This window comes from Lactuca saligna, chromosome 9 (genome assembly GCF_052625555.1).
Source record: "Lactuca saligna cultivar CGN05327 chromosome 9, ASM5262555v1, whole genome shotgun sequence".
Classification (NCBI taxonomy): Eukaryota; Viridiplantae; Streptophyta; class Magnoliopsida; order Asterales; family Asteraceae; genus Lactuca; species Lactuca saligna.
Window position 1 is genome coordinate 25,482,846 of NC_136425.1, and position 72,089 is coordinate 25,554,934.

A 72,089-nucleotide genomic window follows, 5' to 3' on the forward strand; every position below is an offset into this window, starting at 1 on the left:
AACAGGGTTTACGGTTGTAAACAGGGTTTACGGCCGTAAACTCCTTTTGGATGGGTTTACGTTCCTTGCAAATTTGAAGGGTGTACAGCCGTAAACTCAAGAACAAGGGTGTTTGATTTCGAAGAAAACGTGTTCCAGATGCTCCCAATCGACCCCAAATGACAATTTTTGATGTTTTTCGGAAGAAAAGAGGTGTTTTAGGTGTTTACGGCCAGAGATCTTACAGAGAGAATGAGAGAGTTTTCGGTCAAGAAGATTCAAATGAAGGTGGAGGTCTTGTATTTATAGGTTGGGGGTATGGTCGGTGGTGGGGTTCACCTAACACCAACCGTACACGGGTTTACGGCCGTAAACAGGTGTACCGTATACGTGTTTACGGCCGTACACCCACTTAGGCCGAAAACTATTAGATTTTGAGACTTTCTGGGTTTTTCGAGCGACTTTGGTTCCGAATCGTATATAATTTTAAATATAGAAAGCGTAATAATTCTTCCAAACCAAGGAGTTTGACGGAATTCCAATAAAATCCACATTTTATTAACGGAAATTGGTTAAAGATAACAAAAAAAGTCTCGGGTTGTCACATAATGATCAAGCAACAAAACATAATATTTTAGACCACCGTTGCTAGCTATGGGAGAAGTCCAAAAATCAGAGTGGATTATTTCAAAAGGAGTAGAAACATTAGAATCAAACAAATAAAATGGAAGCCTAGTGTGTTTGCCAAGTTGACAAGCATGGCAAGTAACATTATTTTTAGGTATACAAGATATAGAACTGGTAGAAGATAAATGCTTGAATACTTGATCTCCGGGGTGACCAAGTCATTGATGCCAAGTGGTGGAGGAAGTAGAGATAAAAGCATAACTTGTGGAGCTTGTGACCGGATATAGGGGGCCTGAGCTATCACAACGGACGAGAGGACGAGGTGTCTGATAATCAAGAATGGTAAAACCATAAGGATCAAAGTCAATAGAGCAATTATTATGAGTAGTAAGTTTATGTACATAAATAAGATTTTTAATAATATTTGGTGTGATAAGAACGTTTTTTAAATGAAGAGGACGATAGATATTTGGAATAGGAAAAATGGAATGTACCAAGGTCGTGACAAGTATTTCAGAACCGTTACCAACATAAATAGATTGAGGATAATGACTATTAGAAATGGATTTAAGTATACCCGCATTGGCGTTGACATGATCTATAGCTCCGGTGTCCATAACCCATCCGCCATTTCCCGGATAATTTAGAGTTATAGAACTAAATAAATTTGGTAGTGAAGTGGGATTGCACTAGTGGGCTATGAGACATGAGTTGGCAGGCTTCCAAGGATTTATGGGTCACTGATAGTGGGTCGGCTCCACTATTGTTGGTTTTGTTGGCCGGTAGATTGATAAGGTGGAGCCCAAAAATGTTGGGTTTGAGAATTAGCAGGCCACAAATTGTTGGTGTTGCTTGAGGGTGGAAAAAATACCCACCCAACAGGTGGGTCATGCATGTGATGAGGACCATTAATTTTTTTTCACCACCTCTTGATTGAGAAAAAAATAGCGCTGCCCTCCATTTGTTGTCCCTCCTCATCGACTGTTTTGATGAGGATTGTTGCGGTGAGACCCACGACCCCTCACACGATTATTGGAGGATGACCCAACATGCAATAATTGAGGAGAAGATGAATCATTTCGTGAAGGGGAGTGATAGACCAAGAACTATTGAAGCGAGATTCCGCCACCGCCAACATGGAACACATCTGTGAGAAAGAAGGAAACGGTTTGGAGAACCGGATTATGTTGGAAACATTATCGAGCTTACTCGGGAGGCCATTTAATGCATGAGGAATCACGTTGCGTTCCTTGATTGTTTTCACTGAGTCTGTCAAGGAGATCCGCTATTTTCTTGACTTTGCCACAGTAATCATAGAGAGAAAGATCCCCCATGAAGATGTTTTAGAGTTCGGTCTCTAGTTGCGTGTCAGTAGCTTCTTTATTGTCATAAAAAAGAGAGTGGAGATTGAGCCAAATCTTATGAGTAGTTGGAGGTTTGGAGTACGCGGTGGTGATAAGGTTTTGGGAGATCGATCCAAAAATCCAGAGTAGCACCATGGAGTCGAGTTTCTCCTATTCCGGGTCAGTAGAAGGCTGATTTGGTGCGTCGTAAGTGTCGTCTATGTGATCAAGAACATCATAGGCAATGCAATGAGCCTTGAAGCAAACACTCCAAGCTTCATAGTTTTAAGTGGTGAGATCCAAAATAAGAGGAACATACGTTTTGATGTTGGTTATTCCATATGCTTTGTGGGGAGGTTTGAAGTTGTTGTTGATTCATCACCGGTCATCTTGATTGAAGAAGAGAACGTGACCGGGAAAAAAAGTACTAGAAGAAGAAAACGAGACATGATGAAGAAGAAAGGATCGGCTGAAAGTAAGGTTGGGAAGTCTAGCCTGATACCATGATAGAAAGTATTTTCCCCTTCAATTTCATTATCATTAGAATACACAATAAATACAAACCACATGGGTCGAATACCAATATGCACAGAACATACAATGGGCTACTATGGACTGATAATAATACATGGATATACATATAATACGTCCACTAACATTACCACCTCATGATTCGAGAGATGTTCAAACTCTTTTGGATAATGGCTTTGTAACATAAACATGGTACAGTTCTATTGGTTCAATTGAATATGAAAGTATGGTTTTCTTTTGGTGTTATTAGATGTTAAACATCCTTGGGCTATATCAAATTACTTTTAATTTATACTTGCTCATATGGTTAATATTTGATTCCATTGACCATTTTACCCCTGACATATGTAGATTATTTTTTTAATGTGTCGTTTGGTTCGCGGAAATCCATTGGAATTAGAAGGAATTGGAATCTAATTCCATCACTTTCCTTTGTTTGGTTCAAGATTTCGAAAGGAATTAGATTCCTAAGGGAGTTCAATTTTCCTTCTAGCAAGAGAAAATAAATTACATCCAAATTCCTTTAAAGTGAGAATGTTGAATGTTACCATATTACCCTTTTTACTTTTAACACCACATATGAAACCCCTTTGTCGCCACCATCACCACCACCTTCACCATCATCACCACCACCGCTACACACCACCACCACTACACACCACCACCACCACCTCCACCGCCACACACCACCACTACCACCAGAACCTCTGTTACCACCACCCTCCACCTACTAGCATCGTCACCTCCACCACCATCGACTACTGCCACTGCTACCCACCATCGTTATCACAACTTCCGCCACAACCACCACCACACATCACCGCCATCATCACCCGCTACACACCACCTCTACCACCACCGCCACAACCACCCACCACCATCACCACATATACCACCACACTACCTTCCACCTCCACCACCACGACCATACCATCACAACCACCATAACCTCCGCCACCACCACCAACACCTTCGCCACCAGCTTCATCACCACTACCGTTACTACCACCATTTCCACCTCCACCACTACACCACCTCTGCCACTACTCATGACCGCAACCATCACAATTACTACCGCCACCACCGTCATCACCTCCATCACTACCCACCATCACCATTATTACCACCGTTAACATCACTGCCTCCAACTTCATCATTTACTAATTTTATAATTTATAGTAATATATTTTTACATATAAGTTATAAAACAAAGTAAAAATAATTAAAGAGAACAATTTTGTCATTTTATAATATTTCAGTTTCATTTTTTGCCAATCAAACATAATAATAAATTTGATTCAAATTTCATTCCTGCCAACCAAACATAATATGAAATTTGAAATTCTTAACAGATTCCAATTCCTTAATAGAATTCAATTCTTTCAAAAACATTTTGTGAAGCAAACACCACCTAAGTTTTATAGTTTTGCGGTCGCTATTTCTTTGTATTATTAAACTTTGCTATTTTTGTATGAGGTAGTCTCTTTCTAGCTCCCTGTTGTTGTTTTAATATTAAAAGTATTTATCATTAAAAATAATATCTAATGAGTGTTAATAGATGATAAGGCTAACTAAGTTCATTGATTTTGGACTTTCTAAAAGACAGTGTGATTATACTCAAAAAGAGAATACATAAGAGATCATAAATACTACCCTTTTCCATTCTGTTGAATAATACCTTAATTTGTTCAATCTTACCAATGAAACAAACGATAAATATGCTTTATATTGGTTTAACTTGAAAAAGTTACTTTGCAAGTTGTTTTTAAAGAGGGTATAATCTGTCAAGATATAGAAAGCTAAAGGATGAAAGTTTGATGGACAGATAATTTACTCGTGGTATAAATGAAGATTGCAAGACTTCTTTTAAAAGATCAGCTCATTTATTCATATAAAACTCCCATAAATTAATCTCTTGTCTTCTCACTTAAGTCGTAGGGTTTCTAGGTTAAGTTTTTGTTAGATACTCTGTTTATCTTGAGTCTGCATTTTCTAGTTTTTTTTCGTTGTTAATCTGTTTGTTAGAGTGTGAGAGATTTATGTAGTGAGGTCTCAATTGTAAGTTGATGTAAACCAACCATTTTAATCAGAATAAAAAAGATATGTTGATGTTGGAATTGTTCAATTATTTTACACATTCAAAAAAAAAAAAAAATCTCACACACTTCGTAACAAAAAACCTGTTTTGTAAACGTTCATATGTACTACCATTTTATCTTGAAAATCTATTTACATAAATATGGTTCATACCCATCGAAACCCGCACTAATGGCGCGGTGGGTCCCCCTTAGTTTACATAAATAAGCACAAATATTTACTAAAACATATATTTATATTTTCATAAGCTTGCGGCAGATAATTTTTTATTTGAAAAAAAAAATAACGGGATAGTATAAAAAATCGCATGACTATTTTTTTTTATCTCTAGTTTTATAATGTATTTGCCAATTGCCGTTAATATGGTCAAGTGATTGCAACATGCACATTTCTTGTTCATGCCAGAAAACCAAAATCCTATAGAGATTATAAATTCTTTTTAGGTGAAGGCAATATCACGTTCAACAACTCGACTGATATCCCTCAATTTAATCAAAACGAATTCTCACCATTGGATTTTAGGATCGATTTGTATAATTATTGAGGTATCTAGTCACACTGTCACAATAACGTTCTCTTAACGGCAGCGCATGAGAACAACTTGAGCAAGTGGACTTATGCCACTTGTATATTTAACGAGTAAATTGTAGTTTTGCTTCTTTTGGTATACATATTTCTACATGTTTAGTCTTAGTTTTAATAATTTGATACTATTGATCTTCAGCAAATATTTTGATATAATCATACTCAGGGCCGGTCCAAACGTATGTGAGACCTGAGGTGAAAAGAAAAAAAAGGATTTCTCAAAAACAAATAAAATAAAGATTAAAAAATTACCATTTATTCTTCGGTATAGACGTGTTCAATTAGCAATAACAAACAAGCAAAATGGTTTATCTTTCTGAGCTAATTTGAGTTTGAACTAATTTTACACCCTAAATACATTACATAAATTTTGGATCCCCTGAAGATGTGGGCCCTGGACGGTCGCCCGGGTTACCAACCGTCTGGACTGGCCCTGAGCATACCCTATTTACTGGATATATATATATATATATATATATATATATATATATATATATATATATATATATATATATATATATATATATATATATATATATATATTTTATATTCAATTTAAATTGTAAACTGATAGGACCCACCCATAAACTACCAACCACCACCCATCTCATCCTCTTCCATCTTCTTCGACAGGATCTGCGGTGATCATTGTGAAATGAAGATTAATGATACAAACTAAGAACTCATTTCCCGAAAATACATTTGTATCTATTTCCCCTTTCCTTTGTCTCGATCTATAAACATATAACTCAAGAAAATAACTCATCTTGTTTTCATAAGTGTCGGTTACTTGATTCAATTAAAATTACATCAGATTTATAGCTTTTACGTCATTTTGAAGCCATTCGGGCCAACATAGATTACTTATATGGTTCATATTTACTATCCAAATAAAAATAAAAAAAAATCATAGATCCTCTTTAATAAATGAATGTTTTTTTTCCACTTGTTATATTCTCATTCAATTTGTCAAATATCATTTTGTGGTTATTTTGATTTTTTTTTTCACGTGTTATTTTATAAGTTTTTCTATTTTATTAAATTCCACATAATATTTTAATGTAATAATTGCAATAAATGGATATCAATTTCATTAATGAACTTACATTTTAATTTCAAATTTCTCAAAATTAAAACTCATTACTTTATTTTATTTATTTAAATTATTTGTTTAGATTTAAAAAATAAAAAACATTTCGATTATAATAATTCATTAATTTTTTTTATTTTCTTATAAATTCAAAGTTGTCAAATATTTTGATGTTTATATTTAACTTTTTTTTTTAAAAAAAAAATTAACTCATGTAATACATGGTTTTATAACTAGTGGAAATAATAATTAGCAACTTAGAGTAAATTACAGGGATAGTTTATATCATTTACTTAAATTCACTTAAATTCTCTAACATATTCTTATACTAATGTAATATTTAGAGTAAATTATAGGGATGGTTTATATCATTTACTTAATAACATATTTGGCATGGTTTTAGTTTTTTAAGATGTATTTTTGGAATGTTTTATGTTGCATATTTAAGAAATGGTTTATGGTACAAGAATAGTTAATATATTTTAGTTTTTTAAGACGTACTTAGAGTAGTTATAAGAATAGTTAATGTAATGTACTTAATAACATATTTAGGAGGTCTACTATTGAGGCGATTCACCTATTCATACGTCTAATGTAGAAATATTAAGAAAAATAAGTACCTATATAAGTATGTTTCAATGAACATGTTTTACACCCAAATGAGAGTTTGAAGTAACTAGGGTATATGATCCATAAAGAAGGGGCTTATGAGAATGCCATTACACATAACATAAATGTGTGACAGTTAAAAAGGAATGTAACAACAAGAGTTTTGTGCAACAAGAATGTGCCACCAAAATTGAAGGGAAAATTTTATAGGGTAGCAATAAGGATCGTTTTGTTGTATAAATATAAATTTTGCCGATTAAGAATGAAAAAATAAGAGAAAAGATAAGCATTATTCTTTCACAAATGTGATGTTACAAGATAATGGTGAGAGATAATATGTGAGTATGTATGAAATTTTATAAGGATGTGGTTGAAAGGTATGACACATCATTTCCTTTTATAATGGAGTGGATAAGATTAGGTGTATTGGAAAATCATTAGAAGAGTTATATGTGCAAAATGAATCTTTTATATGAGCATTTGATCTTACAGTAGCCTTTACATTGCTAAAATCCATATGTGTCATTTTCCTTAAAATAACCACCTGATGTGAAACTCCATGTGTGTTTATCTCTGTCAGGTTATTTTCGGCGCCATTAAGTTAACTTTTAAGAAGCGCCTGCATACCATGCTTGACTTTCGTTGACTGTTCATATGATCAATAAGTTGGGGTTGCTTATAGGGTTGACTATCGTTGACCGCTCATTGTTGTGTTTGAGGTTGCTCGTCAATACGGGTCATGTACAAGGTTTCTCATCATGGCTGCACATGCTTAATACATATGGAACAAGACTGCTCATTGTCGTATCTTATCAAGCAATGTTGCTTATGCTTGGGTCAGCGGCTGCTTATCCTTATATCAATAGTCATTATAGTCTTATCATAGACTTGGTTCATTGCTTATTTTTGAATCTCATTGAGGAATGTTGTTCATCATTAGCACATCAACCAATCATTCTCATATAAATGGAGATCATGTTGTTGAGGAATGGCTACTCATCTTCGAAACTTCACTAATTTTCTTACTTAGCCATTTTTTTTTTTTTAATTTCTTCCAACTTAAAATACCTCATGATATTTTTTAGAAATGTTTAGACACGTTCCATATTATTTCAATGACAATCGTATAATATTTTGCATGTCACTCGAAAAAAATCTATTTCATTTGGATAGTTAAATATTCATTTTATTGGTTTTGTGGTAAATGTTGTTGACATGACATGTTTGACACATCATCGTATTTTTCCCTGTTTCACGGTCCATGACTAGACCTGTTAATGAGACGGGTTTGGAGTGAATCACCATTGATCCAAACTCTTTAAAAAATTTAAAAACATGATCCGTCCTGCTCCAATAACTCTCAGGGTTTTGAATAATCAAATTCATACCCATATCCACCGAATCAATGAATATCCGAACCTTTTACAATATTAAAATTTCATAATTTCTATGTGTGCAACCAAGTAATATTTATCAAAAAAGATAAAAGGTCTACATAAACAAATATATATTACTTGATACTCAAAATCCAATACAATAAAAATTATATATATATATATATATATATATATATATATATATATATATATATATATATATATATATATATATATATATATATAGGTTCAGGTTCATTTGAAACCATTCTAATTTTGTGAGACTGTGAGACCAAATCTAAAAATAATTTTAAAATGCAAAATAAATGGAAAAATTCAAAAATTCTTTTTTTAAATATTATTTTCGGAACTTGAATTAACTTAAAAAAATTTAAAAAAAATCCCGTTTTTTTTTTTTTTTTGAAAAATACGTGAAATATTCTAAATAGAATATTACACTGACATATTCTAAAAAATAATTTTAAAATGCAAAATAAATGGAAAAATTTAAAAATTCTTTTTTTAAATATTATTTTCGGAACTTGAATTAACTAAAAAAATAAAAAAAATCCTATTTTTTTTGAAAAATACGTGAAATATTCTAAATATAATATTACACTGTACATATTCTAAAAATAATTTTAAAATGCAAAATAAATGGGAAAATAAAAAAAATTTAATATTATTTTCGGAATTTGAATGAACTAAAAAAAATAAAAAAAAAATAAAAAAATGCGTCTCACGGTCTCACAAAATTAGGTTGTCTCACATGAACCTAACCCTATATATATATATATATATATATATATATATATATATATATATATATATATATATATATATATATATATATATATATATATATATATATATATATATATATATGGGACGGATTATAAGTGGAGCGAATTGACAATGATCCATACCCAACTTATCTAATAAAATGGTAAATGGGTAAGGGTCGTAAACGGGTAAACAAATTGAAAATTAAAATCCAAATCCGTAAAATTCTTATGGGTTTGAATGCGAATCAGGGTCAAACCCTACCCCATTGACAAATCTATCCATGACCCGATTTCATGCTATTCCTAAATCAACTTGTTTTTATAAACTTTTATATTATGTGTACACTTATCCCGAATTTATATAGATTTCCTTTAAAGATCAAAATAAAACAAAACAACCCTATTGGCCATTGGTGGTCGTTAACATTTGGTTAAGACATAAGATTGCATTAAATTATTTTCCTTGGCTATAAATCAAGGAATAAAAACACGAATAATCAAAATATCTCTTTGATTAATAGGAAAATAGCTCAAAACCTATATTGTGTTTTGTGTGTGCAAACCATATCTTGGTATCTATACATATATATACTCCTAAACTACCAACTTGTAGAATAAGATTACAATTAGGAAATATGACCAACTTGCCATATTATTGATTGCTTGGTCTCCAAGGTCCTACGTGACTTAGGATTCCAATAATCACCCCCGAATCTCTAAGTCCTTCTAGAGAATTCTTCAACCCCGATCAAGCTCCGCATTTCCTTGAACTTGGTTCGAGCTAATGGTTTCGTAAGAATATCCGCCCTTTGTTCTTCACCGGGAATGTATTCCACCTCCACTTGTTCCCTTTCGACACAATTACAAATGAAGTGAAACCTTGTGTGAATGTGTTTACTCCTTCCATGAAAAACGGGATTCTTAGTTAGTTCGATAGCCGACTTGTTATCAACTCTAAGAATAACTTTCTCTTGTGCTTTGTTCATGATTTCCCCAAGAAAATCTTGAAGCCATATTGCTTGACATGCACTCGTTGTGGCTGCCATGAACTCAGCCTTACAAGATGATAAAGCAACGGTGTCTTGCTTTTGTGAACACCATGTAATTGGTGATGACCCATAGTAGAAAATGTGACCGGTTGTGCTTCTTCCGTCATCCGGGTCAACATTGTGACTACTATCACTATAACCAATAAGCCGCTTTTGTCTCATTCTTTCGTACTTAATTCCGTATCCCGTTGTTCCTCGTAAGTACCTTAGAATGTGTTTGATTGCACCACCATGTGATTCTCTTGGACTTTGCATATATCGACTAACAACTCCAACCGCATATGCCATATCGGGTCTTGTTTGCAAGAGGTATCTAAGACATCCTACCACTTTTCGATATTGTGTTGGGTCGACTTCGGGTTCATCTTCGGCGTTCGACAATTTATTTCCTGGTTCCATCGGTATGTGGGTCGGATTGCAATCATATAAACCGGCTTCTTTTAAAATGCGTTTAGCATATGCTTCTTGGTTTATAGTAATCCCCGATTCTTCTTGCTTAACTTCAATGCCAAGGTAATAAGTTAATCTTCCAAGATCCGACATCTCAAAGTTCTTGGACATCTCTAATTTGAACCTCTTGATCATGCTCAAGTTTGTACCTGTGACAAATAAGTCATCAACATAAATTGCTAAAATTAGCAAGTTAGATCCTTCACATTTCCGGTACACCAATGGTTCTTTCATGCACTTTTGAAATTTCATATTCTTCAAAATCCCATCAAGCTTCGTGTTCCATGCTCGAGGTGCTTGTCTTAGACCATATAGTGCTTTTGTAAGGCGATATACTTTATGCTCGTTGCCCTTCTTTATATAGCCTTCCGGTTGTGACACATAAACAGTTTCTTTTAATTCTCCATGTAAGAATGCTGTTTTTACATCTAAGTGGTGAAGCTCCCACCCATGAGTAGCTGCTAAGGCTATAAGAAACCGAATGGTTTCAATTCGAGCTACCGGGGCAAACACTTCCTGAAAATCAATACCGGGTTGTTGCACGTAACCTTTAGCAACCAACCTTGCCTTGTATTTATTAATGGTGCCATCTGCATTTTTCTTTAATTTGAACACCCACTTGAGTCCAATTGGCTTCACCCCCATAGGTTTGTTCACAAGAGTCCAAGTATTATTTTTGTTTATCGACTTGATTTCCGCATCCATGGCCTTGACCCATTCTGGTTCTTTCTTCGCTTCTTGAACCGATACTGGCTCGTCATTGGTTGTTAGAAGGAGTTCTTCGAGATTGTCAAGATCAAGCTCATAATCTTGAAATCGTCTTGGAGGTACTCTTGCTCTCAAAGGTCTTTGGTTTGCAACTCCTTGTTGAACATTATTATTTACCGGACTTAGTGGTTCATTGTCTTGTACATCCGCTCCGTCTCCAATCTCTTGATCCGATTCAATTGGATCATTGTTTACATCGTTTCCTTGGTTGTTGTTCACATCTTCTCTTGGATAGTCCCATGGTATTATGAATGAACCCGGTTCTTCATTGTTGATTCTTGCTTCTTTAATCCAATCCCACCCTTTGGTTTCATCAAAAATAACATCTCGACTCACGATTATTTTTTGTGCTACCGGGTTAAATAACCGGTAAGCTTTCGTACCCGGTTCGAAACCAACATGGACTAGTGGTCTTGATCTTGCATCCAACTTCTTTTGATTAACCGGTTCAACTTTTGCATGTGCTAGACACCCAAATATACGAACATTTTCTAAATTCGGTTTTCTTTTATACAACTTTTCGTATGGAGTTGTATCACCAAGGACTCTTGTGTAAACTCGATTGATTAGATTTGTTGAGTGATTTACCGCTTCTCCCCATAAGTAGTTTGGAACATGCATTGCCTTCATTATACTTCGTGTCATGTCCATAAGAGTTCGGTTTCTTCGTTCCACAATTCCGTTTTGTTGCGGAGAGTATGGGGCGGTGAGATGGCGTTTAACTGCGTTTTGCTCACAAAAAGAATTAAACTCGAGAGAGGTAAATTCACCTCCTCAATCACTTCTAAACACTTTCAAAGGCTTTTCAATTTCATTTTCCACCAAAGCTTTGAATTTTTTGAAGTGTGTAAACGCCTCACTCTTTTCTTTTATGAGATAAATCCACATAAATCGTGAAAAATCATCAATTAGTGTAAAAATGTACCTATTTTGACCCTTGGTTGCCGGCGTGATCGGACCACACAAATCACCGTGAACAAGCTCTAATGGTTGTTTTGCTTTGTATGTCGTCATGGTTGGGAAGGACTTTCTTGTTTGCTTGCCGACTAAGCAGGAATCACATAATTGATTCTCATGATCCAATTTTGGTAACCCTTTGACTAAACCCTTCTTGGACATCTTTTCCATTGACTCGAAATTGATGTGCCCAAGTCTTGCATGCCATCGCCACGCATCTTCACTTAGTCTTGAATGAAGGCAAATAGGAACTCCAATCTGTAATTTTATTTTATAAAGGCGGTTTGAAGTTCTTTGTACTTTCATTAATAGGCAATTATCGGCATCGTGCATGGTTAAATAGTTGTCTTTCATTCGAATATCACACCCGGCTTCAGTTGCTTGTCCGAGACTTATAATGTTGTTCTTGAGATCCGGTATGTAGTAAATCTCCGTCATCAGCCTTTGTTGACCTTTCTTGCCTTGGAAAAGTATAGCACCTTTTCCCTTGATTTTTACACACGAATTATCTCCAAATTTAACCCTCCCGGTTATGCTTTCGTTAAGCTCGGAGAAAAATGACCGGTTCCCCGTCATGTGATTGCTCGCCCCATTATCCAAATACCACACATCGTTTTCTTGTGGGTCGTATCGAGACGGTATCACCTTCTCTTCATTCAAAAACACGGTCTCGTGTAAAAATACGGCCTCGTCGGTATCGTCATATTCAACAAAATTACTTTCTTGTAATTTTTTGATTCGGTCCGGGCATTGAGACGCAAAATGGCCCGGTTTATCGCACCGGTAACAAATAATATTGGAGCGGTCCTTTTTAGGTTTGCAGTTCGTTTCAAAATTAGAATTGGGCTTTCCTCCTTGGGCTTGTGTTGTTTTATTTTGGTTAATTCCGTGTGGGGTTTTTTTGAATTTTGGCCCATTTGAGTTTTGTGATCCAGCAGACCCAAACCTGGATCCTTCATGCTGGTTATACCCACCCGATCCTCCAGCCCCTTTCCATTTGCCCTTCGACGCTATCTTCTTCCGATTCGAGTTTCCACTGTGGTCGACGAACAGGGCCCTCGTCTGACCTTCACTACCGGTCTCGTCCTCCCCAATTCTCTCCTCGTATGCCTTAAGTCTTCCCACAATATCCTCGAACCCGATTGTCTTCAGGTCAAGTATTTGTTCCAAGGAAGCGACAATATGGATGAAGTTCCTTGGCACCGATTTCAGAAATTTCTTGACTAACTTCGATTCCTCAATCGATTCACCCAGCGCCATTGATTTTGATGCGATTCCGGACAGCTTTCCGGCAAAGTTGTCGATTGTCTCTGATTCCAGCATCTTCAATCGATCGAATTCCGACATTAAGGTTTGTAATCTGGCTTCTTTAACTCTATCAGCACCCATATTTCGTGTTCTAATCGCTTCCCACAGCTTCTTGGCCGAATCCTGTTCTCCAATTTGCATTATGAGGTTTTCTGGGAGGGCTTGGTACAGTAGACCCACAACGAGACAGTCTTTCTCTTCATTGTCCTCGGTTCCTGGATCAATCACAGTCCAGGCTTTGTGGATTCGCAGGACGACTTTCATACGCATTGCCCATACGGTGTAATTTGTGGATGTAAGCATCGGACAGGAGACTGAGGTTGTACCAACCTCCTTTACCCTTACCGGAGCTTCTCCTTCTCCCCCTATATCTGTCATGTTGTCAACAGGTAAGGAATTTGATCTCACAGCTTCTTGACTCAAGCTTTGATACCAATTCAAGGAATAAAAACACGAATAATCAAAATATCTCTTTGATTAATAGGAAAATAGCTCAAAACCTATATTGTGTTTTGTGTGTGCAAACCATATCTCGGTATCTATACATATATATACTCCTAAACTACCAACTTGTAGAATAAGATTACAATTAGGAAATATGACCAACTTGCCATATTATTGATTGCTTGGTCTCCAAGGTCCTAAGTGACTTAGGATTCCAACAATAAAAACATCAACATCATCGTGATCCTTCACAAAATTTTACCTTCCCTAAATAATAAACAATCCCGACATAAGTAATATTTATTCTCCAATCTAGTAATAATACTCCTCAATTTTTATTAATACTCCTCAATTTTTATTAATACTCTTCCCTTCAAGTTATGATAAGTTAAGGAACTAAACTTTTAAGAATTTTACAAAAATAACTCAAGCTAATTAATATCAGTATAGCATGAAGTTGAAATTCTTATGCAACTGTGTATAATAATGACAAAGAGTTTTCATAGGTGTTGCAATTTTGATGGAAAAGAATCAAGTGAACAACGAAAGTGAAACGTCACGATTATCCTTAACAAAGATTATGTGAAATTTGCTCCGAACGACCGCTAAAATAGAGTTTGGTTTTCCTAGTTTTTGACTTGTAAAGAAAGACAATCAAATGTATCCAATTATAAGGTTTCTTTATCCTTCTAATCCCCTGTTCTAATAATAAAAGAGTCAATTTCTTGACATGTGGCATCTTTTTCTTCATATGTGACATCTTTTAGGTCCTTCCAAGTTTTTCCCATCTAGAAACTCTCAAAGTGAACTACCAAATATTCCATTGGTCTTTTAAAATCTATTGAATTTCCATATTAAAGATTATATCAAATCCTAAAAGATCAGCATAATTTTAGGGATTTCAAAAATAAGAGAGAAGTTAGAATTTTTATTACTTAGTAACTTTTGTGATGTTTACTTAGAATGAAAACAAGTCAACAGTTGGACATTAATAAGTAAACAACTAAGACAACATTTGGGAATTGAAAAAAATATACATTATATAAAATTTCAACAAGATTAAATTGTTTTATTTACAACATAATATGGCATCAAATGGATTTTAAACTCCAAATTTGTAGGAATCCACTGACTAAATAATATACTAAATGAAAATTTTATTCTTCAAACTATCCAAATTTATGCAGTTTTATAGTATATAAAATTATGTAATATTTAAAAATACAAAAAGATTTTATTTTAAATAAAATTTATATTATACAAAATTATGTAATTCTTAAATATATAACTTAATATATTTTAATTGACAAGGCTTGCATTCTATGTACCAACGACCACCACCATTTTTTTTTTTCTAAACGAGTACTTATCATTTTTTTATTATGAAACTCGTATTAACAAAACGAGTACTTATCATTTTTTATTATGAAACTCGTATTAACAAATTTGACTTGAATTAGTTATATATCAGCTTACTCAATATTGATATACATATCTCATCGGTCTTTTAGAGATGGTTCGGTTATTTATCGACGGTTCAACATTTATCATATAGTTCGGCTTTTTCACGACAGTTCGACATTTTCTACGATGGTTCGACCATTTTACGATGGTTCGACCTTTTTCCTATGGTTCGGCTATTTCACGATGATTTGGCATTTTTACTATGGTTCGACCATTTCATGATGGTTGCGTCTTTTTTCTATGGTTCGGCTTGCGCGATGGTTTGGTCATTTTTGATCTGCTCATTCCCTAAGACAAAAGATACTCCCGTCAACTCAAGTATGATGCGTCTTTCACAAGATGCATTCATATTAGTCATTTTACTAAAAGAAATTTGTTGCAGCATAGTAGGACAATAACCATTGAAGAGAAGATTACTATATTTTTACATGTTATAGGACACAATAAACGTTTTCGAGCCGATAAAGAAAGGTTTCACCACTCCATACAAACGATTCATCATTGTTTTCATGAAGTGCTAAAAGCAATGATATGTTTTGCAAGAGAAATTATTGTATCAATATCTTCTAATACAACAAGAAATACCTCGGAACGATATAAACGGCTAAAAAACATATTTCCTGGAGCATTAGGTGCACTAGATGGAACACTTGTACATGCAGTTGTGTCCGTTGATGAACAAACTCGTTATAGGGGAAGAGGAAAAGGTGAATGCTATGAAAATGTAATAGGAATTTGTGATTTTGATATGATATTCACCTTTGTATGGGCTGGATGGGAGGGCATAACACACGATTCTAAAGTTTTGAAAGAAGTTGCATTTAATCCGACTTCTAGATTTCCATTCCCTCCACCAGGTTTGTCATTTTTCTATAAGTTTTACTATCTATATTATTTATATGATTAATTTGTCACCCATCTACAAATAAATATTACCTTTGTGATGTCGCATACACCAACACCCATGGATTTATGGCTCCTTACCGCAATACTAGGGATTGGTTAGTCGATTTTCAAAGAAACAAAGCTTTAACTAAGGAAGAAAGGTTCAATCATACTCATGCACAACTTAGAAATATCATTGAACGTGCTTATGGTGTATTGAAAGCGAGATTTCCAATTTTAAAACGTATGGCTCCTTATCCTTTTCCGGTGCAAAGAGACATATTCATTGCTTGTGTTGCAGTCCATAATTTTATAAGGAAATACGATATTCAAGATGATTTATTTACAAACTTTGAACAAAACACTATGGTTACTTTTAATGTGGGAGGTGGAGGAAGTGAGGGCCAAAACATACAAGGCATAGAATAGGGTTCAGAAGTCGTTGAGTATATGACTACTTTACGTGGCTAGATTGCTAATCAGTTACTTTCAAATGGTTCACGTTAAATGATATACTTTTTTATTATGTATGACAATGTGTATTTGGATTTTGTATTACACTTTGTATTTGGATTTTAAATGATGTATGTTTAATTTGGATTTTATGTGATAATTTTTATTTTTATAATTATTTTATCTAGCACAAGGGACGACATAAGGATAATATGGTCATTTTTATCATTCAACACAATCAGTCAGATAAATAATCAAACAACATAAACTCAGTCAAATGTGGACTCATTCATCATTTCTAACCCAGTCATCTTCTAACTTAATCAACTCTAACTCAATCAGCAACTATCAAACGACCCCTTACTCTCCAAGGTAGAAAGAAAGATACTTCAGACACTATATATACCTCTCAAGACACTTCCAAAGATAAACTCTAAAATCTCTCTAGACACACGTCATACATAGAATTGGATTCCTTCTACTCGAAGGACCCGACCCACATTTTGTATCAATACTAACTTGATTGTCGGAGGCCGCTCCTGGGATGCAAGTCCTGGGGCGACTCTAACGATTCTCGTTTAGGAGTGTGACAAGAATCACATTAGGGTTCGCTAATGGCATCAAAACATATATCCGAGATTCGGACTCGATTGACTCCATGGTGATTTTCTGGATGACATCACTCAATAAATTGATCTATATAACATTATATACACTTTAAGTAAAAAGGATAATGTATTTTCATCAAAAATATTAATATTATATTGAAACTTCTAACAAATACCATCCATTCAACACTCACATATTCCATTTCTTAGATTTTGCCTTTGATTTCTTTTAAGTTAGATGGTTGACATTTTTGTCATATTACATGTTTCCAGAAGAAGACTAATCAATGAAAAGTAATTGTTCATCAACCTCCCTTCTAAAGAAAACTAATCACTGAAATCAAATTAACCGTCATGTGGATTTCTAAAGCAACGCGAACTACCGCAAGCGCATGAACTACCACTTAGGCTGTGTGCACATGTTCTATCACTATTTGATTATTAAAACAATGTGAATTCGTTGAAACATGTTCACTATTCATTTATCAAATATGAATTTATTTATTTATTTATTTATTTATTTATTTATTTATTATTATTATTATTATTATTATTATTGTACATTTTGGCTGTAGAATATGAAGTTTTATGAAAAAAAAATTATTCTTTTTGTACCTACTTCAAAAGATACTACTAAGCAATTTGTTTAAAAGTTTCAATTTTGTTTTATTTTAGTCAACCCTATAGTATACATGTTATTACATAGTTATGTTCTAAACTTGTATCCAACTTTTATTGGTAATAGTTGATTTTAAGTAGCCTAGATAATTTTAGGGTTTTTATGCTAAAATTTGTTATCTCTAATTATGGCTGATTTAGTTGATATTCTGGGTTGATCATGTTACGGACCGTTTAAATTTCCATTTGTAACATTTTACTTGAGGGGATGATTTGTACACAATAATTTATATTTTATGGAATTTTATAGTACAATAATCTAATGCATAAATTGTTATGTACGACTAAAAATTATTGTGTAAAAAATCTCTACCCTTTTATTTGTTTTTGTATTCTTTTGCATTTGTTGGTTTGTCGTTAGGATGTTTGCTTTAAAAAGATGTCTAAATTTACTATGATTTTGTTAAGAAAAAATAGAAATCGAGTAATCTAACAATTTTTTCGGGATTTTTTAAAATATAACCATGGTTTAGAAAGCACGTCACAGCGCCAGTACCTCTTTACTAGGGAAGGGGTTCCCGGGAGAGAGCTCTGGTTCGTGCGCATTAGAAGTAGACATGAGTGGTTGTCTTAGCGCGCATCGGAAAGACCTTGCCTCAGTGCCTTTGAGGGATTCCTTCTCGCTTGCTTGCTGTCTAAGCTCTTCGTGACCTAGCCGTTACGAAAATGTTCAAAGCGGTTTTGTTAAGCGTGATGTCCAAATAACGTGTCATGATTTGCCTTATCGTGTTATGGCGTGTTTTTTTTTTTTTTTTTTCCTGATCGGCCTTAAAATAATCGAGTTTTTGTTAACTTTTTGATACTAAATATTAATATAACACTTCTAAAAACTTGATATATTTGATAAAATTCAATAATTATATGATTTATCTTTTTTAATTTATATAAAATAGTCACACCTTAAAAAATGTCATGGCTCGCCAAAGCTTTTCCATGACTTAAATTTGACATTGCTGTCAAACACATGCCTCACGTTATTTAGAACCTGGAATATTACAAAGTTTTTTTTAAACTAACCTTTTGATCCGGAATGGGTCATTCCGAACCTGCAAACCGGCTCAAGCTCAATACTATAGCCCAATGGTGTGTGTGTATAGGTCCTACACAAAAAAAATCCGGAATACACGTTTCTGAATTAGCAGATCCGAAGCACGAATCTACCTGCATTTCGGATCAAATTTTGAGCACGGATGCGTCAAACCAAGTACGTTCTACACTTTAAGTTACTTTGAATTTGATTTTCTGAAACGATTTACATATTCTTTAATTGTCCAGAATGGTCTGGAATACAAGGAATAACTCCATAATATCCAAATTATCCTTATTATTATTATTATTATTATTATTATTATTATTATTATTATTATTTGAATCTTTTCCTCGTTGTACATGTATGAATGTTATGTAAGTACTTTGTAATGTGCTTCCAATCGATTGTTTTAGTCCGAAATTAGGTATTGTAGGGTTCCAGAATGGTAATGTAGGTCCGGAACACTATGAACATGCTCTGGAACCCGATGATATTTTTCGACATGATGATCCGGAATAATATATATATATATATATATATATATATATATATATATATATATATATATATATATATTCTAAGTATTGTTTAATAACTCATGTTAGTCCAAAGACGAGTTAGCGTGGATGTTGTTAAAAAAAATGGGTTTCACGGACAAATAAGTTGTAATCCAGTTACAAGAGCTTTCAGAATTGTGTCCGCTAAAGATAAAATCAAAAAACAATAATTTTATAATTATAATTTATTTTTACGTTAATGTATTAAAATGTTATTGGAATTTTGTTTTTACAAATTAAAAATAAAGATGTTGAGTTTCAAAATAAGATAAAAAATAAACTAACAAAGGCACCCATAAAATTAAGAAAAAACCAGAAATGGTGTTAAAACTTAAATTGAAAGCAAATAGGACTCCAGAAGAAGAGACTGGAGCAAGTACAGACAAACATATTATGATAGATTAGTTGCAATATGTTTTTTTTTAATATGTTTCAGGAAGTGTTTTTTTAATTGTTAAATACTTGTATGCATATTGGTTTTTAAATAGAATATTAATATAATTTATGTATATTCTTTTTCAGTCTCCAACATCGAGTGATTCGAATGATGATGATGAGTTGCTTATAGACTATGTTATACCACGTTTTGAAGACAAACAACACCGTCTTGTTGATATAACTACATTTAAAATGATTCGTGATTATGAACGTGCGAAACAACGAATGATAATATTGAAAATCCCATTACACACACTTGTTTGTTAGTATTTTTATGGTACTTGTAAATTATGTTTTTCTATCTTTGTAACATGTAACAAATATTAGGGAAATAATAATGTTTTTCATTACACGCTGCAAATAAATTACAAGCTTAATTAATTGCAATTACATTGGCAGTAAAACTGCAATCAAAGGTCTGGTATTTCCCATTCTGATGGAGGGGGAATAGGGTGCATAATTTGTGTCTGGTAGGCAGTCTGAAACACATTAGTCTGGTAATATATCTGAACAATATCAGGTAATTCATGGATGTTTGAATGATGTGATGCCGCAATAGCATGACTGCACGCTATACCCAGACTGTGTCATTTCCCACATGAACATGTATGACGCTTCAGATCAACAACACAATTTTTTTTAATCAAAAACTCGATAATTTCGGGCGGGAGTGGAGACGGGATGTCTGGCGGGATATTAGTTGCTTGTTACCGAAAAAACTTTTGGATCCTTATATGAAGCACCATTTCAACATACGGGGTGAGTACGGTAGTCAAACTAGTTGAAAAGTAAATATGATCAAATAAGGTTCCTATACAAGTAATTAAATAAATTTAATAATTTTCTGGGTATTTTACTTATCATTAATCTGCGTTCATCGAAAGTCTGTTGAATGTAGTCACAAATTGCCTCGCTAAGCATTATTATTAGTACATTGCGTTGATTTACAGATAACACAAAAAAGGTAGGGAACATCAATGTTGACTACATTCCAACGAATGTTAGGAAATAGGCTCTTGCCCATTTCACATGACCAATGCTGGCAAGCACTTCACGAGCATCAGGGGTCATCCGACAAAGTTTTCTTCAAAATCAGACATAATATATGAGTTCGATGTCATCCGGAACAAAGGTTGTAATGTTTTACCAGAGACGTCTCTTTTGCGCATATACTTGAACACACTTTTAGAAGTATACCCATTATAATAATCAGGGAATACATGCTCTACGCAAGAACTAACAACATCGTCTTATTTGTTATGAACAGTACTTCCCTACCCTGTCTCATAGCTTCTCTTAATCTCATAAGGAACTAGGTACAACAATAAAGATTATTCTTCACGGCCAGACCAAATGTTATAGAGAGGGTCTGATTGTTCCTATCGATAACAACCGCTGCAAACATTGTTTTTAGGTAGTCCCCTCTAAGAGGGACACTGCCTATGAAGATCACATGCAAAAAGCAGCCTATGAATGCATAGAGTTGTCTTTTTTGGGAACAAAAACAACTTAATTTAGATGTAGAAACATTATCAATCTTAAAGAAACAATAGAAAAAGTACAGAAAACAAATATACCACCTATCCAATAGCCACAAAACAAGCTTCGAAACGATCCATCAAATCAATTTTGATGTAAGTGTAAGTATGCATGTTAGTTTGCCTAAGGTTATGAATATAAACAGACAGGTTGTTAAAACTTTTTTCGTGCTAACTCTCTAAGAAACTCATTTGAAGCAGTTTTATAAAAGATAATTACAAATTATTTGGTTGAAAGTAAAGTTCAAAGCACATATGGGCGTGTGTGTACATATGTAAAGGAGACGAAAAAAACGAGGTTATAATCCAGTATAGGAACTCCAAAATATGTACTCTGAAATGGAGACCACAACTCCGTAATGCTATGTTCCAGAGCAAGTGGTAATTTTATCAAAAAAAAAAAATGTTGGTTATTTTTGTTAAAATGATAGTTTATAAGAAGGATTACATTACTCAGTTTTCCAAAAAAAAAAACATATGTATGATTAAATGGCTTAACAAAGCAAAGTATATTGATATATTTTTGTATATGTCTTAGTGTATTATTTCAAAATTTTATAATAAATAAACAATTAGAAGAAAGAAAAAAAGGAAGCCTTTTTATCCGTAAACCATTATTTTCTTACCCATTCTCTTCGTCTCCAACATCTCATCAGGATGTTATCGTCATTAGGGATGATATGCAGTTGCTCTTACAAACCCTCTACTCCAACAAGTTTCCATGGTGACTCACTCCCTTCCAACCCCCACACCTTTAATTTCAACCTACCCAAGCTCTCTGCTCACCCTAAACTTATCCATGGTTCCACAACATTTCGGAACCGCGCTCCTGCTATAGCGGCGGCAGCGGAAACAATTGCAACAGAAACGCCCCTAGAATCTGAGGTTTTAGTTCATCTCTATATATATCTCTTTAATTATATCTAATGCTGTGTTCCTTAATTGTCTGCAAATTAGGGCTCCACTGGGAGAAAAAAATTACGTAAAACCTATCTGTTTCAAACCTACTACTTTACGAAATGCAAATCGATATGATGTTTGTTACTATAATTTTATTCAAAAAGTCAATAACTCGAATATGAAACCTAAAAATTGTATTAAAAAAAGACAAAATCAGGCTTATTGATACTTTTTTGAATTGAATTGGGTGAAATTGTAGAAGCTGGGAGTGGTGGTGAAGCCGATGGAGAAACCAAGGTTAGTGTTGAAGTTCATCTGGATGGAGAAAAACATCGGTTTAGCACTAGACCAAGTGATTCCAGGACACGGGAGTATTCCAGTAAGTCCTTACTATTTTTGGCCAAGGAAAGATGCTTGGGAAGAGCTTAAAGTGATGCTCGAGAGTAAGCCATGGATTTCTCAAAAGCAGGTGATTATTCTTCTTAATCAAGCTACTGATATCATTAACTTGTGGCAGCAGAGTGGTGGTGATATACAGTAAGTTCTTGTGAATCCTTTAGATATGTTGCAGATTGTGGCGACCTGTTGCAGGTTGATAGAGGTGATTGCCATTTAAGTTGTGTGTGTGTTTTTCTTGGTTTATTGGCATCTACTCCTGTTTCTTAATTCAATAAACTGCTTTTTCTTTCTGTTACCCCCTTTTTTTTTTGATGAAATACAATACCTAGAGAAATGTTTTACCTATTCATTTTGGTCATTTATATGTTCATTTTATCGGTCTCGATCATTTGTATGAGGTTAATCCGTTAATATAAGATGTGGGTGATGGTTCTGTTGTCTTCATAGGAGTCCACTTCCACATACGAGTAAATTACATATTTGGTTACCAAGCATAGCTGATTTTGTTATGAATTTATCCCACCATCCATAAACCTTTTTTCTATATATTCACGGATTTGGTTACCAACACCACCACGTGGTGGCAGGGACCACGGTTTGGTTTTGGTGGGTTGAGCGGGTTTGGCTAGCTCGACCCCCACACTCCTCTCTTTTCTCCACTTTTACGATATGCATTAAAGCTTGTACTAAAATGTGTGGTTTTAGAAAGATGGAAGTGTCAGGAGAAATAAGATGCTGTTTGGTTCGCAAAATGTTTATGAAAGAATTGGAATCGGAAAAAGAATCAATTTCATATCCTATTTGGTTGATAGAAAATGAAATTTGAATCCAATTTCATGTCGTTTGGTTCGTAGGAAATGAAGTCATTTTTTTTTTATCTACTTTGCTTAAATTTACTTTGTTTTCTAACTTATATGTCAATATATTACGAAAGTCATGTTAATAAACATCATAACTTAAAGTCATTCCACTTCACATCCCAATAATGTTATCAAAAAGCAAAACAATCTTTCGATACATCCCAATCGAATCGAAGATACAAAAAGCTTACAAATCCAAAATGCCAATCAACATCCTAATAAATATCCCAAAAAAACTTAAAAATCCAAAATACAAATTAACATCTAAAACATTGTTAATCTCTTTCCATGGTTTTTATCTTTGACTCAATACGTGGCTTACCTAAGGAAGTGATTGTTTCAATGTTTGCTCAATGTGTTGTAAATAACTTGATGTAAAACCATTACCGGTTTTAAATCCAACGTTTGTCATATTCACCAACACTTCAACTAGTTTTGCTTCTTCGTTATTTGTCCATGTCTTATAAGTTCTAATTTGATTTGTCGTACCTATAAACATAACAAAAAATCATACCTATAAACATAACAAAAACCAATAGATAAGTATCACTATTAATTTTAGAAATGGAACAATTTTTCCAACATAAACATAAGCAAGCAACAATTTTTCCAACACAATGATAAGCAAGCAACAATTTTCCAACATAACTACGAGCGAGCAACATTATGAGCACGTACATGTAGAAACACGACCACTTGTTTATCGATATCTATATTCCTTGTTCATTTTAGGCCTCTAAATGTTTCAAGAATATGTCATAACTTTTTAAAACATGTTCTAGACATCCTTTGTGATATAAACATTGTGTCATTCTCATAAACTATTTCATTTGGTATTAGGTATGGATCTACATTTGAATAAATACACTTAATATGTCTGTTTATCTATATGGTTTTTGATCACTAACAAGATGACTACAACAATGTGTAAAACCATGTTCCTCCGTGTGGAACATAGAAAATGAGGGCTAATTGCATCGTGAGATATGGAGAACAGATGTGATTTAAACTTCATCGGAGGAACCGTTGAAACGAGGATAAGGTGTCCGGTGTGGAATAGAGGAGATGATGGTTGATTGTGTCATGATGTATGGAGAACATATGTGTTAGTTGCAACATAGAAACAATAATAGAGTTATGTTGTGAAATATAACAAAAGTAATAAGGTAAAATGCTAGTTTCTTTCATAGCATAGAATTAATTTCATCATCTTCTGGAAGGAAAGTGTTTTTCCCTATTTGATGAAAGGTTTTTTCATTTAGGATTTTAATTCCGTCATGCAAAGTTGAAAACATTGAAATGTGGTGAAATTGGATACTTTTTCCCCCATATTAAATTCCATTCCAACCAACCAAACACATATTTAGGTTAGGAGGGATGGACTCCCTCCAGCCTAAGGATGCACATAGTCGTACGGGTAGGGGGTGGGTATGACCGGCTGGCTAATCGGTACCGTATTTGTGTGGGTTGGACGGTTTTCCTAACTCGCTGCTCTCTCCCTTCTCTCTCTCTCTCTATCTATCTCTCTTGTTGTGATAGATGCATAAAAGTTATACCAAGGTTTGTGGGTTGAGAGAGATGTATTTCCAAGTTTTTAGGGATGAGAATGTTAGAAGTACAAAGAGAAAGAAATGTTGATGTGGCGTCTATGTGGCATGTGGATTGAGAGGGGTAGTAAAGAACTAAAGTTGCACTCCCTAACTCTTGAGCATTTATAAATGGATCCGGCTGCTTTATGTATTTATTCACCATATAAATTTTGATGACATATAAGACTATTTTATGGAGGCGACACCTCTTAGTGTAAAGAGACGCCACATCAACAATTCTGCTCCATCATGTCCTCGGAGGGGTGGTGCTCACTTCCGCCACTCCATAAGTTATTGCACCTTAATCTTGAATATCACAATCGATGCTTTAAAACCTCCATTTTTTTTTTTTGTAAAATGCCGGTTCTTTATTTTTGTAAAATCGAAACAACCGTCGAAGCTTAAAAATCTTGGATCACCCCGTAAATTCTTGGATCTTAATCTTAATAGTTAAATAATTCTTAACCCCCCTCCCCTGGTCGTCTTGTCTTCCATGTCCATTCTTCGTTTTTTAAATATTCGCTACAACCACTGAAGCTTAAAAATCTAGCCACCTTATAAATTTTTAAACCACAATCTTGATAATCACAATGGATACTCTTAAACCCCATTGTCATCTTCCCATCTATGTTCGTTCTTTATTTCTGCAAAATTGAGGTGCAAACGAGCCGAGCTGAGCCGAGCCCGAGCCTGGTCAGGCTCGGCTCGGGCTCGTTTAAGTTATATGAGGCTCGAGCTCGAGCTCGGCTCGATTCGAGCTTTCTTATACTGAGCTCGGCTCGAGCTCGTAAAGAGTTATACAAGCTCGGCTCAGGCTCGGGCTCGACTCGTTTTTATCGGGCGTGCCTAAATAAGCTTAAGCTCAGCTCGAGCTCGTTAAAAAGCTCGTGTACTATTTACCAAAATTCATAATTCCCCTACTATGTTTTTATTTTTAATATATATAAATAATAATAAATAATATGATATAAAGGCTCGTTTAGGCTTGCGAGCCTAATCGAGCTTTGTGACATAGGCTTGAGCTCGAGCTCGTTTAATAAACAAGCTTAATATTAAGCTCGAGCTCGGCTTGAGCTCGTCTAAAATCAGTTTCGAGTCGAGCTTTTAACAATCCGATCTCGAGTAGCTCGTGAGTAGCTTGACTCGTTTGCACCCCTAGAAGCAACCATCGAAGCTTAAAATTCTCGGACCTCTCCATAAATTCTTGGACCTCCATCTTGATAATCATAGGGGATTATCTTAAATCCATCTTAATCCCATCATTGTCAACTTCCCTTCCACACCTGTTTGTCATTACTACATAATCGAAGCAACCATTGAAACTTAAAAACTTTGAACTGTTTATAGAATTTGGCCCACAAACCCACGAATTCAAATCTAACCCACAAACCTCCAACTTATGAACCCGTATAAATAAGTAGGTTGGCGGGTTGTATATGAGTTTATGTTCCATACCCGCCAACCCGTGACCTATATAGTTAAATAGATCGTGTTCGGATTAATGTATTTTGATCCTCTAACCCACAACACGTCAACACAAACACGACACGATTCCTATGCCTAACAAAATCGAACATTATAACATGGTGGCTCCTTGGAACACCAACATTCTACCTCTGGCCGAATCAGAGGGGCCATAAAAACCTTTGAACAATTCAGCGTTTACACTCCCTCTCAACCCTTCTATTTCCTTCGTTTTCCTTCACTGCCCTCTCTTCTCTTTTCTCGTGACCGGAGTTTTCAACAGAGAAAAAGCCGTAACAACTCCTGTTGCCGTCCTCTGCCTTCTCCGACTGGCGCCGTTCTCTTCGCATCTCCGACCAGAGCTTTTAGCAGAACAAAGAACCTTCCGATCTCTTTGTCACTAGCGCCGTCCTCCTTCGATCTTCGACCAACGCTGTCTTCAACCCTCTAAAGTAAATGAACAGAGCCTCCCGATCTATTTTCTTTCTCTAACAAGATTTTGGTGAACCAAACGCCTCCAGAATTTTTTCTGGCAGACGAAATCCGCTAAAAACCTTGCTAATTTTTCCCTGGCCCGCGAAGCACACATTGAAAGAGCAATATCCGACGCCGTTTCCGGCGTGTGCTATACTGTTTCAATCTCAGCTTAAGACTACTATAATACAACAGTTCTGAATTCTTATAGCAATGGCGAAATCTCGATCACTGTTGATTCTATACGCCACTGAGACGGGCAACGCGTTAGATGCTGCCGAACGATTAGGCCGTGAAGCTGAAAAAAGAGGCTGCCCTATTCGTATGTTATCCCTCGACGAATTTGACCCCGTAAGTGAACTTTATGCAATTACACGCCCCCTTGCTACACTTTCCAATGATTATTTGGTTTCTCTATTTTGTTTACGCAAACAATTTCCTAATCAATTTGTTATGTGTTTCTGCTATGCATGTTACTTGTTGCTTATACCAGAGCTCCTTACCCTGTGAAGAATATGTAATTTTTGTGGTGTCCACAACTGGACAAGGGGACACCCCCAATTCCATGAAGGTTGGTTCTTTATCACTGCTTTAACTTTCAAACTTTGCATCTGTTATTATTTCTTCTTTCTAATTCTTACCCAAATTTAGGCGTTTTGGACATTTCTTTTGCAAAGAAGTTTAAACCGGCAGTGGCTTGAAAAAACAAACTACACGGTCTTTGGATTGGGAGACTCTGGTTATCAGAAATACAATGTAAGTTGAATTAGTTATCATGTATGTAATCCTTATAGATTACATTTGTGTAATAACTTAAATCTGTCATGTGATTTCAGTTTGTTGCAAAGAAGCTTGACAAAAGACTTACAGATCTCGGGGGAACTACAATTCTTGAAAGAGGTTTGGGAGATGATCAACATCCTTCAGGGTATCTTTGTCATTTCCAGTATTATACAACTTTGTTGCATAATCTTTCTGTATTATATATAATAGGTAAACTAAAAAAAGTTGCTATGATTTTCTTATGCAGATATGAAGGGTCCTTAGATCCATGGATGTCATCTTTATGGACCATGTTATATAATAAAAATCCAAAATTCTTCCCAAAAGGTTTAAATATTTCTGTGTCTGATATGAAGATGCTTGGTCAACCAAAAGTGGAAATCACATATCTTGACTCGAATGCAGTGCATTCACAACCTTCAGCACAAATTGGTATATAGCCTTGTTTATTTTCAAATTTCACTATTTTTTCAACCTTCAAAGTTCAGATTTTATTTACTGTAACTTATTTTTTTGTAACAGATTTGAAGTTACTTGAGAAGGATATAGTGAGGTGTCGGTCAATGTTGTCTGCAAAAAAGTCAAATGACAAGAGTAAACCTGATTGCTTCTTGAAACTGGTAGTGATGAAATTTCCTGGTATTTTTTATATTCTTCTTTTGTTAATTTATAATTTGTACGATTGTTTGATTTAGGTTAAAAACCAACCAATTACTAGAACAAGTTATGACAAAGATGTACGCCATTTGGAATTTGAGCCACTTTCATCTGTAAGTATTATCAAAGCTTATATGTATTAGTTGTTTTTTTGGTTAATGATATATAACAGTTTACATAAAAAGAAACCCTCTTAATAAAATTGCTTCTAATTTGCTTTATTCAGACTATCGAGTATGAAGTTGGTGATGTCCTTGAGATTCTTCCTTCACAAAGCCCTGAAGCAATCGATGCATTCATGACTCGCTGTAATTTAAACCCTGAATCCTGTATCATTGTGAGTAATGTTGTTTAAATAGTTGTAAAATCCATTTATAGCATATAATCTAAACATTAAATTTCAGGTTAAGTCTAGAAATAAAGAAGACTCTCTTGAAGATGGTGTTGGTGCCTCAAAAGATCCCATAAAACTAAAAACATTTGTCGAGTTGACTATGGATATTGCATCAGCTTCACCCAGACGTTACTTTTTTGAGGTAAAATGTCTGAACAATTTTTTTGGTGTTTTTATATGCTAATTAATAACAAGTTCATTAATTATAATCAAACAAGGGTGTATGTGATATTTCATGATTTAGCATCCAATTATTTCTTATGAAAACCTATTCCATTCCTACACGCCAACAAACGTGAAAACGGAATGTAATAAGTCATTCCATTCCAATATCGTGTAGGTCATGAGTTTTTTTGCGAGTGCTGAACATGAAAAAGAGAGGCTTGAATATTTCGCCTCACCAGAAGGAAGAGATGATCTCTACCAATACAACCAGAAAGAACGAAGGACTGTTTTAGAGGTATATATATATTTTGAATTTTATTTTGCCAAAAAGAAAGTTTTCGCATTTATTTTATTTGGTGGTGAAGGAAGGAAGGGCAATATGGTCTTTTTTTTTTTACAGGTACTCGAGGATTTCCCATCTGTAGATATGCCATTTGAGTGGTTGGTGCAGCTGACTCCTCCATTGAAAACACGAGCTTTTTCAATTTCTTCTTCTCCTAATGTTCACCCGAATCAAGTACACCTCACAGTCAGCATAGTTTCATGGACAACTCCTTTTAAGAGGAAACGCATCGGTTTATGCTCCAACTGGCTAGCTTCACTTCATCCTCATCAAAGTATGGAATCAACAATTCCATTCCATTCCTTTCTCGATTCCATCATACCAAACACCACCTTACTGTTTTTGCTCATTTTTTTAAACAGGAGTCTGCATACCAGCATGGTTTCACAAAGGCTCACTCCCTGCCCCACACCCCTCACTCCCCCTCATCCTTATTGGGCCCGGAACCGGGTGTGCACCTTTTCGCGGGTTCGTGGAGGAGCGGGCCTTAAACGCAAGTAATTCTGGGCCGATTCTTTTCTTTTTTGGATGTCGAAACGAGGATAATGACTTCTTATACAAAGATTTTTGGGTTTCCCATTCGCAAAATGGAGGGGTACTTTCGGAAGAAAAAGGCGGAGGGTTTTATGTTGCTTTTTCAAGAGACCAACCGCAAAAAGTGTATGTACAACATAAGATGCGTGAACAAAGTGGGAAAGTGTGGGAGCTTTTGAGTAAAGGGGCGGCGGTTTATGTTGCGGGGTCTTCGAGTAATATGCCGGCGGATGTTTTGGCGGCTTTTGAGGAGATTGTGGAGAGAGAAAGTGGGGTGGAGAGAGAAGCGGCGGTTAGGTGGTTGAGGATGTTGGAGAGAGGTGGAAAGTACCATGTTGAAGCATGGGCTTAGTGTGCCTGATACAATATTGTACTATTGTACTGTATATATGTATCAGGTACACAGGTACACTGTGTGGAGCTATTTATGGTTTAAAATTTAAAATTTTGTAGGATTTAGGTCGATTATAAAGGAAAGTAAAGTTTGCGCTTCTATTTTGTAGTAATTACTTCTCTACATTAAATAAAACATCAAATTTATATGCCCTCTAAAAGATGACTAGGTGAACATTTCAATTGATGAGTTGTTTCTAGACCAACGACATAAGATTTGTTAAAACATATACTCGATATGTATGAATATTGGTTGAAGCTTAAATAAAGCAAAGGCAAAGTTAATATTTGCATTCTTATGCGCTATTTCTCTTCTATATATGTTTTCATCGACTATCAGAACGAACTGAAATAGATAAATTATCCAACGTTATGATGAAGAAAAACATAAAAAAAAAAAAACGAAATCTAATGGTTAGATAAGATATATGTGGTGCACAAACCTTCTCGCAAGAAGTGGGTCTTAATCATCTATTCAAGTACTTACAATATTGTTAGTCTTCTAAATGATATTTCTAATTTCCATCATGTTTTTTGTAGCAGCAATAAGAAGGTGAGAATCAGTAAGATATCTCCTTCCTACACATCAATATGCAAAAAGCTGCAATTCTAATTAAACCAAAAAAGAATTCTATATATGATACATGGATGCGAAATATGAAAAGGCGTCAATGAAATCTCCAAGGAATGCATTGGATATTAGAACAAGATCCATTCCATTTGCTTGTGCATTCGTTCTTAGGAAGATCACAACATTTACATATCATTCCAAGTGTATCGAAACTACTTAGATATCCTGCAAAAATGACCAAAACAACTTTTATTTAGCATAAGTAATTTTATATAGAAACAATTAGAAACACAGATTCTGGGTTGTCGTTGGTGCTTACTTTGCTGAGGGATGATGGAGAGTGATCTTGCTTCTGTCATCAGAGGATGAGACTGGAATCTATAACTGGTAATCAGAAGGAACATGAAGATGAGGGAAGGAGGCTTAATCATCTTTTCTTTTAATTAATACAACGATGCTGGCATGTATGATTGGTTTTTGGGTTTGTATATAAACACCAAAAGGTTGATGATTGAAAACTATATCTGTCGCTCGAGTTGACTATACACAAGGTCGACTTAGTCGTCGATAAATTATTAAAGTAACGATTGAAAGGGATTTAAATGAATATTAAAACATGAGAATCTAGAAGGGTTTGCTGGTTTGGTGTTGATGTGTATTTAAAGCCTATGTGCTTCTAGATATGATTACATATGCATGCTTTGTACGTTTCTTGTCTTTTACTCTGGGTTTCCACCGAAGTTTCTAAGCATTGGTGCCGTAGTTTTTATGTGCGATCAACATTTGATACTCCATAGAGTAAATTACAGTTTCGGTCCATGTTTACATCCATTTGCAGTTTTAGTCCAAATTTTTTATTTTTGGCACGACTGTTCCGTATGATTTAATTTTCTTGCAACTTTGCTCCTTTGGGCTAAATCTATGAGGCAGAAGCTGTTAAGTTGGAGTAAAAGGACTAATGTATCCCTGGTTTCAGTTTCATTTATCTTGTCAATTTCTAAATTATAGGGAACAGTTTTATAAATAAACATAAATTAGAACTGAAGCCCCAACACCCGGTTGAAACTCTCCTCCCAGATAATTAACTGGAATTGGAACTGACGGTTCTTAAAATCTTGGAACTGGAATCGGAACCACTGGGTAGCGGTTCCAATATCTGGTACCCGGTTCGTTTAATTCCTTGATTTTTTAAAACTTATAAAAATATATCTATTGTAAACTTACAAGAAAGTTATTAATAACATCAATAAGTAATTCGTTACGTATTAAAATTGAGGATTAGAAAATATCAGTAGCTTGAATAACATGAAGAAAAAATATTTGCAAGGTTCTTAAAACCTAAAAATAAACTCCAAAGATTTCATGAATCTTAAATACATACCTTTGATATTAAAAATTCAAACAATTAAATTTAACTTGAACATAATAGTATATTATGCCTACCGTCTACAAATTTATTTTGAACCAGGATAGTTTAATTTGAAAATAAAAATTACACATGGACATTTAAATGTTCAAAACAAATTATTCAAAATTCTAGAATTTTTAATGATGTTGAAGATGCTGTATGAAGTATGCGATTGTGATATATATATATATATATATATATATATATATATATATATATATATATATATATATATATATATATATATATATATATATATATATATATATATATATATATATATATATATATATATAGTCAAGATCAAATGAGAAGCAAATTATTGGTAGGAAGGTAAGAAATTTTTTTTCTACATATTTTTTTCGCGAACAAACAAAATGAATCATTAGATGATTCATTTGTAAGATGATTCACAAGAAAAAATTCTCAAAAAAACATCTCGATGATTCACTTATATAATGATTTTGTTGTTATTCACTAAAATTGTCATAAAAGTGGATTTTTTCTTAATGTACTTAAAAATGAATCATATAGATGTTTTTTTGAGAATTTTTTTCTTGTGAATCATCTTACAAATGAATCATCTAGTGATTCAATTTTTTTGTTCGTCAAAAAAATATGTAGAAAAAAAATTTCTTATCTTCCTACCAAAAAAAATTTCTTACCGGATCTATATCCTATATATATATATATATATATATATATATATATATATATAGCTAGGTTCCGTTGAGAATAAAAATAAAATAGAGATTTTGATATTCAACCTCAGCCACGTATTTCACATATGCCACTCTTAGCCTCCAGCGTACCGGTGCGACAGGCCTGGTATAATCATAAATGATTATACAACGCCACACATTCCTTTATCCTCCACCACCATAACCGCCGCCACCACCACCACTACCACCATCTCTGACACTAGCCACCAACCGACCCCACCAATGTCACCTCCGTTACTTATACCACCACCATCTCTGTCACTACCACCCTTCTGCCACCAATTGTCATAATCATTTCTGATTCTCAATCTGTAAACAAACATATATGTATGATCATTTATGATTAGGCATACTTTGTTGCTGCCGATACGCTGGAGCATTAGAGCGACAAATGAAAAATATGTGGCTGAGGTTGAATCTCAAGATCTCTACTTTTTTTTTTTTTTTTTTAATATCAAGTGAAGCGTCCCATATATATATATATATATATATATATATATATATATATATATATATATATATATATATACACACACACACACACGCACGCACACACAATGACATCCCCTGTTTTCTAGAATCAAAAAGAACTTTTTCTTTACGCTTGAAAAACCATAACATCTTTGTTTCTGAAAATTCCCACTATATTAAAACATTTTTGAGTACATATGTTTGTTTTTAAAATAATAACACTCTAAGGATGTCATAATCAATAGAAAGCATAGTTACATCATAAAGACCTAATAATCATGAACACTATTGTAGGTCTTCTCTTTAATCACTCAACATCTTATTCAAGTCTCCATCAATATTAACACTACTACCTATGATGCATAAAAATTGAGGATGCCAGGTTGGGAAACGTGGTGAGATACATACGGTTTTCAATCCCCACAATGTTATTATGATAATAATCCATAATCAATAAACCTGCAAAACCAATTATTACTAAACACTATAGATATATAATCCAACGAGGACATCTATAAACAATGTACCCATACATGCCCCGCGCAATCGATTCTCAGGAATTCTAATTAATGATTATCTGGAAGAATACTTACCTGGCGAATCATTTAAAACAACGGTTTAACTACATAGCTAAGAGATTCCTTGGACAATGTAAGTCATGAAAGGAAACCATGAAGAGGATGGAGTACTTGAATGAACACACAATCTATACTCCCAAATATTATGATTTATTAACACCTATACATAATGATCTTGCTAGTGATCTATCAGACTGTTTAGAATGGTCAGTGGTTGTAACGCCCGCATATCCGGGCTAGTCAATTTAGAGGCAATAGGGGTCGAAAACGACTTTTCTACAAAAAGATTATTTAGAATAAATAATCTTAACCAAGTTGTAGAATATGTCACAAGGTTTCCGTACATATAAAGAACGCCGAAATCCGAGTTATAACGAAGAAGTTATGACCCGTCGAAGTTTCGCGTCGGAACCGGCGCGGCGCTGGGAAGCGTAAATAGTAAATTTATGATATAGAGAGATTTAGCCTTAGCGCTCTAAACGAAAGTCGTAGAATATGTTAAACTAAGAACATTGATAAAAAGAACACCCAAATCTGACTTCGTATGAAGAAGTTATGATTTTTCGAAGTTTCGGATTAGCGGTGTACAACTCGAAATTCGAATTTTAGATCGATTGATTTTTAGCCGACACAACCTAAACAAGAATTGAAGATCTCGTTATTAGTAGCATAACGATAAAAATGCAGACGAAAATGGACATCGGATAAAGAAGTTATGAGATTTTAACGGACCAATCCTGTCCCGGCCTGTTAAAAATATAACTTTAAAAATAAAGTCAAAATTAGCCGACGGAGTCTAAACGAAAGTTGTAGAGTACGTCTCCACCTACGCGTGGATATAAAGAACATCAAAAACGGAGTTCGTATGAACGAGTTACAAATTATAATAGCATATTTACGTATTAAAATAAAGTATAAATCATGTAAACGTACACATATATATACATATGTATATATCATTAGAAAGGTATCGACGATGCGGTCATTATAAGACTAATGTTGAGTTCTTTCGACATTAGTTTAGTACAAATATCATTAAATCCATTTAAAATAGTATTATAGAGGGGTGTTTAGTTGTTTATATAACTAAAAGGTCATTAAGTAATTATGGAGGGTAGTTTTTGAAAATTCAATTAGTATAAATAAGAGCCTTGGGCTCTCATATTTCTTGCACCATTCTCTTGATTCAAGAGTCTTTCTCTCCTTATCCCCCGAGCATTTCGGTCCCTCGTGATTCGACTTCTCTTTCTGTAGTTTTAGTATAGTAAGGTGAGCGCTGAAGCGCTGCACGAATCTTTCTTAGAAAGATTCAACGACGAAGTTCTGCCCCTGCAGAGCCCGACTCCTAGCTAAAATCCCCTTGAAAGTAAGTTATGCTTACCCTATTTTAAATATAGTTTATATTTAAAATTAGTATTGTTATTATAAATTTATAATAAATATTTGAGCTATTATTATGACTTATATAAGTGTCGTTATAATATCTTTTAACTACTCGCGGTACGGAGAATCTGGTTTAAAGGGCCGCATAGGGTTGTTGGATTTCAGAAGTGCTATACGCCAAAATGGTCCTGCCCTCCGGTGTTTTATGTCTGGCCCCTGTCTGTACATAGTAGTTGGAAAGTATTGTTTAAACGCTTATATAATAATAATAATAATAATAATAATAATAATAATAAGACTAATAATTAGTCACGGTAATATTAGACTAAAATCTAGTGGTGATAATACTAGGTTTCGTCAAAGGAAATTATTTTAAAGTAAACGAAGCGCTGTCCGAGTACCGAGTCACCAACTTCTCAGGTGAGTGCATAGTCCCTTTCATCTTACACATAGATATGAAGTATTTTATATAAATTACTTGCTATGTGTGCATATTATCTGAATACTTGTTGTCTATGTTGGATGAACGTTTTATACATGTTTTAAAGGATTTAAACTGTATACGTATTTTATATATACGAATATGTGGGGTATGATGATGGGTAGAAAGATGATGAGAGATAGAAGATGACGTGAGTATACACTGGCAGCTATAGACTTAGTGCCTATGGGACAAACACCGGTAGTTATGGATTTAGTACCTGTAGGAATTGGTAGCTATGGACTTAGTACCTGTTGAACGCTGGTAGCTATAGATTTAGTACCCGATAAGTAGGATATAGCAGCTATGGAATTAGTGCTTTACGAACTAACATCGGCAGCTATGGATTTAGTGTCAGTCCTATAACCCTGGAAGTAAGGGACTTCGGAATAAACAAATGCAGGATAGACGACTCTTAGGTTAAATCTTCAAGAGTAAAGAAGATAACGGGGATGGGTAATGGGGTTAATTGTTTGATGATTAAACATAACAATTATATTATTGTGGGTTGAAAACCCTATGTACTCACCAGGTTTCCCAACCTGACCCACTCAGTTTATGTATATCACAGGTGTTGATATGAAGTCACTTTACATTGAGAGATTTAAAGAGATGTAGATCACTAGTGTAAATAAATGTAAGTTTTGTTTATGCTTATGTTTCTGTATTAACGATGACATCCCAAACGTTTTAAGATGAATAAAAATACGTCTCTTCGAAAATGTTTTAATAACGTATTTATCGTGTTTTTCTGGGAACAAATTCCGCAGCCTTTTTATAAAATGAAGTACTCTGATTTTTATAAATCATAAACAAAATCGGTCTTTTCTGGCCGTGATTTTGGGGATGTCACAGTTGGTATTAGAGCATTAGTTTAAGCGAACTAGGAATATGGATTTATTTCTAAACTTAAACTTAGAATGCTAAGCGATGATTGTGAGGTGTGAGCACTAGCTTAATTTAGGAATGATGCCTAAATTACTTTTATGTGCTAAATGATTTGTTATGCTATAGTTTGATCGGATCTATGGTCTGGTGCCGACCGGATCTGGAAACCTTATGTGTTTAGGATTCTAAACGTACGAATACGATATTAGAACTAGCATATAAACGTTTCGGAGTGATAAGGATGATTTAAACGTCAATCCTAAGTAAAGGTCTAGATTCACCTTATTCGGTGTAGAGATCAGGATGGCAAGAACCCGTAGCGGAAACGTAAATGTGAATGGGAAAAGAAACCAACCCCCAGTGGTTCAGCAAATACCTGTTGTTGAAGAAGTTGCGCCTGAGCCAGTCACCATGGCTGGAGTTCAAGCCATGATTCGGGCTATGTTAGCTGAACAAAGGGAAGAAATGAGACAAATGTTGAATAGGGACGAACCTACCGTACATGTTGAACCGACGGAGCCAATTCCCGAGCAATCTGAGGAAGGGAACTACAGCCGCCAAGTGAGTCAAGTAGGGACTCAAGGTTAAGAAAGGGATGGCCCAGAAGGGAGAAACATCAAGGATGGGCGGATGTACAAGAATTTCTTGGGTGTGAAACCACCAAGTCTCTCAGGAAGCCCAAAGCCTGTTGAGATTATGGATTGGATCTCCGAGATGGAGATGGTGTTTGAGAGTTGTGACTGTAGCAAGAAACAGAAGACCGTCTTCGCTGTAAGACAACTGAAAACTGGAGTTTTGAGTTGGTGGAAGTTATTGGCAGATACGATGCCACGAGGAGAAACCTTAAGGATGTCGTGGGAAGAGTTTTTGGAACAGTTGAAAATGCAATACTGCTCAGAGATGGATCTGATAGACCTAAACAACGAGTTTCAGAACCTGAAGAAAGGGAAGATGAGTGTTGATGAGTATGCCACCGCATTCACCGAGAGGATGAAGCTATTCCCCTACTTGGTGCCTACTGAACTCTCCAAGATTGATTGGTTTGCTAACGGACTGCCCACTGACTTTGGCCCAATGGTCAAAATGGCAACTACCTTGAAAGCAGCTGTTAGGGCAGCTAAGAACGTAGAGGCCCAGATAAGAGAAAAGGGTCTAGAAAAAGATAAGGCAGGAGAGAAGCGGAAGTTTGAAGGATCTTCGAGGTCGAACAAGGAAAGCAAATTCTCAAAGTTTGGAGGAGGAGATGGAAGTGAAGCAAGATGGTGTGATAAATGCAAGAAGAAGCATGGTGGGAAGTGCAACGAAGAAGTGACCTGTTACAAGTGTGGGAGGACTGGTCACTATTCCAAAGACTGCACACATAATGACAAAGTATGCTACGAATGTGGAGGCAAGGGGCACATGTCCAGAGACTGCCCAAGGAAAAATAAAGCAGCAAGACCAGAAACGCCACCAAGGCCAAGGGCATTTCACATGATCCTCAATGAAGCAGAGAACCATGCAAGGAATCAAGAATGAGGACTTCTTACCCGAAGATCAGATTATGCAGTAGCCATAGTTTCGTATGATGTAGCCTAGTAGAGGCATAGTTTAGGGTAAACTTGAACACCTGTGTAATCGTTTCAAGTAATAAAATAAAACCTTCGTTTTGTTATCTGATGTGTTGAATGATTGTGTGATTTGCTGCATGGTGAATTGGGAAACTGCGAGACAATACTTGGGACGAGTATGAGTAGGTGTGAATGGTAGTAGAGGCCTATACTACCGGAAGCACAAGACTCACACTTGGATCAGGGAAAGTCACAAGGTTACCAAGAAGCTAGTAACGGATTCTGTTTTTTTTTCAAGTATGTCATTACCATCGTTTCGATAATGACTAAAAAGATTGTTAATTCCCGACCCTAGTGGTCGTACCGAATTGAGTCCGACTACCATGAGTATGTTGCGTGGTTCAGGGAACCAAGTTCGATGTAGCGTCCGACTTAAACCAAATAATTGAAATCAAAGCGATCAATAGAAGTATCGCGTTCGTTGTTAAAGAAGTTGGTAGCCAGAAACGCTACATGTTAAAGTGTGATTATATCACATTAGAACATGAAGGAAGGCATAGTCTATTTTAGAATTTAACTCTAAGAGACCTAAGTCTAAACGTGCATCACATGATGATAGGTCATAATTTGAAGTCTAGCGTGAGGTAGAGAGCAGGTGCACGATCGAGTACTGCTTACAGTCAATGAGTCTAAGAGATAGACTTGAAGGAATATAGAAGTTATAATTATTACCTAGGATGAAGAGATGACGTATGGAGTCATTATACAAGCCCTGTTTCATTGATGATCTTGGGACGTAATCATCCTAAGGGGGAGATAATTGTAACGCCCGCATATCCGGGCTAGTCAATTTAGAGGCAATAGGGGTCGAAAACGACTTTGTACAAAAAGATTATTTAGAATAAATAATCTTAACCAAGTTGTAGAATATGTCACAAGGTTTCCGTACATATAAAGAACGCCGAAATCCGAGTTATAACGAAGAAGTTATGACCCGTCGAAGTTTCGCGTCGGAACCGGCGCGGCGCTGGGAAGCGTAAATAGTAAATTTATGATATAGAGAGATTTAGCCTTAGCGCTCTAAACGAAAGTCGTAGAATATGTTAAACTAAGAACATCGATAAAAAGAACACCCAAATCTGACTTCGTATGAAGAAGTTATGATTTTTCGAAGTTTCGGATTAGCGGTGTACAACTCGAAATTCGAATTTTAGATCGATTGATTTTTAGCCGACACAACCTAAACAAGAATTGAAGATCTCGTTATTAGTAGCATAACGATAAAAATGCAGACGAAAATGGACATCGGATAAAGAAGTTATGAGATTTTAACGGACCAATCCTGTCCCGGCCTGTTAAAAATATAACTTTAAAAATAAAGTCAAAATTAGCCGACGGAGTCTAAACGAAAGTTGTAGAGTACGTCTCCACCTACGCGTGGATATAAAGAACATCAAAAACGGAGTTCGTATGAACGAGTTACAAATTATAATAGCATATTTACGTATTAAAATAAAGTATAAATCATGTAAACGTACACATATATATACATATGTATATATCATTAGAAAGGTATCGACGATGCGGTCATTATAAGACTAATGTTGAGTTCTTTCGACATTAGTTTAGTACAAATATCATTAAATCCATTTAAAATAGTATTATAGAGGGGTGTTTAGTTGTTTATATAACTAAAAGGTCATTAAGTAATTATGGAGGGTAGTTTTTGAAAATTCAATTAGTATAAATAAGAGCCTTGGGCTCTCATATTTCTTGCACCATTCTCTTGATTCAAGAGTCTTTCTCTCCTTATCCCCCGAGCATTTCGGTCCCTCGTGATTCGACTTCTCTTTCTGTAGTTTTAGTATAGTAAGGTGAGCGCTGAAGCGCTGCACGAATCTTTCTTAGAAAGATTCAACGACGAAGTTCTGCCCCTGCAGAGCCCGACTCCTAGCTAAAATCCCCTTGAAAGTAAGTTATGCTTACCCTATTTTAAATATAGTTTATATTTAAAATTAGTATTGTTATTATAAATTTATAATAAATATTTGAGCTATTATTATGACTTATATAAGTGTCGTTATAATATCTTTTAACTACTCGCGGTACGGAGAATCTGGTTTAAAGGGCCGCATAGGGTTGTTGGATTTCAGAAGTGCTATACGCCAAAATGGTCCTGCCCTCCGGTGTTTTATGTCTGGCCCCTGTCTGTACATAGTAGTTGGAAAGTATTGTTTAAACGCTTATATAATAATAATAATAATAATAATAATAATAATAATAATAATAATAATAAGACTAATAATTAGTCACGGTAATATTAGACTAAAATCTAGTGGTGATAATACTAGGTTTCGTCAAAGGAAATTATTTTAAAGTAAACGAAGCGCTGTCCGAGTACCGAGTCACCAACTTCTCAGGTGAGTGCATAGTCCCTTTCATCTTACACATAGATATGAAGTATTTTATATAAATTACTTGCTATGTGTGCATATTATCTGAATACTTGCTGTCTATGTTGGATGAACGTTTTATACATGTTTTAAAGGATTTAAACTGTATACGTATTTTATATATACGAATATGTGGGGTATGATGATGGGTAGAAAGATGATGAGAGATAGAAGATGACGTGAGTATACACTGGCAGCTATAGACTTAGTGCCTATGGGACAAACACCGGTAGTTATGGATTTAGTACCTGTAGGAATTGGTAGCTATGGACTTAGTACCTGTTGAACGCTGGTAGCTATAGATTTAGTACCCGATAAGTAGGATATAGCAGCTATGGAATTAGTGCTTTACGAACTAACATCGGCAGCTATGGATTTAGTGCCAGTCCTATAACCCTGGAAGTAAGGGACTTCGGAATAAACAAATGCAGGATAGACGACTCTTAGGTTAAATCTTCAAGAGTAAAGAAGATAACGGGGATGGGTAATGGGGTTAATTGTTTGATGATTAAACATAACAATTATATTATTGTGGGTTGAAAACCCTATGTACTCACCAGGTTTCCCAACCTGACCCACTCAGTTTATGTATATCACAGGTGTTGATATGAAGTCACTTTACACTGAGAGATTTAAAGAGATGTAGATCACTAGTGTAAATAAATGTAAGTTCTGTTTATGCTTATGTTTCTGTATTAACGATGACATCCCAAACGTTTTAAGATGAATAAAAATACGTTTCTTCGAAAATGTTTTAATAACGTATTTATCGTGTTTTTCTGGGAACAAATTCCACAACCTTTTTATAAAATGAAGTACTCTGATTTTTATAAAGCATAAACAAAATCGGTCTTTTCTGGCCGTGATTTTGGGGATGTCACAGTGGTCGTCATCTTACTCTGACATATGACTTATATGGAGCCTGCTCCCGGGCTCATGATAGTGGCACGAAAAACATAACTCTCCTATCCATTCCAATCTCACACACACCCAAAATGTGACTACCCAATATCTAACTTATCAAATAAGTCTAGTACGTAACCCGTATCGTGACACATGATAATGCCATAAAATAAAGCTCTACTATCTGTTCCATTCTCACATACATCCTTTGTTAGATTACTACCCATTTATTCAACTCACTTTGAACTAAGGATCATTAATAAGTCTTACTTTATCACTAGACAAGACTATGATGCATGTAATCAACTTCCAAAACCTTTTTCCTATTTAAAAAATACTATCACAATGCAGTACGTGAATACACTTTTATCCAACTTAACTGGATCTAAATATACTTTATACGTCTTAGTTTAAAAATAGAGTAGACTACAATCCCCTTAATTAACTTCCAATACCAACCATGTTTAGATAACACTATCCTAATTCAGTGTATATATATTAACATAGAGTATAAGGCATTTAATATACATTAATCTTTTAATTAATAATACTTCTACTAATATTATCATGTAATAATACTATATAAACTCTTTAACACACATATATAACCATATCTGGTTCGCACAACGTATGTTATAAAGTAAACATTTAACACATATTCTAGATAATAAACATTTAACTCACATATAAAATTCGACATATATTTAATACTTTTAATAAATAGTTATATTAAAATCATGGTCATGAAAGTAACTATGTAGTCACCTGATTGAGGTGAAAGATCCATGGTTAGGCCAACTCCTTACCTATCACTTCAGCTTATCTCTCTTAAACAACCTAAATATGAGTATAACTACATCTTAGTATTCGTTCGTATTTATACATGTTTTATAACTATTTTCTAGATTCCTCAATAATCCCAACGAATACATCAAACTCTAGCTGATAAGAAACAACCAGGTAAAATCATATCGAATATAGGATCTGTTTGGTATATATAGTATACTGCTTGGAAAATCCACTTTAAACACCTCACTAGATCTAGCCTAGACATCACTCCCATAAGTAGATCAATCAATATTATGACTTGGAATCACTGATAAGTCTCATTTATAAATTCATAATAACGACTATGAATATAAATATAAGTTACACTTAAAGCATAGTAAGTGTAGATTAACTTATAGAGTTTTCAGACAAAAGTTCAGATAGTTAATAAGCAGAACTTCAACTCCGGAAACTTCTTTTCATTAGGTACTCTGATGCTTCAAATCCTTGCTAAAGTAGCTAGAAACTCCGAGAAATTGGGCTCAGAATATGGGAGGTTTTTTTTAGAGAGAATGGAAAAATTGGAGCTAATCGATGTGAGGAATGATCAAGTTTTGGGTTGCCATTTATAGGTTGTCTAGGAGGCCACCACGTCATGGTACATTGATTGCCACATCATGTACAAGCACAGGAAAGAAGCAACGATTTTGGTGCTGACATGTGGCATTGGACGCAGGTAAAACCTTAGATCTTCAAAAACACATATCTCTTGCATACGAGCTCCGTTTTCAACATTCTTTATATACCCGCATTCACCTTAATGAATACTACGACTTTCCTTTAGGCCTCATTGCCTAATTCTCATTTTATTTTTACTTTATATTTTATAAAGGCTTATACTGTTAAAACTCTTGTGAAAATCATAACTTCTTAATACGAACTCCGTTCTCGACGTTCTATATATTGACGAATCCGTATTTACGAGTACTTCGATTATTCTTTACGTTGATTTGGCTAAAAAGGAACCAATATCCATTTCATTTTCTATGACACACATTATTGTGTAGGATTGAACGTAAAACTTCGAAAAATTATAACTTCATTATACGAAATCAGATTTGAGCATTCTTTATATCTACGGGATCGTCATCACGACTACTACATATTTTGTTTAGATTATTTATCCAAAATAATCTTTTATTTTTACACTTTATTTTATCGATTTAATGATAAATTTTATAATAATATTTTCTATAAATATTATATACTTATAATATTTGTTACATAATGTGCATATATTAAATAGATACTTATATAGCCCATAACATGTATAAGGAATATATATATATATATATATATATATATATATATATATCGTATTTGAGGATTTTAATTATTCAATAAATGAAAAATTATAATTAAAATCTCTTAAACGCCTAGCCCTAAATTACGGGCGTCACATATACTGGTTTTAGAGGGTACCCAATGGGTAATGGTTTTATAAAAGTGAGAACCGGGATCGGAACCCCACAAAACAACTTAAGGTGGTTCCAGTTTCGGAAGCGGGTATAATGTTATGTTGCTCCTCCCTACTCCTAGATACATTTGTATCTCATTGATCGCAACCTCCTCTCTCTTTTCTCACCAAAAACCACCATCAATGCTACCATCTTCTCTTCGCCGCTACCACAACGCCAAGTTTGAAATATGCCATAGTTATAAAAAAAGTCGTCCACATTATGACAATGATTGAATTAAAACTAGAATGGATAAATTTTATCCGATTAAGTTAATATTTCGACGTTAGATCTAGTTATATAAATGATACTTCCTCCGTCCCATGGGGGGCTTAGAGGGAAGGCAAAGTGGGCAGCTGCACAGTGCCTAATTTTTTTGATTATATATTTTTATTTAAAAATACAAAATTATAATAAAGATAAGGGCCCTTTTTTTCTTGTTCGTCCTGGACCTTTAAGAATATTTCATTTTTCAGGACCGGCCCTGCTCCGTCCTATATTAATAGTCCATGTTTCATTTTTGGTTTGTTCCAAATAATATCCCACTCCTAAAAATAAATATTTCTTGTAACATCTTGTTTAAAATAGAGTAATTAAATAATAAACCCGGAGCCCCAATGTAACAACGTAAATTTTCGAACCAAATTTTTGTCAATTTAAAAATAAACACATTTATCTCAATAGTAAAATCTCAAAATGTCACAATGTCAAATCATCAAATCTCATATCAAAAAATGTTCATATATCAAAACTCTAGGACCCTTTTAATCATAACTCAATCTTTGATGTGTGTACAATCAAACCAGCTCCTTCCCGTGATCCTTAGAAGTACCTGAAACACATAACACATAACACGGTAGGCACAAAGTTTAGTGAGTTCCCAAAAATACCACACACATCACATTAGCCACTCGAGGCTAACTCAATACAACCCTCTGATCAATGTGTTACAGTGGAGACCCTCCAGTCCCACAACTCGGGTGGACCCTTCGGTCCTAACTCAATAAGTTCATAAAAATGAGCATAAACCACAAGGACAAAATGCAGAGTATCACATTACACAGATACATACATAATACATCTCAGTCACACGAATATACCACTCATGGTAAGTATATTGAGAAGACTCACCTCGTAAGCTAGCAAGTAAAAGTCTCGTACTCGAAAATCTCTAACTAGCCTCCGCCTAATACATATGATAATAATCTCTAAGTAATACTCTATTCATACTCAAATACACCAAAGGTTGCTTTCTCTTTCTCTCAAATTCTTGGATTGGGTAAAAGACCATTTTACCCCTCCATGCTTTCCAATACTCATGTTGACCAAACCCTAAAGTCAACAGAAGTCACACTCGAGTCAATAGCCCAAGTTTGACCTGACTCGCCAAGTGCACTCATGTGACTCGTCGAGTCCACTCATCCATTAGAAGTCTTCGTGAAGGTTCAGCTCATCAAGTTAACCCCTAACTCGCTGAGCTATAGCATGGCCAGCCCATCGGGACAAAACCCTAACTGACTCATCGAGTCGGCTCATGGACTCGGCGAGTCCATTCAGACCTATGTCTCAAACAAACGATTTCAAGACAGGAAACCCTCTCACACTCTAGATCTAATCTCTCAAGGCTTGCTTATCACGTTGTAGCACCTGGTTCCTGGTACGTAAAAATTTATCTAAGTATTTGTCATTTTAGCCTTGGACTCGGCGAGTTGTAGGTCCGACTCGCCGAGTAGGGACGCGGTCCAGGGGCACGCTTAAGTTGGCGACTCGGCGAGTCCATATTCTGGACTCAGCGAGTCACCGCTGTTTGATGAAACCCTAAATTTCAAGGGTTTGCACCCTATTTAAACCCTCATTTCCGCCCCAAGATTGCCCCCATTCATCCTCAGAGCCCCCAACATTGTTTTTGCCCTTTTCCTTATGAGATTGAAGTGTTTTGGGTGTGTTCTTGAAGTTTTTGAGGAGAAAGAAGAGTAGGTCAAGAAGAGAAGAAGGAGGCCAGGCTTATTGGTGTTATATCAGTGATTTCCTTGAGGTATAACTCATTTTCCCTCTGTTTTTATGCTTGTTGTCCCGTGTAGCTCCATGAAAGTCTTTATTGAGCCTCTCCCCAAGCTTGTTTGTGTATTAGAGTGGATATTAAGTTGTTTAGCCTCTAGATCTAGGCATGATTGAGCTCCAGGAGCTTGGATCTACTGCCTTTATGGAATCATAGTGTATGTAAGCCCTAGATCTACCCTTTTGGTGCATTTGAGCCCTAAAACTCTCATGGATCTTTATTTACACGTAAAGTTGGAAACTTTACGTGTAAACCAGGCCCTAGGAACCCAGATCTATGAATGGCATGAGCTGGATCCAAGCAAAATCGCGTGTATAGTTTTTGCATGTGGCCGACTCGGTGAGTTGTTCATCTGACTCGGCGAGTCGGGTCGTGAGTCCCAAGGTTTTTCCATTTTGTGTTTGCGAGTTGGAGTAGTGAGTCATAGGGTATGACTCAGTGGGTTGGAAGCCAGACTCACTCATGAAGTCACTCGGCGAGTCAGTGCCATGACTCGTCGAGTTCATGGCAATCTTCTTGTCTCAAGAACAACTCGACGAGTTGTTCATACAACTCGGTGAGTCACAGCTTAGAGTGTTCTTCGAATGAAGGCTAACTCGGCGAGTAGGATGAAGGACTATTGGACTTGGGTACAGAGAAAGGGACTCGGCGAGTTGGCAAGCTAACTCGGCGAGTCTGGTCAACTGGCAGTTGACTGTGACTTGACTCATGACTTGTTCAGGGTAAATGGACAATTTACCCTGAGGGCGGTTAGCAGTATTTGACTAAGTGTTTGGTGGGAATTACAGCCGGAGGATTTCCGGAGCAGCAGCAACAGCAGACAGACTATTCCCACACAGATCATCAGCTACTACGAGGTGAGTTACCTTCCAGTAGCGGTAGGTCTACGGCCACAATGCCGACCCACCAGTAGGAGTTGTATGATGGATGATTGTCTCGGTGATATTCATCTAAGGTTGCTACTACCTGTGATATGTTTATGTGCTAGTATGATATGCTGCTATGTGCTAGTGATAGTAGGGGGAGATAGTCCCTAGATTACCGGTCGATAGGGCCGAAGGGGCGGTCATGCCCCGCCATGCTAGATAGATTATGAGATATGTGTGTTATGAGGTAGTAGTAGGGGGTGAAATAGTCCCCAATATCCGGTCGAGAGGACCGAAGGGGAGACCAGCACCCATATATGCTAGTCAGCATCCGGTCAAGAGGACCGAAGGGGAGACCAGCACCTAGATATGCTAGTCAGTATCCGGTCGAGAGGAACGAAGGGGAGGCAAGCTCCCAATTATGCTAGACAGTATCCGGTCGAGAGGACCGAAGGGGTAGGTCGGACACCTAGATATGCCTGACAATATATGCATGTTATGTGATTGTATGGTATGTGGTAAGTTGGGGGAACTCACTAAGCTTCATGCTTACAGTTTTCAGTTTTGGTTTCAGGTACCTCTTCTTCGAAGGGGAAGGAGCTGGCGCGGTAGCAGCCCATCACACACATGCTTCGTATTCTGCATCATGAGATCTTCCTGGGGATTTGTACTCTAACATTATTATGTTTGATGAAATGTTTTCCAGACATGCGATATCTTATTAAAATATATTGATCAGTAAACGTTTTAATTCGAATGTTTTGCTAAACTTATGTTTTCAAAAATGAAGTTTTTGGCTCGTATTTTTGGGGTGTTACACACGTAAAGCCACAAGATTTACGTTCATGCATGACACTTAAGGCTTGAAATGCCAAAACCATGCTCTAATAAGGCTTTTTCACTCAAGGCTCCATTATGGCTGCATTAAGCAGGGATCTTTTGATTCCAGGGACCTCACAAGGTCTAGATTTGATGTCCAAGTCTCTGTATGTGTACAAAACACTCAAAGTCCCAATATTAGATAGAAAAGAAGCCCTAAACTCCAATAATATGAGATCCACCAAAACTAGTGAGAAAGGTACAAACTTTATACCTTTTACAGAAGCTCTTGGATGAATAACAATAGATCTAACAACCTCCTCTTGTTCCTTGCTTGAAATCCTTCTCTTATCTTCCAAAGATGCACCAAAATACTCAATATTAACTCACACACTCTCTCTATTAGTTCAAAGGGAGATTAGGGTTTCTCTCAGTGAAGGTAAGCAGCTGATGAGCCGTAGATGAGGCTATAAGTGCCCTTAAATAGGCCCCAAACCTGGGGACTTAGGGTTTCTCTTCATAACGTCTACTCGGCGAGTCGGCTCTTAGACTCTTCGAGTAGATCACCAATCCACGTGGCACAACCCAGCTCTACTCGATGAGTTGTAGCAGCAACTCATCGAGTCGCTTCATAATCCACAAAATAAATAAATAAATAAATAAACAATATACCTGGAAGTCCAGATGTTACATCCAAGGTGTAAATTTATAATTTATATTATTTTATAATTTCCTTAAAATCAATAATATTTAGCAGGTTGTTGGTTTCAGAGAGCCAAATGATATAATTTTGATTTACGAGGGTTAAAGTGTAATTTCGGGATTTATGTTGTAAAGATTTTCAGAAGTCAGGGGGTCTTTAGTAAAATATTGGACTTGTTATGAAAGGATTCTGAATGGTTGGGGCTAAAAGGGTAAATTATGTACCTAAGTTGAAAAGAATTTGTCAAAAAGGGGATGTATGGTAATTTTGGGACTTATTATGAGAGGAAAAAGAGAAGGAAGGGTCGTTTGTGTTAAAAGGGTAGAAGTTTAGTATGGAGTCGGGGTTTTAAATCGTGTTCGCTTTCCCTCGTCACACCACCAAACCTTAACCCTAGTAGTGATCCTCCAACTGCCACCTTCCATGCGAGACCTTTCAGCCACCACCTATCCGTCTTATTTGTTCCGATTAATTGAGACCACCGACAACATCCATCATGACCGGAGAAACTGAAGACCATTGAGGACTAGCAGGTGATCTTGTTGTCGGGTTCTTACCTCTTGCCGCCGTCGTGCTATTGATGTTGAGAACGAAGCTACCGACGAGGACCACCGGGAACACCCACTGTTACCATCTTCTTCTATTCCTTTCGTTAACCACCACTGTTGTCGTCGTCATCTCGAAGATAGCTCAATCGGAGACGCCTTCGTTCGTGTGTTGCTGTCCACCACGAAGTTTAGAGGGGTGCTCGCTGGATAGAAGAGCCCGAGGGAGCCACCATGGTTGCTAACCATGGTGGCTGCCGCTGACGGTGCCGCTGCTACCCACCGTTTCATGCCTTTGTTGTCGCCAAACGCCACCAGGTGGGTGGCTGGGGTGCATCTCGTAAATCTGTAGTGGGTGTCTTAGGGTTTGTGTGTGTTTTGTGTGGTTGGAAAACCAAGGAAGCCGCCACCACCACTGTGAGGTGGTGGCTGCCACCATATACTACCGCCGGCTACCACAAGGGTGGATGTGTGGATGTGTTTTAGTGTGTGTGTGGGTTTATCTTGATTTATTTCATTATATAATTGTAATTAGTGACTAGAATAATAAAAAGAAACTCATAACCACCACCGTGAGGTGGTGGCTTCTACCTCCTGCCACCGTGTTGGGTGGCGGTGTGCTTGTTTGTGTTTTGATTTGTTTGGGATGCTTGGAATTTTCTAGCCAAAAATCTTAACCACCACCATGAGGTGGTGGCCGCCGCCGTGAGCCGCTGTTGACCACCACTACCCGAGGTGGTAGTGGGTGGTGCCCAACTAATGAAACCTAATGGGCCTAATGAAACCCTAATGGGCCCAATGAAGGCCTAATTGACCTAATAGCCCAATCATGTTACTAATGGGCTTGTATTGGGTTGGAAACCCTAATTAGGGTTTGGAAAACCCTAATGTCATGAAACCCTAATTTTGGGGATTTATCGAGACCCATACTTGAATTAATTACTAAACTAAAAATGTTAATTTAATAATCATATGAAAATTAACCTAATGCAATATTGGACTTAATGGATTAAGTCCTTAATAGGTTAAGTAGGAACACTTAATCCTAATCGTCATTTAATGTGAAAACCCTAATTTCACTTGGGCCTTGAGTTGGGCCTTCCTGTTGGGCCTTGGTGATTAAACTATTGATGGGATATCCAAGAACAAGTAAATGGACCAAACTAATTAGATGAGCTTTAGGATAAGGCCCATGTGAAGGATTTGGGCACAATTTAGAAAATTGGGCCATAGGTGGGCTATAACTGGGCCTTGATGATTATGTGATCTTGGGTCATGGGAATACCAAGAGTTTGGACTAGAATAAATGGATGGGCCTTAAGGAAAGACCATTTAGAGGTATGGGCCCAATTTGGAAAATTGGGCCATATTTTGGGCTTTGGCCCATTACTTGACCTTTGGGCCTTGGAGTGTGAGTTAGGCCTTGGGCTCGAATCAAGCTAGGTTGGGGGTAAAGTATCCTTTTACCCCAAGCATGAACTTATGGTTATGTATTGGAACCCAATTATTGATTGGGTGTTATTTTAATGACTGACAGCTCGGGAATCTGTCAACCAGCAGCTGGAGTTTATCCGTGGGACTTCAATAGCGTGAGGTGAGTTAGCCTCACTATACTAAGGGGTCGAAGGCACCAATGTCGGCCCATTGGATCTAATATCCTAGTAGTTGGTATTATGTTGAGTATTAGTTAGTTATGCATGCTAGTTGCTATGCCAATTGGTAGATCTGTAGGACTACCTGTGTTACTATATGATTATCTGTTTATGAATTAGTTATGTTATATGTCGACATGTTATGTGGGATGGGTTAAGGTTGTACTGCTTCGTGCGATAGACAACAAACCCTAGAGTATTCCAGATGTGAGCTGTGGGTCGGGCAGTGCATGCCAGACTCATATTGAGGACTCAGGAGTATTCCAGATATGAGCTGAGGGCTGAGTAGGGCATCCCAGACTCATACTAAGGACTCAGGAGCATTGCATATACGAGTTGTGGGCCGGGCAGGACATGCCAGACTCGTATTGTGGGCTTAGGAGCATTCCAGATACGAGATGAGGGTCCGGCAGGGCATACCAGACTCGTACTGTAGGCTCAGTGGCAAGCCAAATGTGAACTGTGGGCCCGGAAGGCAAGCCAGACTCACACTATGGGCCCAGGAGTAATCCAGTCTGTAAAGCTGTGGATCCATTACATGCTGTTATTTGTATATGTGCTATTTGCTATGCAACGGTATTTTGGGGGAACTCATTAAGCTTCAGGCTTACAGTTTCAGTTTTGGTTTCAGGTACCTCAGATGATCGCGGGAAAACAAAGGCGTGATCGTACAACTCCTCACATTTTATGACTATGTTTCTGGGATACTATGATATAGAACTGTTTTGAAAACAAATTGGTAATAACTGTTGGTTTGTAAATGTTTTAAAAAGTTTAAATTTGATATGATTTTTATGGATGTTACATCTCTTTTACCAAAATACCCCTCATTATTAATTAACATGCCATGAAATTAAATGCAACAAAATGATGAAACTAAATGAAACAAAATGGTACAATTGTCTTTCATTTAATAAAGTTAGTGATAATTAATATTTTCTTAATCTGTGTGTTTTTTTGTCTGTGAACAATAATTTTAAGATGGAAGGAGTATTAATTTAAATGCAATAATTAATTTTCGCAATATCCTTTTATATTAAATGATATTAATTAATCATAAATATAAACTTTATTTGTTTACGTATCAAATTCATATAAAATTCTAAATACATATTAAAATTTTGAAACATAATAACATATTTTATAAAAAACTTATAATTGAAATATATCGTATAAATATGAATATTCTAATAATAAATTGTAGTTAGTGCACGCGCACACACACAAATATATATATATATATATATATATATATATATATATATATATATATATTATAATACTAATCTAATAAAAACCGACAATTAAAAATCATTTTTTTAATAAAATTTATGTTTAATATTTATATATTGCATTTAGAACATATATTTAAATGTGTATTATAAATATAATCTTATTTATTTAATAGATTTTTCTTCAATAAATTCACAACTAATTCAAATTAATCATGTAAGAACTATAATTTTGTTATAATTTATAATAACATAATTTTTAATATCATTGTGATAAAAAATATAGAATATAAGTCGTTAAAAGATAATTAGTAGAAAGATGTTACATAGATCTATGTAAGCTATAAAAATAAAATATATTAGAAATATATTATTTGGGTTAACAAGTGACCAAAAAAATGAAATAGAGTTAGAAACAAAAAGATATTTATTCCATTTTCTACTCCATGTTAGAAAAAAATATATATAGATTGAATGTTGTCGTAGGGCTTCATTTTTATTACATGAGTTTAATTAAAAAAAATATATAAAATTTTAACAATTTGAAAAGTTTGAATTTATAAGAAAAATGAAAAAAAATGAATTATTAAAATTATTGAAACTTTAGTGTATTGAATAAATTACATATATAAACCCTTTTTAAAAAATACTTTACATATATATTACCTTACACATTAAATGTGGAACTTTAATTTAATAAAATGAAAAATACAATAAAATGATAAGTGGAAAATAAAAAATTTAAAAATTTTAGAAAATGCCAAGTATCCAAATAAAAGAGAAGAGGACATGTGCCAAAAAAACCTTCAGATTTACATAACCGACACTTGTAATATTGAAAGTGAACAAAAAACACAAAACCCAAAACTAGGGGTGTATCAGTCTTTTTCTTCCCTCTTATTTAACGACGGAAATATAACGGTGTCAACTCCAAAGATTAAAGTTGCAAGAAAATGAAACCATAAGGATGAACCATGCAAAAATCAAAAGATTAGACTAAAACTAGAGATGAATGTAAACCTAAAGGACCAAAACTCTAATTTACTCTTTCATATGAATGTTGATTTCTTGAATATTTATTTTATATAAAAAACTTTTTTGGTGGATTTGGTAACACAAAAATTATGGAATTAAATTATAAATAAAAATTGTCAAGATTGCATCTTATGTACATAAGCTAAACATTCTAAAGCCTCTATTTATTTATTTATTATTATTTTTTCCAAGTTAAGTACTGAGTTTATAAAGTGATTTTTTTTTCATATTAAATACCAAATTTGTATTGAATTATAATGATATAGAATTGATTAATTGTTGCTAATAAAATATTCTTTACATTTGATTAAATGTACCGACTGAATCTAAAAAATGTTTTACCATGATTTAAAACACAAAATCACATCTGTTATAGTTTTGTTTTTAGACAACTCGAATAAAAATGAATAACTATTTACCCTGAACTAAAAATTAAAAATAATTATTTATTTAGGTCTTGCCAAGAACTTGCGCTGCAAAATCAAATATAATGTCAATTTAAACATTTATACAAAATACACATATATGTTTTCATAATGATTATTTCTGTTGAACCAACACACAATATTGACTTATAATTGAACAAAATCCCAGGCCCAGAAGAAACAAAACAATGGTAGATATGTGATTAAATTTTCAATTGAGATTTGGCAAGTATTTGTTATCACGTGAAGATGAATCACGAAGATAAATATCTAGGAGATTTTCTTTTAAACCTCTCGTAAAATAAAATAGACAAAGAGACCCCTCTCTCATTTTACGTATTAAGATCTATTCTATATATTAAGTGAAAAAAAACCCGTTAATATATATATATATATATATATATATATATATATATATATATATATATATATATATATATATATATATATATATATATATATATATATATATATATAATGACCAGACTAAGAAGTGTTCAGATTAAGTTCATTAAAAAAAGAGATTTTTTTTAATGTGTTAAATACATATATAATAAACATTAATTACAAAAAATAGTAATTATATATAAAATACATTAACTATATAAAATATCTCTATATATTTCATATTTTTTAGCAAGAAATATTTTGTATAATTAATAAATTTAATACTTAGTTATTGTAGTATTTTTTTTTTATAATTAATGTTTTTTATGCGTGACATCAAGACACATGTTAAAAAGAAAGGTTATCTAAATGAGCTTAAAAACAAATATTTCATTGATGACATCCTGAAAAAAAAAAAGGTTCAAAATACTCCAAAGAAAAATGATGCATAAATCAACTAAATTTACATATGCAGAATTTAGATTAACGAAGAAAATAAAAAAACTTGTAAGAATATCTAAGCATGCATCTTGTTGAATATACCCCGAACCCTTTTCATGGTTGCTGCATATTTATTTTAATATGAATTCTAAAATTATCACATACTATGGAGTTATTGGATGGTTATTGAGACTTATATTATTTATGAATGTTTCTTATTTATTAAGGTCATTTGAATATCATTAGGATTATTTGTAAGTATATTGTATAAAGTCATCTAAAAGTAATTTATATTCATTTAATCATCTTTTTTCTTCTTCCCTTCTATTTTGCCATTCCAGCTCCATTGTAACATCTCACCATTGTCGGTTTTTATAAGAATAATATTAGTCATTTGTGGTTTTGTGTTTCCATTCAAATTCTTGTGGTATTCGTGTTGATTCCTTATGTCCCAAGCATTGTTTATTTCATAACTAATAGAGAATAGTGCCCATAACCATAACAAATTGGTAATAATATTTATTGTAAATAAAAATGTCCTTTTGAGTTATACACAATGTAATGTCCCAAATTCCATAATAAAATTTTCTTTTTTAAAATAGAATAAACGACTATTTTTATAAAGTTACATTTAAGTCAAACAAATTGTTTATAAACCACAATTTTAAATCAGAGTTATAAGGAAAAAAATGCAGAATCTCGAATAATAAAACTATTGATGTGTGTACAGTCTCGCATTCACCATTCGACAAGTACCTGAAAAACATTTAATCCAAAAATGTAAGCACAAAGTTTATTGACTTCCCCAAAATATCACATACATCACACCATAATAATCAACTATGAGTTATCAACAACTCTGGGACTATCAACAGTCATGATGACTATCAACGATCATAAATATCACATACAACATAACAATATAAATATCTATGAGTTATCAGTAACCCTATGACTATAAGTAGTCCTATAGGCTCACAGCAGCCCTAGGGGTTATCAGCAACCCTATGGGTTATCATCAACCCTACAGACTATCAGCAATCTTGGAGTTATCAACAACTCAGATACACATATAACAACAATAAAAAAAATAAGACACAACTGGTCTGACATACACAAACTATGATATAGGTAATATAGTAAGAAAACTCACCTGAACTAAAAGCTAAAATCCATTACTCAAAGTCCCACAAAATCAGCTACACGAACCTCCTAAACAATTCACATGCTAAACCTTAGACTATAACTCAAGACCTCTACCGGTTTAACCAAAAGTGAAATTGATCAAAAAGTTAACGGTCAAAGTTAGTCCCGACTGACCTCCACATCGTGGACACCCATAGGCCATGAAGTGGCAACTACATGACAAAACAATCGTGGTGATACCAACCTCCATGTCATGGTGAGCAACATGCCAAGCCGCGGGATCTGGTCTTAACAACTTAATGTGTTAAACAATTAACCCTTAAACCCAAGCTTCCAAAATTTTAGATCTGGTATATAGTAGCTTCATAATGGATAAAGTTCACAACTTTATCCATTAGGATGGTTCAAACAACCACACATCTAAACTTTAAGTCTCAAAGGGACCAATAATGCATCTTTCTCACTTAATACATTATGTCTAAGTCTCAAACCCTCAGATATAAATCAACATGATTATTAGATGGATCAAGATTCCAACTTTATCCATAATGATGCCACAAACTTTCAAGATGTAAAATTTAATACACCCAAAATGACATAAAGGGCCAAGATAACTTGCATGGATTAAAGGAAAGGCAAAAGATCATAACGTTTCTAGTCCATGAAGTCCAAAAAGCATTCCAAACTGATAAAAAGATGTTGGAGTCCACTCAATCTCCAAAACCACCCATAAAGTGGACCAAAAGTGTCAAAAACCACAAATGACAAGATCTAAAGAACTAAAGACCAATATATTAACTTTATACTCATAATACTCTAGAAATGAAGTGACTTTGATAGATCCAAACTTGAAACAACCTTCCATATAACCAAAAGAACAATCTTGATCTTCAATCTTCATCAAATCACCAACAATAGCACCCAAGTTCAAGGAGAGAGAAGGAGCTCAAATCATGAAGATGGATGCTATGGTTGCTCTCAAGGAGTTTTAGATGTGATGGAGGCTAAGAAAACACCCTAAAACATGAATCCTTATCTTTAAATATGTTGAAAACCCTAAAAAATTATGGGCTTAGGCCTACCCAACTTCTGCTCCGTGGAAAACAGTTCTATGCTTTGTGGTGATAACCATGCCGTGGAGACCTACTCTCCACCCCATGGAGATGGTTTTCACCCAAATCCATTCTAACTTCAAACAGTCATAATTTCTTCGTTTAAACTTTGTTTTCGGTTATCTTTATATGCATGCAAATGTATTAACGAGCCCTACAATTCTATCTAATTACTTTTGACTAAAAATGTATCGAAATAAAATCATTTATTCATGCAAGAATCCCAAAATCTCACATTTCCATTCTACCCTTTTCTTCAAAGCACAATTCGAGGACGTTAATCACTTAACCAACATTATTAATATCCGACGTGGTTTAATTTGTATTATTTTGAATCTTAAGACCTTTACGTGATCACATTACGGCTAGAAATCCCAAAATAAGAAACGTCTCAAAACTGGATGTTACAATTCTTCCCTACTTAAATTGGATTTCGTCCTCAAAATTCGTCTGGGTTGGAATTTCTGAAAACAACACCAACACATTTCATATGCTTTCTCTAACCACCTTATAAAATCAAGGCATCCATAAAGAAAACTTGAGAGACCACTTGAAACCCACAGATGCCAATAAACAGTCCAATCATTTGAAAAATGCTCAACAACAATAACAAACCAACTCCATGAACATACTTTGCTAGACCGAGAACCAATCGGTCTAAACTCCAAAAACAATACCTAAAGACTAATGATCATCCATTCGACATACAAGCTTCTAGTCTGTGATTAGGAACACCACCAATCATACATATTGAACACTCCAAAACATCCCGATCGTGAATTTAAACCAATCCCAAACCCGAAAGTCATGACCAAAAAAACTTTAATTATACACTTGACTTCCTGACAAGTCATCACTAACCAACCGCTCCCATGATACAAGTAGATGTACTTGATTAAAATTTAGTATTTGGATGTTGGAACCGTACAAACAACATATATTATAGTGAATGATATATTGGACATGAGTCTTTCATTAAATAATTGTCGCGTTCTATATTAGCATGTTTAAATTCTTGAATAACTAGGTTATTCTAAATGTCCATAGTCGTTCATAGTTGTGGGAACATTTATGAAGTAAGACTAATATGATTGGATTGGTGGATTCTCATGGAGATGAGAATGGCAAAGAGTTGCTACTAACTTCATAGGTACTAGATTAGAAGTATAAGTATTGGACTTGACCCGCATCAAAACTACTTAATCGTTTGTAGTCAAGAGTGATGTTTTAATCAAGGTTGTATCTTTGTAATCTTAGACCTAAGATACATATTTGGGACTTGAAGTGTATGAATTTTTGGGCTTTGACATGGTTTAACGGTGTTTCGTAAAAGACAGTCATAAGGGCCATTGTTGGGTATGACATGAACCTCATTGATAGACGTATGTAGTCGAGATGATCTTTATATTCTTAGACCTGAGATACATATTTAGGACTTGAAATGTAGGAACTGTTGTGCTTTGACATGGTTTAACGCTGTTTCGTAAAAGGCAATCATAACGACCATCGTTAGGTATGGCATGAACTACATTGATTGGCGTATGTAGTCGAGATGGGATTTGTCCCTCTTATTTGTTGAGAGCATGACATCTAAGGCCTTAGTTAAAGTTGAACAATAAATAAGATTGATTGTGATCCATATCTCATGTTAAACATGATCTCTAAGACAAAGGAATAATTGATACCACACCTTTAGTAACAATTGTAGCTTAGAGCTCCTGGAATTGGCTGTTGATGAGTTGACACCCTTCATATGTTGTTAGGGGCAGTAGCCCATTGCTAGATGTCAGCTACTGTCTATTGCACTCTATAATAAATCTTGTTTAAGTGGGAGATTGTTGGATCTATATGTACATGAATCATTATGGAGTGATATTGCTACTAATATATGATCCTATAGGATCACACCTTTATCAAGTTGGAGCATTTTTTATATTTATTATTAATGTGATTATTAATAAATAATATCGATTCTTGTATTTAAAATAGGGAATAATTAATTTTTTATGAAAATAATAATTATAAGAGAGTATAACTACTTATTATTTCATACTGTATGAATTAACAAGCTATGCACAACATTTTGGACTAGTTGGATTCTTTTGTCTTTTACCTAAAGACAAAGTTTATATTTTATAAACTTGGAATTTATAAAAGTTAAGGAATCTTTCTTACCTTTATAGGCATGGCCGAAAGTATGATGATGGTGGGGGAGGTTGCTTGTCAACCTTCCACCTTTTGTCTCCATGCTTCTAAATGTTACCACTACTTTAGATTATTTTAATGGTTAGAACTTACCTTTCGTGGACTATATAAGAGTGTCTTATGCATGAGAAATGTGAAAGTTTTTGGTCTTCTTTCTTCCCTTATTTCTCTCTAAAAACTGTGAGTATGAAGAAGCTCCAATTATTTAAAGTTTGGTGCTTTACTTTGGTGATTAAAGCCTTCTTAAGTTGTCTCCTTTAGTGCTTATTTGAGTTAAGTAGTTAAAGGATTAAACCACTCAAGAATACAAGAAGGAACTAGCATTCTAAGTGCCTTACTCTTGATGGTGGATACTTGTATAGAAATCATACACTTTGATTCTTGCTATCTTCATCAACACCCCAAAACCAAGTGGGTTCAAAGGCTTCAAAGGTTATCTCTAAAACATCATATGGTTGTTTTGTATTTCATTCTAACCTCTATAAATGGATCCATGATGTTTGGTTTTCTTATGAACTAAAATAAACTTGTTATTTCTAAAGTCTTCCATTGTCAGTTTTAATGAAAAACAAACTTATATTTTCGTATCAAAACCCAACAAGGAAAAGTCAATTGCTAGAAGTGAAGTGTTGTCTGAATTTCGAATCATTACTTTAACAAGTGAGTGCATAGTTAATTTCGAATCATTACTTTAACAAGTGAGTGCGTACTAGTGGGCCGACATTGGTGCCTTTGACCCACTCCTACTGGAAGGTAACTCACCTTGATAACTAGGTATAGTTGCAAAGAATCCTACTCCGAAATCAATCTTTCTCAGACTCATACATATAAAAATTTACTTTAATTATCCTTCCATACTCATGACCCCATAAGGGCTGACTTTGGTCAAGGTTAAAGTCAAGGTCAACATTCTGGTCATAGTCAACATTTGGTGAAAGTCAATATCTTGGTCTAAATCAACATCCTGGTTGACTCAACTCACCGAGTTGTTTCATCAACTCGTCGAGTTCCATGAATCATACAATCTTTAAATCACGATCCAACTTATCGAGTTCTTTCATGAACCCGTCTAGTTTCTCCCTAGAACAGAGTCGAGACTTTTTTTCCAATCAATTCGTCGGTCGAGTTTTCACCCTTTACAGACTTGGAGTTCTTCGACCCAACTTGTCGAGTTCCTCTATGGACTCGATGTGTTCTTCAGTCTGTTGAGCCATCTTAATGGCTTAAGTCCTTATCCTTCAGATCTAAGCTCCATACTTCCACTACATACTGGAAATGTCCTTTTAAGGGTAAAGTTTCCAACTTTATCCATTAATAAGCCTTCTTATTGGGTTTTTCTCAAACCCTAATTCTTAATGGGTTTTGCTCAAACCCTAGACACCATATACGTAAAGTCCCTGACTTTCCCTCCATACATGGCCTTTTGGAGCTTAAAAGGCCAAAATGACACCTTAAAGCTTGCATGAGGTTTCCATGGCCATAAAGTTTGCACCTTTATGTCATGAAACCCCTTCTAGACCGAAAATCTGAAAGAGCAATCACTTGGGATGTCCAAGTCTCAAAAGCTAATAATCTTGGACCAAAACATTGAGAAATCACTCCAAAACTAGTTTTAAACATTGAATAGACAAGATAAGAGCTTTATACCTCCAATGAACTAGAAATGGAGCTCAACTTCTAGATCTACTCTTCTCCTTCACTTCCTTGATCCTTCTTGAAGTCTCTTCCTCTTCAAAACCTCAAGAAAGCACTAATAATGGCTCAAAACTCTCAAAAACGTATTAGGGTTTCATGACTATGGTTTAGGATGATCGAGGCTGCAAATGAGGCTAGCCTTTAGAGGTTAAGGTGTTTAAATAGGGTGCTAAGCCCTGAAAATTAGGGTTTCAATCTAGCAGCCCTACTTGTCGAGTTGGGGTCCCTCAACTCATCGATTATACTTAAATTTCTGCATCTAAATTTCATTCCTACTCGATGAGTTTGGGGCCTCCAACTCGTAAAGTTCCTGTAAAAAAATGAATAAATTGATTTAAAAATACATACCAGGAACCGAGCATTACAAATCTCCCCCACTTATTTTAGACTTCGTCCTCGAAGTCTGTTGTGTCTAGAAATAGCTCTGGGTAGTGCTCCCTCATCTCATCCTCCGGCTCCTAAGTCCTTTCCGAGCCCTTGCGGTGCTTTCATTGCACCTTCACCAACTCTACCCTCTTGTTCGTTAGATCCTTCGTCTTTCTGTTGAGGATGGCTACTGGTCGCTCAATGTAGTTCAGGTTATCATCTACCTAAGTATCCTCGAGAGGAACCACTACAAAGTTATCTACCAAGCACTTCCGTAGATAGGAGACATGAAAGGTGCTGTGGATCTGACTAAGCTTGGCTGGTAGATCCAGTCTATACTCCACCTTGCCCACCCGGGCTATAACCTTGAAAGGTTTGATATACCTGGGGCCCAAATTGCTCTGTTTTCTGAAGCGGATGACACCTTTCCAAGGTGACACATTCAGAAGGACCATATCCCCAACCTGGAACTCCAGGTTCGATTGTTGTCTGTCGGCGTAACTCTTCTGCCAACTCTGGGACGTTTGGAGTCTACTCTGGACCTACTGGATCCTCTCTGTTGTCTTGAGTACCACTTTAGTACTCCCCATGACCCTCTGCCTAACCTCACCCTAGCATATCGGGGTTCTGCACTTCCTCCCATAAAGCATCTCGAAGGGAGGATGGTCGATGCCGGCGTGGTAGCTATTATTATAGGAAAACTCTGCCAAGGTAAGGTAGGTATCCCAGCTACCAATGAAGTCTAAGACATACACCCGCATCATGTCGTCCAAAATCTGGTTGGTCTACTCACTCTAACCATCCGTCTGCGGGTGAAAGGCCATGCTGAAACGCAGACGAGTACCTAGCTCATCATGAAATTTCTTCCAGAATCTGGAAGTGAACCGTACGTCTCAGTCAAAAATCATGGAAACTGGTACTTCATGTCAAGCTATTATCTATCTGATGTAGATGTCGGCCAGCTTCTCGGCGGAAATGCTCTCGTGGATCGGAATGAAAGGGGCACTCTTGTTCAATTGATCCACGATGAACAAAATTGAATCCACTCCCCATGCGGTCCTGGGAAGCTTCGTGATGACATCCATAGTAATATCCTCCCATTTCCACACAGGGATATCCAACGACTGCATCTTGTTGTGAGGCCTTTGATGCTCGGCCTTGACCTTCCTGCAGGTTAAGCACCGCTCCACATACCAAGCTATGTCCCACTTCATGCATGGCCATCAATAATCAGGGGCGAAGATCCCGATACATCTGCGTCGCCCTAGGATGGATGGAGAACCTCTAATTGTGGGTCTCATCCATCATAACCTGGCGCACGCCACCCCAGTAAGGAACCCAGACCCTACGATGTGGGGTCAGTAGCCCACGACTATCACAGTCAAACGAGGCCACCTGGCCTATGATCTGCTCATACTTCCGACGCTCTTCCTTCAAACCCTCGATCTGTGCCTCTTGGATCCTCTCCTAAAGCGGAGCCATTATTGTCATCCTCAAACAGATGTATCCGATCGGGGCTGCCTTGCGGCTAAGTGCATCAACCACAATGTTGGCCTTCCTTGGGTGATAAAGGATCTCACAGTCGTAATCCTTCACTATATCTAACCACCAATGCTGCCTCATGTTCAGATTTGGCTGATCCATGAGTACCTCAAGATCTTGTGGTCTGTGTAAACGGTACAATGAACTCCATAGAGGTAATGTCTCCAAATCTTGAGTGCAAAAACAACCGCTCCCAACTCCAGATCATGCGTCAGGTAGTTCGCCTCATGAGACTTTAGCTGCCTCGAGGTGTAAGCGATGACATGCCCCCTCTGCATCAATACTGCACCCAAGCCTGAAATGGACGCATCGTAGTACACTACAAAGTCCTCAACACCCTCTAGCAGGGCTAAGATTGGCGCCTCACACTGTATCTGTCTCAAGGTCTCAAATGTTGTCTACTGCTTAGGCCCCCACGAAATACAACGACCTTCTTCGTAAGTCGGTTCAGTGGTACCGCTATCTTGTAGAATTCCTGTATGAATCTTCAGTAATAGCCTACTAAACCCAGAAAACTTCAAATCTCAGATGGAGACTTCGGAACCTTCCATCTCATCACAATCTCCACTTTGGCTGGGTCGATCCGAATACCGTTTTGGTTGACAAGGTGCTCCGGAAACTGCACCTCGCACAACCAGAACTCGCACTTGGAGAACTTAGCATACAAGCTCTCACCCCTCAGAGTATACAACACCTCTCACAGGTGCTCCTCTTGCTTCTCCTGCATCTTGCAGTAAACCAATATGTCATCAATAGAAACTATCATAGACCAATCCAACATCGGTTTGCATACGCGGTTCATGAGGTGCATGAACACCGTGGGGGGGGGGGGGGAATTGGTGAGCCGGAAGGGAATCACCACGAACTCATAGTGGCCATAACACGTCTGGAAAGCAGTCTTCTATATATCCTCATCTCTAACTCGCATCTGGTGGTAGCCTGAACGCAAATCTATCTTGGAAAACCAAGATGCCCCCTGTAGCTGGTCGAAGATATCATTAATGCTCAGGAGTGGGTAATGGTTCTTCACCGTTACCTTGTTCAACTCCCGATAATCTATACACATCTGATGTGACTCATCCTTCTTCTTCACAAACGGGATCGGGGCTCCCCAAGGCGAACTGACCGGTCTAATGAATCCCTTGTCTAACAGCTCCTGCAGCTGTGTTGACAACTCCTGTATCTCGAGAGGAGCCAACCGGTATGGTGCCTTGGCTATCGGAGCCGCACCAGGTACTAGGTCGATACTGAACTCAACCTTTCTCTCTGGAGGTATCCCAGGAAAATCCTCCAGGAAAACATCTGGATACTCCCGCACCACTGACACATCATCGACAGTCACCTTAAACTTCTCCTGGGTATCTATAACCTAGGCGACATAACCTACACATCCCTGATGTAGGTAGCATCTAGCCCTAACTGTTGAACATATAGATGACCCACGATGTGGCCTATCGCCTTGAATCACCAACTCTCCCCCACTTGGGGTCCTGAGACGTACCAACTGCTGCGTGCAGTCGATCACCGCTCCATTAGGGCTCAAATAATCCATGCCTATGATGACGTTGTTCTCGTGAAAAGGAATAGGAACCAAATCCACAAGGTAACGCTCATCATACATCCTCAACACACAGTCTCTGTAGACCTCCAATGCTCGGACAGATCGGTCGTTAGTAATCTCGACATCTATAGGACAATCCAACATGCCCGAAGACTCAAAAAACCTCTTCCATAACACAAGAGATACAAATGATCGAGTAGCCCTTGAGTCAAATAACACCTGTACTGGGATACCGTTCACATGGAACGATTCTAAACAAAACACATAAAACATATAACATAAATATCATGACTGAGATGTAATCAAGAGTTAGGGAAAATAAAACATATATGTCACTACATCTGGTGCGGAACGTGCCTCCTCATTGGTCAACTGGAAGGCTTGACTCCTCACCATTGGAGCATCTATCATGCCATGTAGGTCATCCGTGATCCGCAGGGTTGCTGGAGCTAGCGCTGCCACTGGCACTGCTGGTACCAATCTCGGGCAGTTGGCCTTTTTATGGCCCCTCTGATTGCAATGAAAGCAAATCAAGTCTAATGTCTGAAGGGTGGGGGTAGGAGCAGTACAATCCCTGCTATAGTGCCCAAGCTTTCCACACTTGTAGCAGTCTGATCCCCCTAATTTGCAAGCTCTATCATGTGTCTTGCCGCATTTCCCACAATGGATCCAACCCGTGTTGGCCCTACGACCTAGATTCGAATCCCTTAGGTTTCTTCCGTGAAACCCCAATCGTCTATCCAATCTCCACCTCCCTTTTCCTGGGGTGATCTATATCAATCTCCCTCACTCTCGCCCTCAAAATTACATCATCTAAATTCGGGCATGCTGAGTAGCTGACATGTTTCCAGTTGTCAACCCTCAACATGTCGTGGTACCGTGTGTTCTTCATCTCCTCATCCCCCGCGTATTGAGGCACTAACAAGGCCCTTTCCCTGAACTTGGTGGTAATCTCGCCACCGACTCAGTAGTCTGCCTCATATCTAGAAACTCTATGGCCAGCTGCTGAAGCTCCATACCTGGCGCAAACTCATCCCTAAACCTGGTCACAAAGTCTGACTAGGTCATAGCCTCAATGGTTGGGGCTCCCAAAGAATCATTGACTGCCTCCCACCGGTCTCTAGCTCTGTCTCTCAAACATACCGCAACACACCAGACCTTCGACCCCTCAGGGTAGAAGCTCGTCAACTATGCATACTCATAGTATGTAATCCATCTCCTGGTCACAATGGGGTCCTTCACCCCATGAAAGTTTGGTGCACCACATCCCTTGAAGTCCTTGAAGGAGAGTGTGTGCATCCCTGTCTGGCTAGATGCCATGTCACTCTGGAATGCCCTAAGGTGCTCCTCCATTAGCTCAATGATCCCTTTCTTGATCGACTCGAAAATCACAAGGGTCGCCTCAAGGATGCCTCTCATAATCTCAAATGTGATGAATTCACACAATCCGTCGTCAATCGGCTCGGAATCTATACCCGATCCTGAACCTCCCGCTCCATGACGTGTCATCACCATTCTAAAACAAAACACATAATCGTCAGTGTAACTCCCCGAATCTCAGGTGATAATTTTATGGCTTTAATTTTCATAATTTCAAGGTCTACTTGTAACACCCCCCTCTGGTACGTATCACAATATTTTCCGCTTTGGGCCACTCGGCACGAGGACTTCCCAGGGGGTCACCCATCCCGGTACTACTCCCGCCCGAGCACGCCTAACTGCAGAGTTCTTATGGGATCTGTTGCCCTCACGGCTTTAAAACGCGTTGTGATAGGGAAGGTATCCACACCCCTTATAAGGAATGCTTAGTTCTCCTTCCCAGCCGATGTGGGATCAAATCTAACCCACTTTCACCCCCCATTATAGGGTTCAACGTCCCTGTCGAACACATCGACCCGTGCCCTGGCTCTAATACCATTTGTAACACCCCCCTCTGGCACGTATCACAATATTATCCGCTTTGGGCCACTCGGTACGAGGACTTCCCAGGGGGTCACCCATCCCGGTACTACTCCCGCCCGAGCACGCTTAACTGCAGAGTTCTTATGGGATCTGCTGCCCTCACGGCTTTAAAACGCGTTGTGATAGGGAAGGTATCCACACCCCTTATAAGGAATGCTTAGTTCTCCTTCCCAGCCGATGTGAGATCAGATCTAACCCACTCCTACATCGGCTTGGAAGGAGAACAAAACATCTCCTTATAAGGGGTGTGGATACATTCCTTATCACAACGCGTTTTAAAGCCGTGAGTGCAGTAGATCCCATAAGAACTCTGCAGTTAAGCGTGCTCGGGCGGGAGTAGTACCAGGATGGGTGACCCCCTGGGAAGTCCTTGTGCCGAGTGGCCCAAAGCGGATAATATTGTGATACGTGCCAGAGGGGGGGTGTTACAAATATTAAAGTGGGTTAGATCTGATCCCACATCGGTTGGGAAGGAGAACTAAGCATTCCTTATAAGGGGTGTGGATACCTTCCCTATCACAACGCGTTTTAAAGCCGTGAGTGCAGCAGATCCCATAAGAACTCTGCAGTTAAGCGTGCTCGGGCGGGAGTAGTACCGGGATGGGTGACCCCCTGGGAAGTCCTCGTGCCGAGTGGCCCAAAGCGGACAATATTGTGATACGTGCCAGAGGGGGATGTTACAAATGGTATCAGAGCCAGGGCACGAGTCGATGTGTTCGATGGGGACGTTGAACCCTATAATGGGGGGGGGGGGGTGAAAGTGGGTTAGATCTGATCCCACATCGGTTGGGAAGGAGAACTAAGCATTCCTTATAAGGGGTGTGGATACCTTCCCTATCACAACGCGTTTTAAAGCCGTGAGGGCAGCAGATCCCATAAGAACTCTACAGTTAAGCGTGCTCGGGCGGGAGTAGTACCGGGATGGGTGACCCCCTGGGAAGTCCTCGTGCCGAGTGGCCCAAAGCGGACAATATTGTGATACGTGCCAGAGGGGGATGTTACACTACTCGATAAGTTGGATGCCCTGACTCGTCTAGTAGAAGCGGATTGGGCCACGTGTTTAAGTGACCTACTCGCCGAGTCCAAGATTGGACTCGGGGAGTAGGAGCTGGATGATCAACCCATTAACATCTTTTGGAAGGTATCAAGTCGTTACCTTGACCTCATTTCCTTCTAGATTTCATTTGGTTAAAGATTATGGGTTTTCTAGCATATTATGAAGCTATTCTTGGGTATGGGCTAAGATCTGAAGTTGTAACTTCAGATTTGAATTCTCTTTGGTCTCTAAGTCCATAAAGCTTTCAGCTTTAGCAAGTATGAACCTCTACTTAAGTGTAAAACTCCATTACAAGCTTGGTTTTGACATTATAAGACTTTAGAGCCTTTCATCCACGTAAAGTTTGCAACTTTACGTGATAAACATGCCTTGGGAAGCTGGATCTGCAGTATGGAACCTTAAAATGGCTTAAACGCATATGAATAGATAATGGACTGAAGGTACTCAACGAGTTGCATGGCCAACTCGGCTAGTCCGATGAAGATTGTCGTGCAAGGACTTCTGCATGGACGAGTCAGCGGGGGTGACTCGGCGAGTCAACTTGGGTTTTCCCGACTTTTGGAAACGCTTGAGCTCAGTGAGTTGCAGGAAACTCGATAAGTTGGTAGGGGGATTTCATGACTACTCAAGTTATGGAAGGACCCGACGAGTCAGTGACTGCACTCGACTAGTCGGGTCAACATGGATTATTCATGTTGACCGCTGACTTTGACTTTGAACAAGGGTTGGCTAATTGACTTCTAGGACGTTTTGGGAAAATTGGAAACTTATGAATATTATTCTATGGTGAATATAGGTGGTGGAGTTTGTGGTGGTGATCCGAGAGAATGAGCTCATCATTTCGAGTCGACAGTTGAGAGGTGAGTTATCCTCACTATACTAAGGGGGTCTAAGGCACCAAGTTCGAACCATTGGATATGATATCCTAGCAGTTTGTAGTATGTTGAGTATGAGTTAATGTTGCATGTTAGCTGCTATGACAGTTAGGTAGATCTGTAGGACTACCTGTAGTATTATGTGATTATCTGTATGTGCATTAGTTGTGTCATATGTCGACATATTATGTGGGATGGGATGAGGTGATACTGTTCCGTGCGGTAACCAACAAAGCTGGGAGCATTCCAGATACGTGCTGAGGGAGAGTCGTAATGTGGGCTCGATGGCAATACTGATGTGAGCTGTAGGCTCGGAAGGCAATCCAGACTCACACTGTGGGCCCAGGGGTAATCCAAACTATAAATTTGTGGACCAGTACATGCTGGTATTTGTATATGTATTTTGTGCAATGTATTGGTATTTTGGGGGAACTCACTAAGCTTTCGGGTTACAGTTTCAGTTTATTGTTTCAGGTACATTAGGGGATCGCGGCAAGGAAAAGGCGTGATCGTACAACTCCTCATGTTTTGTTTATGTTTCTGGGAAAACTCTGATATTATACATTTTGAAAACAAGTTTGTAATGATTTAATGGTTTTGAAATGTTTTTAAAAGTTCAAATTTGGCATGATTTTATGGGTGTTACAGTCAGGGTCATATATAATCTCGATAGGTCTCACACACTCTACAAGTTCCCTGGTTCTATCTTAGCCCTCCTTGACTCGAGTACGGATCCTCTGTTTTCTAAAACAACGTGAAATTCAAACCCATTTTTTTTCAATTTAAAAACACATTTGTCTCAATAAATACAAGCTGTCACAATGTCAAATCATTATATCCCATATCAAAACAGTTTATATTTCAAAACTCCAGGATCCTCTAAATCATAACTCAATCGCTGATGTGTGTACAATTAGGCCAGTGCCTTCCCGTGATCCGTAGAAGTACCTGAAACACATAACACATAACACGGTAAGCACAAAGCTTAGTGAGTTCCCCAAAATACCACACATATCACATTAGCCACTCGAGGCTTACTCGATACGACCCTCTGGTCAATGTGTTCCAGTGGAGACCCTCCGGTCCCACTACTCGGGAGGACCCTCCGGCCCTAACTCAATAAGTTCACAACAATAAGCATAAATCACAAGAACAACATGCAAAGTAGCACAATAACACAAATAAGCACATAAGGCATCTCAGTCACACAAGGATACCACTCATGGTAAGTATAGTGGGAAGACTCACCTTGCAGGCTAGTAAGTATAAGTCTCGTGCTAGGAAATCTCGAACTAGCCTCCGCCTAATACATAGGATAACCATCTCTAATTAATACTCTATTCGTACTCAATTTCACTAAGGTTATTCTCTATTTCTCTCAAATTCTTGGAATGGGTAAAAGACCATTTTACCCCTCCGTGGTTCTTATTACTCATGTTGTCCAACCCTAAAGTCAACAAAAGTCAAAATCTAGCCAACAGTCCAAGTTTGATCTGACTCAACGAGTGCACTCATGTGACTCGTCGAGTCCATTCGAACCTCAGAAGCTTCGTGAAGGTCCATCTCGTCGAGTTAACCCCTAACTCACGAAGTTATAGCATGGTTAGCTCATCGCGACAAACCCTAACCGACTCGTCGAGTAGGCTCCTCGACTCGGCGAGTCTATTCAGACTCTTTTCTTATTCAGACGATTCCAAGTCAGAAAACCTTCCCAAACTCTAGATCTACACTCTTGAGGCTCGTTTATCACGCAAAGCCACAAGCTTTACGTCCATGCATGACACTTAGGGCTTGAAATACCAAATACATTCTTTACAAAGGATTTTTCACTCAAGAGCATTATTATGGATGAATAAAGTAGGGACTTTTAGACTCTAGGGACCTCACATGGTCTAGATATGAAGTCCAAACCTTTATATGAACTCAAAACACTCAAGGTCCTCATATTAGATGGATAAAGAAACCCTAAACTCCCAAAATCATGAGATCTATTCAACAAAATAAGAAAGGTGCAAGCTTTATACCTTTCCCAGAAGCTTTAAGGTGAAATAACCACGGATCTAACAACTCATTCTCTTCCCTTGGCTTGGAATCCTTCCTCCCTCTTCAAAAGATGAACCAAACACTCAAAGTTAGATAAAAAAAATCTCTCTCTAAGATAAATGTTCAATTATGGTTTTACTCTCAATGAAGGTGAGCCGCAAATAAGGCTATAAGTGCCCTTAAATAGGCCCCAAACCGGGGGATTGAGGGTTTCTCTTCAAAACGTCTATTCGGTGAGTCGGCTCTTCGGACTCGTCGAGTAGATCATTAATCCACGTGCATATCACGACCCTACTCAACGAGTTGTAGCACCAACTCGTCGAGTCGCTTAATAGTCCTTCCCAAAACATAAATAAACAATATACCTAGAAGTCCGGATGTTACAATTCTCCCTCACTAGAATCACTATGTACATATACTAGAAATATTATATGGTATACATGTGCATTCACAAAGCTTATTTGTAAAGGGTTATGGAAATAGGGACACCCTTCTGCTGTTTTAGCCTCGTTAACACTCAATAGGCTTTCCAAGCCTAATCTATCTATTTTGACATGTGTTTAAGTTGTGTGTCTTAGTTTAATATCAAAGATGGATTATGGCTTTTGGATATTTTAAGAAGTTTTAATTAAAGATTTTAGATGTGTATGAGTTTTTTTTTTTTTTTTTTTTTTTTTTTTTTTTTTTATATATATATATATATATTATTATTTTTAAAAAACCTTTGTCTCTTGATTAATTTGTTACTCTCTAATATCAACACTTTAAACATTTTCAAATGTTAAGGATTTGACCGTTATCCAAAAATTTGTTTCTTTATGATCCTTTTTTTTTTATTAAAATACTTTAAAGGATTAATTTCATTAGCTCATATACAAGAGATGTTTAAGCCAAAAATGCACTAATATTAATCTTGTCGGATTGACAATGTGAAAGAGGTACAAAAGGCTAAAGGGAAAGAAGAGAAAAGAGGATGAATCTACTATAATAAATAAATGTTTTTTTTTTTTGCCATATATCATTTTCTCCTTCATTTGGATACTTGGTATTTTCTAAAATTTTTAAATTTTTTATTTTCCACTTTTTCATTTTATTGTATTTTTATTTTATTAAATTAAAATTTCATATTTAATGTGTAAGGTAATATATATTTAAAGTATTTATTAGAAAGGGTTTATATGTGTAATGTATTCAATATATTAAAATATTAATAATTTTAATAATTCAATTTTTTTTTTTATTTTTCTAATAAATTCAAACTTTTTAAATTGTTAAAATTTCGTATATTTTTTTTAAAATTAAACCCATGTAAATGACATCTAAAGTATTTATATAAAGCCTTACAAAATGTTATAAACAAACTTTATAAAACTGCTAATAGTTAGGAAATAATTAACATGTAGCACATATACAAAAGATTTGCATATAAATGGAAAGTACTATGTTGGCGTAGCACTGTCAAATGCATTACTTTCACAAAAGGCTGCATTCTTGGTAGTAACATGAACATTGCTATGCAGAAAGGGGTTCCGACATCTTCAAAATGAAGGACCAGTTTTGTAACATTATTTTTATGACGAGGATAAATTAAGAAGACATCTACGTCTTTTATAAATGAAATATATCATTCAAAATACATGTCTTACATTGTTTCTCCTTTTTAGGTAAGACCGGTTAACAAAGGAGGCCAACGTCATGTCATATTCGGTGGTGCAAAACAAAGGAGGCCTATGTGGTAGTGACGTGTTGTGTTCCTAGGTTTTCGGTCTTGATAGTGACATGTTGGTGATTGTGCTAATCCCAAGATATTGAAATGAAAAGACTTGAATTAAGCAGATTAAAATATTGTTGGGTAAGTTGGTAAAAGAAGACAAGAACATGAGATAATAGATTATATATGGACTCGTACACCTACATACATGTGGCTAGAAAGCGATCATATACCATGGTTTTTCGCTACCCAAGCCTGCATAACATCCCATTTTCTTTCTAAATACATATGAAAAGCGCCTGCTACTTTTTCACCTTACAAAAATCATATATGCAAACACAAATTAACTCTTT

The 72,089-nt window shown here is 36.4% G+C and overlaps 1 protein-coding gene and 2 long non-coding RNA genes across 3 annotated transcripts; 2 read left to right on the forward strand and 1 right to left on the reverse strand.

Annotated features, from left to right (window-relative positions):
- The first annotated feature begins 27,009 nt into the window (after positions 1-27,009).
- On the forward strand, positions 27,010-30,899 carry LOC145014814 (Flavodoxin family protein). Its single transcript, XM_078973252.1, has 12 exons — positions 27,010-27,686; positions 27,829-27,906; positions 27,987-28,091; positions 28,172-28,263; positions 28,366-28,550; positions 28,641-28,738; positions 28,814-28,888; positions 29,002-29,112; positions 29,180-29,311; positions 29,510-29,629; positions 29,735-29,951; positions 30,040-30,899. The coding sequence occupies exons 1-12, from the start codon at positions 27,549-27,551 to the stop codon at positions 30,561-30,563; spliced, it is 1,875 nt and encodes a 624-aa protein (XP_078829378.1). The 5' UTR covers positions 27,010-27,548; the 3' UTR covers positions 30,564-30,899.
- Positions 30,900-31,035: 136 nt separating this feature from the next.
- LOC145014815 (uncharacterized) lies at positions 31,036-31,888 on the reverse strand. The gene is made up of 2 exons (XR_013665621.1): positions 31,495-31,888; positions 31,036-31,400 (listed from the first exon to the last, which is right to left on the reverse strand). It is a non-coding gene; the product is annotated as an uncharacterized LOC145014815 (long non-coding RNA).
- An 8,559-nt stretch (positions 31,889-40,447) lies between these two features.
- Positions 40,448-41,885, forward strand: LOC145014410 (uncharacterized). The gene is made up of 3 exons (XR_013665525.1): positions 40,448-40,627; positions 41,008-41,076; positions 41,709-41,885. It is a non-coding gene; the product is annotated as an uncharacterized LOC145014410 (long non-coding RNA).
- Positions 41,886-72,089: the final 30,204 nt, after the last annotated feature.

Bases quoted from the DNA above. Each gene is read 5' to 3' on its own strand.
- LOC145014814 (XM_078973252.1), top strand. From the start codon at position 27,549: ATGGCGAAATCTCGATCACTGTTGATTCTATACGCCACTGAGACGGGC. The intron at 27,907-27,986 runs GTTGGTTCTTTA...ACCCAAATTTAG, and splicing joins ACACCCCCAATTCCATGAAG to GCGTTTTGGACATTTCTTTT. The intron at 28,092-28,171 runs GTAAGTTGAATT...ATGTGATTTCAG, and splicing joins CTGGTTATCAGAAATACAAT to TTTGTTGCAAAGAAGCTTGA.